Raw genomic sequence first — 72,089 nt, forward strand, 5'->3', positions numbered from 1 at the left:
TGAAGGACAAATAATGATTAGTCCTTTTCTTTTTTTAATAAAAATCACAGAATGGACTTAAATAAAAAGTATTTAGAAACTTTCATTCATTTACCTTATTTCAAGAATAAAACAGAAAGAAGATCTATTCCCCCACGACTGTTTATGCAATAGCAGTTCTAAAACTATTATCAAATACTTTAATGCTAAAAAACCTGTTTCCTTAGCTCTCTGGTCAAACTGCTCAGGTACCAGTATTCAGAAAATACCCACTTTTTTAGAAAATTTGAAACAAATATATTTTCTTTTGGTAATTTGCAAATTATTGAATTGCAAATGATAGAATGCTAGTTAAAGAACTACTAAGAAAGAGAGCTAATGCCTTTCCATATTTTGTAAGAAGTGATGGAGAATGACATTTTAAAATCACCCCTCACTCAAGAACAAACTAATGAATCATAATTAGACTAAGTTCTTCAAAGCTCTACCAGTTAAGTTTTTTCTTAGGCTTTCATTAGACTGACTACATCTAAGGACAATACAAAGAGTTACTTTTTTCTTTTTGGTTTATTATTCTGAATAATAGACGCCTCATTCAGAGAGTAAAGAATCAGTGTTGACAATCCCTTAATTATCAGAGCCTTCAAGGAATTTACAAAGCCCTATTGGCTGCCTTTCACAGCTAATTGCAGCTCTATTTTCCTGCCTTCTGTTTTGTTTTCAACATGGTGAAAGAAAACAGTCACAAAGTTATCTAGGACACTAGTGAAGGAGCTGCATCCTCGAAAAGCACCAGAATTTGGAGAAGTGAATTAAAAGACAAAATTAGCTGTGCTTAGCTCCTAATTGCATCTACCAATTACTCATCTCATGGTTTTGGCTGAGTTTTTTCACCCTACTACCTCAAGTTTTTATTGCTGTAAAAAATGCATAACATTTCCTCACTGCTGTTTCTGGGACAGAGAATACTTAAGTCGTGATGCCTACACAGTGCTTTGAATATGCAGAATGCCATGTAAATTATATATATTTTCAAAGACTCAAAGAACTTCTGTATTTAGACCATTTTGAACTCTGAATTAAAAGAGCTTCCTACTGACAGGCTGATCAGGTGAACTTGTCACTTACAAAACTGCCCTACTCCAGATTTAGGAAATGAAGGAAACTATTTGGGATCCCATAGTACTCAAAGTAAACGTCTAGGATTTCAAATGGAGAAAGAGTTTAAGGGTAACTGAACTCCTACATATTTGAAAGCCATTGTTTTAAATACTGATTTCATATCAAGACATGATGCATATACAGCACTCTCCTAGTCAAACTGGCTAAATAAAAATAATTTCTGGGTAGGGAAAGGTGTATTAAATAATTTATTAATAAGGTTTGCATATACATTGATATAAATAGGAAAACAAAGCCTTTCCAGGACATAAATATTTGTCTCAAAGGGATAGTGATTTTTGATAAAGATAATAAGCTGGGTATCAGGCTCAAATTAAACTTACTGAATATTAAAAATTGTATTTGACAATGATGTGTTACCACTTTGTTTAACCAAACTGAATGCAGAAGACAAGTGGATAAATATTAGAATTGGAGAAAATATAACTTGTTAGATTTGTCACGGGCTGGCTATGGAATCCTTATTTCAGCACTTGATATTTTTTTCTGTCACCAGTATAGTGAAAATAATGTTACTTATATCTATCAAACAAAAAAAAAAAAAATCCCCAAAATCTATTTATGATCTAAAAAGACTTACAGGAAGTAACTTACACAGCCTATTTAAAAACTATACCTGTTAAAACAAAAGGTGCTTGCCACTGTGCCCACCTGAAGCCCCTTGGTTTCGCCCAACCAGCTCTGGAATGCCTGGCTGTGGGGGACACTCCTCGTGCCTGCAGGAGGTTTGGGGAGCAGCTGGGGCTGAGCGCTGATGCTGTCAGCCCTGATGTGGAGGAGACATGGAGATGATCTGTGGAAGACGGAGCAGGCTCTCCGCTGGGTAACAGTCCAGAGTTCATTACAGGGCTCTGAGGAGTCCTGCGCTCCAGCGGATACAATAAAACCAGTGAAGAGTTCCCAGCCAATGCTTACATTCAGACTTATAAAGGGTGGTGGCAACAGGAGGAAGGGATCACCCACCAACCAAGAGTGGGACTTGAGGGAGTGGAAGAAGGGGAAGACAGAGACAGAGTCCAATGGGAGGAATTCAAGGGAGGGACCCCTGGCCCTCACCCAATCACTCGATGCCCAGGGTAGAAGGTTCTGGAGGAGTGGGGTGGGGAGCTGAGTGATGGACAAGGCACCAGGGAGAGGATAGGGGAATGACTTGGCAATTTTGGGATAATTGACATTGGGAAAGATGTGGGAAAACTTAGGGTACAACCACTAGGGAAAGGTGAGGGGTAAAGGGATAAACCATTATGGAACACATACATAAAAAGTAAAAACACAATACAACACGTACTCATATTTCTGTTTACTGTCAGACTTTAAATAGATCCCAGGAAAAGATGAAAAATATAAAAGGAATCATTGTCATAGGCAATTAATAGCAAAATTTCCGACTTGTTATGTAATTTTCCATCATAAAAGGAAGAAGTGGGAGAAGAAAGAGACAAAGGGAAAAGGAGACATCTATTGAATAAATTCTAAATATCAACCCTAAAATACAGCTACAGACAAACTACAAGATTACTCTGTGATGTGATTATACGCAGCACAATTATTGTGGAAAAGAAAATTGGAGGAATGTGAGGAAGCAGGAATAAGCATGCAAGCAAGTTTTGTCTCAAGCATTCTGACTATTGTGACAGAAAGGTTGTGATTGGAAGAGAAGGTCCTGTAGAAATGGGACAGTGTTGTTCTGAGCCAACTTCCCTTTTCAGCTCCAAAAAGCTGACTGCGTGCAAGAACCATACGGTGTGAGCAGCATGAAAATTTTGTTTTTTGGAAGAGGAATGTACCAGGTACACTAGAAAGGAAGTTGGTAGGTCCCATGTCCTCTCTCTTTGCTGATCCCAAATCCAGACCATCCATGGTGGCAGGAAGAATCTAAACACTGGTGATCTTTCCTCTTTATTTCTCTCTTTTTCATCTTTATTCTCTCCCCTTTTCTGTTTTATCCTGGCAAGTGAGGTTATCACATTCTCCCCTTTACTCCATGCCTGAACTTACTCATGTTGTGAGAGTTGGAAGCTTGTCAAAGTTTGCTCTATAACCTGAGAGCTTGTTGGCCAACATCTGTACAATTAAATAGGGTGATCATTGTTAAGACAATTACACAATATACCCTAAGATTTCCCTGACAGGTGGACTGGTGTCTTTGTTTTTCCAGATAAGAATTTATGACCAATATCATACTTGCTTCCATATTGTGAGAAGAAGTTAAATACAAATTTGTGAATTCTCTTAAAGCAGGAAAAATGGATTTTCAAAGCATATACCAAAGAAAGAACATATATTTTGATTACCAATCAAGAAACTTCACAAATATCAACTAAATTTACTCTGAAGCAAAAAAAGCAAAAAAGGGCTGTGTCATCACTGGATAGATTTCCTTATTCTATTCTTAGAAATCAAAGCTGTCTAACAACAAAAATCCAAATATAAAGCAAAGCTCAAAATAAATCGCAGTTAAGTGGGATTTATATTCACTTGTCAACTGTGCAAGTTTGTCCTCTCAATTAACAGTTGTTAATTAAGAGGCTTATGAACACTTGCTTATGAACCAAAGAGAAATTAATGTATTTGCAGGTGATTTGCTAACACTTTTGAAAGTAAATTCAACCTCTTTATCAACTATGATAAAATTTAAAAAACTCAAAAAAAAAAAAAACAACAAAACAACAACAACCAAACAACAAACAACTCAAACAATTTTTCTACCTTTGAAATCTTTTCTCTCACTTCTGCCCCAGTGAGTGTCAGTAGCATCATTATCCTGACTATTTTTGTACTGGCAGGAAAAGTACTGATCTGTAGGATAAATTTCTTCCTTACTTCTGTGTTCCACTTGCAGAAAAAGTGACAAATATATTGCAAAATATGCAATTATTATTATAAAATATAATAAATGTAAATTATTACTATAACACGAGAATATAAATATATGGTTTTGTGACTGTAAACAAATTAGGGGGAAGCTGTCTGCATCTGCAGTACAACAGGCACATGATTGATAAAATAAATTTGTACATAACTTAATATCTCTTAATGTTTATAAAAATAGCCACACATTCTGCCTGTTATTCAGATGTTTCTATACTCAAAAAAGCCCCAAATCATTATTTGAATTGTCAAAAAGAATAAAAATAATACAACAAAATTCCAAACTATGATGCATTTCCTTTTCTAGAGAATTTTTTCCCTCTTTTTCTATTCACAAAAACCTTGCCATTAACTAAGAAAATAAAACAATGATTTTACAACATATTTACATTCAAATGCATCCGTTCTCACTTTCTACTTCTTCACAGCGACAGCATGGAATAAGTATAAATACAGGACATGGACCTTCTGTCTGGTGCTGACCTGCACTAGAGTTGCAGCACTGTCTTTACAGTCAATGTGTTCACGCAGCTGGAGAGCTTTTATCCTCGTGCTAATGTACAAAAATTTAAAAAAAATAAAAAAATCACCAAACAAGCAGCACTCTTAGTAAAATCATAGGATTCACAGTACTTGTCCTTAGATAGTTCATGCACCAGAGTAGACTTTTTACTCATTTCTAATATCGAACCATGTTTTCAGGGGAGTTATCAAATAATTTCTACATTTGAACGGGTTGTCAAGCCCAGGAAGGAGTTAAAAAGCAGGTTTTTTATACAGGCTTTTTCACAGCTGGAAAATTCTGTTTCTCTGCCCGTGGGTCTACATTTTCTTACATTTGGTCTTGTTTAAAAATTTCTGAAGATAAAAATAAATACCTAATAGAAAGACCAATTTTACATTATTCCACTCAGGAGAGCAGGCTTAACAATTTTAAAATTTTGAGGTTTCAGGATTTCAGTAGGAAATGACAAGTAGATAGAAATCACTCCAACCTGCAGACTTGTACAGTACACAGAATCACCAAAAAGAATGGACAGGTTTGAAAGGAAATTTAACAGATTTGTCTGCTTAAAAGGTGAATGTTCTGAGGTGACTTTAGGGTGCTTGTACCTCTTATAGAAGTACATCTTGGATGGCAAATCTCACTAGAATATCATCTCCCAGATGCCATATTAAGCCCCTGAAGGGCCAGGAAGGCACCACTAACAGAGGTCTACTGAAGCTCTGTTTCAGCCATTTTCCTGTTAGGCTTTTTCAAACCAAAGGGAGAAGTTGCTTACTAGGAGTCAAAAGGCAATAAGCCAATGGGATCATGCAGTTGATCCAAATGTGCAATGACAGATCATTCCTACAGAAGCTGTAGGAGAAGGAAAAAAAGCTCAGCAGTTTTAGATGTACTGTCGTATGAGTCACGTTGATAAGATTTTTTTCTGCACAGGTTTGACTTTGAGAATGTGTAAATACCAAAGGAAGACATTTCAGGTGTGGGCTTCCTGACTGATCTGTAGCTGTCTGATATGAATTACCTCTAGTGAGTCGAAGCAAATAGCAGCTGATAGGGAGCCTGTTGTTTGAGAGCCAGTGCCACCTCGTCTCAGAGTCAGGGGAATGACTGATTTCTTCTCAGGTTGCTGCAGGTTCTCTCACATTTGGAAAAGTCAATATTTCAATAATCTGTGTTGAAATGGTGGACTAGCAGTAGCCCTTCACTTCAGCTGCTGATATTAAATTCCACAAATTCTTCAGAGAAACACATATCTCTGAACCAGTGTAATGCCTAAATCTGGATATACCATAAAAGCTTGATAACTTTCTTATCACAAATCTTTTCATTATGACTGCAGTTTGAGATGCCCGGGAAGTCCTTAGATTTTTTTTTTTGTCCATTGTTTCATGTAAAAAATGAAAAAAACCAAAAAAACATTTCTTCCAGTGGTAGAATCTCAATGTCCCTTGAACCAAGATGTCCAGTCACTTAGAATGGATTGATAGGAGCTAAAAGTAGGCAACATGTATTCACATGGTTGAAGTATTGGCCTATATAAACCAGAAAGCATGCAAGCTCCTCTATGCCAGAGCAATTCTTCAGTACAGTGTATATATAAACTTTAGTTTACTCCAGAGCTACTCAGACTCAGTGGCAAGCTTGCACTGGCTTAGTTGCCCCAGTTGAAAGAGACTCTGCCATATCACTGGGAGCATGGTCAGTCATTTGGGCTGTGATCAGTGAAGAAAAACAAGTTCATATTACACAAATATTATAAAGGCTTACGGGGTTGAGGTTTTTTTGCTTTTTGGTAGTTGTGGTGATTTCAATAACAGCTGCAATTAAAAAATAAAGAATAACTACTTAGACTTTATTTACCTACAGCATCTACTTAGATCTATACTGCATAAACCGAAGGTCATATACCTATTTCTGAATCTGATTTTATAAAACTGACATGTCTGGAAAATGTCCAAATTATTTAACCATTGATTGGTGAAAAAAATATGCAAAATGAAATGTTACTTGCTTGTACTCCACTGGAACCTTGTTTATCCAGTGAAATTTTAAGTTAGATTACCCTTGCCCCCAGAACATCTTTCTAAACAGAATACTGAAATGAGGTTTTAGGTGAAATGAAAGTAGCAACTCTTTGAAGATCAGTTTTATGACACCATTTAAGAGAAAGGAAATCCTTGGGGATCTTAAGGTACTATAAGTAATACATATATTGCAATACAGCAAATGGATTCCCACAGTGGCCTCAACTCACATAGGAAGTCTTAAGATATTTATAAAATAATGAGTCAGTTCATTTGCAGCTTGAGCAACAGAAGTCAGAACTATTCTCACTGCCCTCATATTCTTTGTCCATGTTTACAGTGAGGACATGTAGGCTCAGAAAAGCCTACAATACTTTGTAATACTTTATAATATTTTATTTGGGAGTTATCCCTAACAAAATACTATTTGTATTTTTTATCACTCTGCTTATGCTTATTTTTAACATTTAATCAGTCATGCTAAAGAGCAGGAGGAAGCCTCTTATTTAAGGCAAAAATTTCACAGTGGAGCTGGTCACATTAAAAAATGCAGTACACTCAGTATTTAAATTAACATGACTATAAAAAAGCTTGTCCAAAAGAAAAGAAGTTTTAGTCCTTCATAACCACAGCAATTATAAGTGGAAAAAAATCTGTAATACCTCTATTAACAAACATAATCAAAACAAAATGAATACTGTGGAGGAGCCACCTGCAACCACTGCAATAATACAGTTTCTTCAAGAGAGCAAACATGAAAATAAATTTCCAGCTCCTTCAATACACCTTTGGCTCCCTAACTCCAAAAAATGCACATTTAGCTCCATCAGGGTTAAACTGCAACAGTCTGTTATAAGAGTCCCCAAGGCAGAAATTTTAAGTATTATTCTGGAAACATTCTGATACACTGTAACTATTTTGAGATTGGGTACATGTCAAGAGACTGGAAAAATAAAATTTTGACATAAAATGTGCACAGTAGAACCAGAGAGAAACAAGTAAAACAATGAAAAATAACACTGTTTGTCAAGGCAAGACAAAATGAAACTATCTCTACCAGTAGGAAATACCTTTATTTCAACTTCAATTAAGTTTGGATAGGTAGATTATTGCAATTAATAAGGTTGTGAAAATACAGCTTCTTCAGCATTGTAAAAGTATGAGTTTTCACACACTGTTCTCAGGAATTAGCAAAGCTTAAGTCTGAAATTTAAAAATTGCTTTAGCAAGCTGTTAGGTTTTTGTACTACGTACAAACTGTGCAAGCTTTAAGTAGCAGCATATGTTCTGATAACTACAAAATATTAGAAATCTATATTTAAGATTATTTTTTGCAGAAATATTAAACTTTCTGTGGTTTGGACACTTTAATTTTTAACTATGTAGTGACAAATATTATTAATTTCTGTGTGTACTCATTGCAGTGATTAAGTTCACGCTAAAACTGATTAGAACTTGATATTTTGCAAACTTGAAGGAAATCTCCACCTAAGACAATGTTAACCTGACTGAAACTAGCATGACTCTTGAGAGTCAAAGTAATTGACTCCTGGTATTCAGCTTTGTATAACAGTTTTTATTCTAGGCACAAAATCAGCTAAACATATATTTCATTCATAGAATATGTTAAAAGGTACCATTAAGAATATTTTTTATTCCCCAAAATTTCAGGAGAAAGGAGGTTATGGGAGAAAGCACATGTCAAAAGATATGTAAGTTTCTTACTATGCTGATAATTAAAGCACTTTTTTTTTTTTTAATTCACACAAGTACTGTTATTGTATATCAAACTCAACATAGATACTTTATGTTAGATTTACAGTTTTGGGCTCCAAAACCTCATAATCAAACATATAGAGTGTATTTTACATGCTATATTGTATGTTACTGATTATATTTTATGCCGAGTCACCATGACATAAGTATGAAAGACATTTAAAATTAAGTTACTAGGCTGAAGATGAGAGACCATTTCTTTCAAATATGGAAATTTCTAACAGAATACTTTGTCCTTTTAGATGGTTCATTTCTCTCCAATGTGTAGAAGGAATCACAATATCTATCTTCAAGAAGATGAAATCAGAGGATAGCAGTTATTAACAGACAGAAGGAGGCAAATTAATATTCCAGATGAAATAAAATTAACACTTAACTGCAAAATTTCTAAAGAAAGCAAGTAGAAATATTGATGCCTGTAGCTAACAATGAAAGTAGGGTACAGAATATGACCAAGCTTGACATTCTTACTTAAGATGTGTTTTTATATCTCCTACACACAACTAGGAAATTTATAACAAGTCAATCTTAAAAAATACAAAATTTAAGAAAAAAGAGAACCATTCCAATTAGTAAACAATATAAGATTTTACAATAATGTGTTTTAAACAACTAGCTAGATGAATCACATAGTATTCTTTTTTTAATCATGCAGAATCAGGTAAATTCATTGTTTGACTATTGCATAATATGCTATTTCTGTCTTGGAGTTATTTACAGCATGAAAACAGTTACCCTGCCTTTTCTTTCCCAGCATTCTCAGTAGAAAAAAACTGCTTTTAGGCATTGAGGGATGTTTTAAATTGTCTTCAACTTTAATTTAGGTTGACATACATTCCAAACACATAATTACATGTCTGTTGCTCAACTCTCACAGAAATCTTTTAAACAGATGTGTACAAGAAAATTGTTATTTCAAAGAGAAATTATCTTTTACAAAAATTTGTTCACTGGAATAAAATAGTCTTGTTAAATACTGATGCAGACAGCTTGTAGTAATATTTTTACCTGTTCTAGTCCAGAGGCTGTTCCAAAAATTTAACTCTCCTCTTGACTACCTGTATGCCTCAGAATGATTTAAAATTGCTAAGAAATACTTGAGCACTGCCTCAAATCTGGGCAAAATTTAATGAAGCAGCTGTAGAAAGAGCATTATCAAGAACAGAACAGTGCCTTCAAGTGCAACTTGATTCCTTAATTTTAACCTGCATATAGATAAAAAATATTTGTTAGTGATTTTCCTGTTGCACTAATTTGGAAATGTCAATCATATGAAAGATCTTTTCAGCCTTTGCCCACACTTTTATTAGAATTTAGGAGATTATTTGGCTCACCTGTGCATTATCATTCCCAGAAAACCTTTTGCATGTGTTCCAACTCTCAAAAATTGGAAGGTTTTTGGTGTTTGAATGATAAAGCTAATCTTGACAAGCCATCTGAATAATCAACTAATGAAGAATTTCTGAGCTTGATAACAAGTGTGGGAAGATAACAGAAGAGCCCACCTCTGCATTTTCTTGATAGCTAGAAATGGAAAACCAAGTGTGGTGAAAAGATATGATATGAGAGGAAGATCTGTCAGAAATGTGAAATTTTAATCCATACAAGTACCAGTGAAACTTGCACACTCTGAAGATAATGGTTATGCTGCCATTCAATTCTGCATAGTGGCTTTCTGCTTTGCTTAGTGTCCTTGAAGCAAAGGTAATTGGTTTTTTACTCTCCTGTGAACATAATGCAGTATATGACTGCTCTCACCCCACAGGGAGAACGCATCACAGACTAATTGTATTGGCAAATCAGAATCAAATTGTACTAATACATTCAAGGCTACTAACAGGTTTAACCTATTTAGAATGCTCTGTTGGTCTTATCTGTCCAAATACAGAATTTTCCTTGACCTGGAATATCATGTGAATAATTAAAATATAATAGTTGGATGATAAATGAAGTTTATACAGCATTTCAGTAATCTCATAAAAAAGGACATACATTTTCAGAACCTATTATGACCTCTTTATTGGTAACAATTTCTGCAATTTCTGTTTCACTGTAGTATCTTGCAAACTCTGTTTCATGGCATTCTATTTTAACTGATTACATTATTTTTGAAAATAATGTCATGTAAGTTTTGGTACAACTTGATTTTCTATTGGTAATGTTGTAACTGCTAGCTCTTTTACTAATGGCTTATCTATTATTGTTATTATTATTATTATTATTATTATTATTATTATTATTATTATTAATTTTGCTATCCTACTCCTATTGTGCCTGTAAAATACTACAGCAGAGTGAGGGAAAACAGAAAATAATTATATGTTCTCCTTGACCTTCATAATGTAAAAGTAGTAGCTTTGGTTTATTCCCTGGCTTGAATAAATAAAAGGATTTTATTTATTTATTTTTTACTTAAACCATTGTTCTGGCTTTATTGTGTATGAGATAAAGAAAGAGCTCATTTGTAAAGTTATCCTGTTCAGATGTGCAAGTTGTAAGAACACAGCTGTAATAAGGAATAGGATGAGTGCAGTATTGCTGTGTTTCAGAGCACAGACACCCAGTTAAAGGTAGAACATAGGTATATTCTACTGCAAAGTGAGAATAGAGGAACTTTACCTCAGCATGATAAAAGAAATTCTGTAAGTTACTTTGATGCAAGTGAAGAAATCCCAAACAATATTTCAAATTTTACATTTTAGTTTGCTTTTATCACAGTAATGGAATAACAGACGTATTTCCTAACTTATGAACAACTTAATTCTGAAAAATACTCAACAGAGCTTCAGGAACATAATTTTCAGATTCTGATCCAACTGTCCTGACTGAGAAACTGCATTGCTCAGAACCAGTTAAGTTCAAGCTCTAAGAATTATGTAAACTTGTTCCATTAAGGCCAAACACAATTTAAGAGAAAATGTGTGTGCACTTCCGAATGCACTTTTATTTGTGTTACTGGGACTAATATAGCTGCATCTCATTTCAAGCATAATTGGGAGGGTTTTTTTAATCAGGAAAATGAATTTTTCTGTGATTTCATTTAAGTTATCTATATTAAAGTAAAAAAGAAAGAACCTGAATCTTCTACCACTGATATCCTGCTTCAAGTAAACACCTACGCTACAATGCATTCAACACACTGTCATTTTGGTTTAGTAGCATTTCATGTGTATTTTATTAAATCATCCATCTGTACACACAGTAGATTGGTAGAATTTTAATTTTGGCCTATGTTACTTCCAGGTACTGAATATATTGTAGATTAATTCTTCCCTGTTGCTTGATCAAAAGTTAAATAACATGATTTTTTTCTAATTTTATGATCTTGTGTTCATTGAAGCTCTATGGGAAACATAAATCACTAAGGAATGGCAAAGAGATTATTTCCATGATGAGGACTATTCTTGTAATCTTTAGCACTGTTTCCAAACAGTGAAAAAAAAAAAAAATAGTAAGATAGATCACTGAAGCCATCTACTTGGACAGGGACACATATCATTTGATTATACTTACTGAAATATTCTAAGAATATTTAATCAAGATACTTTCAAATCTAAAGAAAATAATTTTTCTATTAAGCATCTCTGAGGGTTTCCAATCTCTTGGATCATGCAGCTCAGCGCTTAAATATCTGTTACTTATTTCAGTGCAAATGTACATCTGATAAAGAAATATTTGAAAGATAACTCTCTTTAATGAAAGACAGATACCTGCAACTACTGTACTAGCTGACTAAAATACAGATGATGTACAAAAAATGATAAAATCTCAACAGTAGTATAGAATGTCACTTGGAAATCAAAATTGTTTTGAACTCTTGACAGAAGAAAGAGAACAAAATCCAACCACCTCTCTTTAAGGAAAAAAACCCAAACTTCCAAGTAGACCTCAAAATTTATTACTACAGGAAGATCTGTACATTTGCTAAAACTTGCTGTGACCTTGTAAGAGATCTCAGGTGTGACAATTTGATGTGGAGAGAGAAGTAGTTGCCCCATATCAAAGTGGAAGTTGGGGGATTTTACAATGTTCAGATGTCTGAAGTTTCTCTAAATAAAAGGACAGCATGGTTTTCCAGTTATGACATAAGCTAGGTTCTTTATCTGCTATCTCAGTAAATGGCTGCAATGCGTTGTACAACCATCTTCTGTTTGAAAAATAAAGGTGATCAAGCTCTTTCTCTTGGATTCTATTTCCAGATTGCCTCAAAATGCCTGTATTACACAAAATAAGTCAGATAACCCTTTAATCATTAGATTTTTGGTTAAAGTAAGTATAGATTCAACAAGCTGGTTTAGAGAGGGGTACAACAATGACCTGAAAGATAGATAAATTCCTTGCAGCCAAACAAACAAAACCAGCCCCCTTTGCAAAAAAATCCCTCTTACTGCAGTGATGAGTGGAAATGTTAGGTAGACTGCATAATAATATTTTCTAATATCCAGCAAACACCGTAGTTTCTGCAGGCCAAGAATCTTCCATCTGTGGGACTCAGATTCAGTCAAAGAAAGAAACTGAGAATTTCTAGCCAGGAAGGAGCCTGGGAAAGAGCTGGAGAACAATGTAAATAATTCTTTATCTCACATTGTTTATAGTTAAATTCTATCACTGTGCGTCAAGCACCTTGCACCAATGCTGTGGGTTGTTTTCACTTCAGAACCAATGGAGTTGGTCCTCATGAAGCTCTGTATAAAAGAGCAGTGTATTTTGAATAAATCGGAGTTTTACTCTCACAGCCTTCTGATCTGGTCAGAGTTTCTTAATTCCTGTCCTGCCTCGACAGCGACATCCATCTAATCAAAGTTCCCATTTTCTGAGGAATAAAGGAATTAAAGAAGTTAAACCAAAGTATTCGGCTATGTTATTGCACTTGGGAACATTTAGGAACACCATTACAGGATCCTACAAAGAAGAGGCTGAGTTTTAAATTTTAACACTGTTTCTCCTTCATCCAGTGTTTTCCCTGTCACTGATTTGACACAGCCCTTTTCCCATGCAAACACAGGGACAGAGAAGCATTGCCTCCCACCTTCACTGAGAGCACTAATCCAGTGATGCAAGTGTCAGTGCCTGTTAGGCATCCACACACTGATTCTGTCCTGGCTGAAGTCTGCTAAGAGCAGAATTGTTGTCCTCTATGATTTTTTTTGTTATTTGCCAAAGTAGGGGTTGGATATCTCTCCTGGAATGCAGGTGTGCCAGCCAAATTTCATAGCAGAATGTCTCATTTCATGTTTTTTTTCCATCTTGTCTTCCATGTCTCTCTCCTTTGTATCAGTCTCAGTGTGGTTAAATGTTAACTTAATGTAGATGATAATGTTTTAAAAGATCAGAAAGGTGGTTTTAGCATTGAGATAATTTTCATATACAGTGATAAATAAAATCAACATGAACCTTTCCTTTCTTTCTGCTGCACAAAACTGGGAAAAATTCTGTTCTGCTATATTAATGTCAAAAGCAATGCCTAAAGGACTTATACAGCAGCATATTTGTTCTCTTCGCACTTTTGCCTTAAAGTTCATGATTACCAGTATAGCTCAACACTGTTAGCCTAGAAACATAAAATCTGAAAAGAATTATGATTTTTATTATGACCTAAAAACTTTGGATGAAAGAAACTATAGAGCATTTATAGAACAAATCTGATCTGCAGTTACCATGTTGCCAAAAAACATAATTTTTTTCTTATTCAGCCCAGTTGAAATGAAAGTATTGACATAAACAATTTCTTCCAGGAAAGTAGAAGAGTTAATAAGGGGTGATATTGAATCTGTTTTGCTGCTTTATTTTTTTTTTTTTTTTTTTCTCCTGGGTAGTCCACATCTTGCATTCTGCAAAATGTAGTTGAAGCTAAATAAATAAATTAAACCAACAGAAAATGCCAGATTAATTTTTTCTGCTTGTTTTTAGCTCTGTATACACAGAATAAAGATAGAATTAGAAGTCAAGCTGCTGAGTACTGTATTTTTTTGGCCATAAATTTAAGTGTGTTGCCCAGCCTGAGGGGAACACAAAAGCGTTAAGATGTATTTAGATAGAAAAAAGAGTGGGTTTTGTAAGAATGAGAAAGAAATCAATCACAGTCTCCACATAATTTTAAAGGGTGGGTATTGCATTACTGGATTAAAGTCCCCTAAAGGTGCATCACAGATAGCTGACATTTGCCACAGTGTCATTCTTTGTCAGTCCAGGTGGTAGCACCTTTTCCTCTATACAGGCAAAAAAACCCCAAACCCAAACCAAACCAAAACAGCCAAAGCAACAACAAACAAACAAATCAGCAAAAAAACACATACTTTTTTACAAAAGAGAACATGGGAGTCCTTGCTACAAGAAACAGTAGAACAACCTAGAAATGTGATGTGCTAGGAATCTTTCTTCTGCTAGCACAGTCAGCCAACTTTGCTACAAGGGATATACAAGTAATATCTAAAAGTCTTGCCATATTATACAACATGAAGATGTATTTGTACTGCCATACTTTAAAACTGCAAAGTATTGTTTTCAACCATCAGGCCAATGCTGAGCTTTTGTAAACTAAATATCTAATAGTTACCTAGGTCAATAAAAAGACAACCTACAATAAAATTTGGTATTTTACTCACCTAGCAGTGTCAGAAAACTTACCTGGCCTAACTGAATCTATTTCTACACGTAATAGATTACCAAAATAAAAATATATACATGTAATAGATTACCAGTATTTTACTAGAATTAATAAAGCTTATTTTTTCCAACAAAATAAAGACTTGTCATCCCTTCTTTTATAGGTCAAAAAGTGTATGAGTAATATCACATTAATGACAAAAGAGCAGGAGGCTAAAAGGCAAGGAAGGAAAAAAAAAAAAAACAAAAAAAGAAAATTAATTTATGACAAATCTGTGGCTATTCTTATTAGTGTCTTCCCTTGATTTGCTTACCTCATTTTTAAAATAGCAAATGCAATACAGTTTATATGTCAAATAAGTTATGAAAAACATTAAATAAAGCATTCTTCATTTATCTAAAAAAGATATAAATAATATTGACATTTTTTTAATGGGCAAAGAAGTAGAATCTTACAGAGAAATACCTTGCTTAAAATCCTGACTAATCTCTTCAATTTTCACTGTTATTATTCTACTTGAAAATGTCTCATTGGACATAACATGACAAGAAGAAGACCTATTTTCCAATTATTTTTCTGTTGGATTTACAGTATTTTCAGTGAAAATACTGGAATCCATATTTTAGCTAGAACAGCCTATTTCCAAGAGTCGTATATTCAGGACATTTTTAAAAATTAAACAATATTGAAAGACACTGTTTTACACTGCTGTGATTTTGTGGGGAAAATTGCATGCCTCTACTCAGTTTTTCTTGTAGTTATGCACACACACAGTAGTTATTTCCTAGCCATCTCAGGCAGGTCCAAGTGCATGTAAATTAACTCAGGTCCATTTTACTAGTGAACCAAAGCCAATTCACTGGCCTTCACTGAAGGGAAAAAAAATAGTATGACTCAGTTGTGGCAATACAAATAGAAAGACTATATACAGAAGCATAGTTTCAAAATGGAAATCACAAGAAAGATAAAGTGGTGTTGGCAAAGATTTCAGCTGAAATTAGCAGACATAAGAAAGAAATTAAAAATATTAAGGGTAGTGAAAGATGACAATATCAGCACTTATAAAAATAAAAGCCCTAGAAAAATTCAAGTTACTGAAAAATACAAAAGATTTTGTATCAAGCAAATTTTTTTTACAAATAATAGTTTTTGCCATTCTTGAACTTAAAATCACAATTTCAATTAGCTGACAACAAAAAAATTTACCTGCCAGGAAAAAAAAGTCTTCAGAGTCTTCAGAGCTTTATTTTAGCTTTGAAAATCCCAAAAGAAGTATTCCTCCAGAAAGGAATCCTGAGGAGTTTGGTCTACAATTCCCCAGTTGCTTATCTTCTATGAAGTTGAAGAGAAAGGTAATCTTTCAGGAATATACTTTTAATTCAGGAGTTGTGAAACATTTTGTTTCTGAAAAAAAATTCAAAATAACTTAGATGCATAATAATGATGAGCATAAGATCTCCTTATGGTTTTCCAGCAAAAATTCGGAAAATTCGGTTCATAATCAGAAAACATTTTGCCAAAAGCCTACAATATTATACATAGACATATATATATATACACACATATAAATACATATATATGCACACACTGATCAATATAAATTAAAAGTCTAGAGCTATTTAAATGGAGGACTTGTAAGTAGAGTTGTCAGTGAAAATTAATTTGAATTTGTACCTGTACCAAAAAAGTAATGTTCTTCTCCAGTCTGCTTCTCCCCTGTGTCAGGTCTAGGAGGCCTGTGGCCACATGGCAGTTGTATCAATTTCCTGATCAGACTGAGAACTTAGTAAACTAATTATTTGCTCTTCACAATTCTTAGTAGGATCAATGACATTATGTTCTTCAGGGACAGCTGCACAATTGCTAGAACTGACTCAAGTGAATTCCTGAGAGGGTGTCCAAGGATGGAGTGGAACCACTCGCCTTGAAGGAAGCACAAGTTCTGATAGGCATAAGCCAGTGGTGAAATTCCACCTCAGAAACAAAAGATCCAGCCAAAAGCTCTGCAATTTATAGTGCATCAAAACAATTAAATTGATTATTATAATTTAGGATTCTAATTCTAAGTATGTGAGTCATTTGAGATGACCCAGTCAAAATGAAACTATTGCAAAATCAACAATTTGAAATAGCTCTGCATCCTTACTGTGGTGGTTCCTTCTCTTCACATTGGAGTTTTTCTCTTTCTCCTACTACTTCCTGTGTTTTACTATAAAAGATCCCTTTTCTTATGTCTAACAAAATCTCTATTTAGGGAGCACTAATTGTTAGGGAGCAAAAGCAGTTATAAAGCAAAAAATCAAGATATATACTTTTGTAAGTGTAATGAAAAGTATAAGTCTTCTTTCAAATAAAAGCAAGTATGAATCAGAAATTTGAGAAAAAATGAAACTTAAACAGTAAATTTCATCTGAGAAATATCATCAAAGTCCTTCTGCCAACCTTCATAAATCAACATTTGTCCTTAAAATGTTAAGCCATGTGTCCTAGAATGGCTGTTGTCCTTCAGCTATAACAATTCTAATAAGGTTAGTTAATTGAAAGACACCATCATGCTTTTTTAGTTCAAACACAGCAAATGGTTTTATTAGTCTACATTGATATAAATTCTATGGTTTTATAACTTCTTGTTACATGTTGTTGACATCACCTTAAAAGTATAATCCACATTAAATCAACAGCTTTCAATGAGCTATTTCAGGACATTGAGACCATGTTTACAGTATTTCCTCAGGGAGGTGTTTTGAAAAATATCTCCTGGAAAAGAGGTTGCTTCAATTCTTCTTGCAGCAACACACGGAGTTTACATACTTGTCAAAAATCATTGCAAGCTCAGAGATGTCTGCTTCAATTTCTGAACTGACATCTCATAGATAGTCTGACAGTTTTGTGTATGAAATTGGATGTCAGGAGCAACTTAGGAAGACCTAGAAAAACAAGACATATTTGTTTCTTATGTTTTCTGTGTCATATTCAGGAGTCCTCTTTTGTTGTACCAAACTGTTAACTTTCAAAACCTGATTTTTGGGTTCTTTAACTCTTCAACTTACTTGACGTAGTTCAGTTGTTGCCGCAAATTGACATTCCCAAGTAAAAAAAAAAAAAAAAAAAAAAAATGTAGAGTTAATAGAATAAGTAAAAACAATAGCATCATAAATTTATTTTGTATTTTGAATGGATGTTTTTTTCATCAGTGATGACATTCACCAGCAATGATTAAATGAGTAAGAAAAGTCTTCCCAACTTCTTGCATAAGGCAGGAATAATGGCAGCTAGAGCCGGACTGGAATCTCATAGTTTCTCAAATCTAGTTCTTCTTTTGTGCTGAAAGCACTATGCATAAGTCCAATGCATATTATGAAGCTGTTCTTTCTTCATGCCCCTGTTTAAAAACCCCAAAGCTTTCATTGAGGAATGATGCCGTGTGTAAATAATAAAGAATGCATTTACAGACAGAGTACATCAAATTTTAATAAGGGCATCTAGGTCCTTGCAGCAGAGTGGCTTCCAGCTCCTCTGTTGATGATGCTGTGTGCATTGGTGTAGGGGCACTTCAGCTTCCCTGACAGATGTGTCACCTTCTATGGGAACACACTTTAATTCCTTGGTTGTATTTCTCTGGTTATTTATTTCTCTTATTATTTATGTGGTTTCATTGGTTGCCTACTGCTACCTCAAGAGCCTCTAGCTCATCTCTGTAAGACTTCTCATGTGCTACAGTGCAACAGGCTGTGGGTCCTTGCTAGCACAGGCAAGACTGGGATTCTGCTCTTTCCCTTCCAGGTCAGTTTAAAGCTTTGTCAGTGAGCCCTGGTAGCTCATGAACAAAGACCCCCTTTCCCTTTCAGGAAGGTGAATCCTATCCAAGGCCTGGTACTGTGTGATCACCTCCTAACTGAAAAATATAAAACTGTGCTGATGACATCAGCCACAGAATCATGTATTAATAGTCTGTGTCCACCTGTTTTTTCCAGTGTTGCTGCCTACAACTGGAAGGATAGAGGAAGGAGACACAGTCACTACAGTGATTACTGTAAGATCAGACTTTGTCCTACTATTATTCCATAGCATAAGGGAAAGACTCCTTCACTCTCATAGTACATCAAGAATTAGCCAGACAAATTTACCTCCACAAAATAAGGATCAGACCCACTTTCTTCCAGTTTATATTCCAATCTTAAAACTGGTGAAAGATAACAGACTACAGATATTTACATACTGGGATAAAATCCAAAATTTAGTCATTCAAGGGGCACATTGCACACCTTGTAGAAATCACCTTGTGATTATCAAAACTGCTGTAGTTGAAATATCTGTAAACCCTCAATGCATATAATTCTAAACTTCATTAAAAAAAAATATTTAGAAGATGTTTTAAAGGAACCATAACAATTTAAAACTCCAGAAAGCTCTTCTGCTTTGTATTACTCAATTAATTCATTGTGGTCATTAATAAAAACATTCTGGATGATTTTATTCCATTGTTCTTCTCAGGTCACGTTAAATTAAACCTACATAATACACCATTGCATGAATGCATTGCAGTTTTACACCAGTTTCATTTAAAATTCAATCCATGTGAGCCACACCAGAGACTATGCTAAGCAGAGCCTTACTGGGTTCATTAGAGTGGCTGCTCAGTCAACAATAAGACTTTGCTTGCCAGTACTCAGTCCCTCCAAATCCTTGGAAGTCTACTGAGGACACAGCTCTGCTAATAAGCTACAATGGGGCCTTGTGCTTACAAACTATTCCTTTCATTGTGCATTATGTTCCTCAAACATTGCCAACATATGTAGTTTTCAAGTGAAAAGCTGAGTAAATTAGATATTTTATATACTGAACATATCAGTAGCCCAGATGGGAAAACTGAGTGTCATGTATATCCCAGGAAAAGACAATAACAAGTTTGTCTATACAGCTGATTGTTATTCCTTCATCTATGTGTTGATCTCATTATTTATCAGTGTAAAAGAAGATCCATCACTTATCTGGATCATTACATAATCAGTTATATTACTAATTCTTTCAAGGCTTTTGCTATAGGCAGCTATTGCAAATAAATTAATTACAGAGTGATTCTTGAATTAGACATCACACTGAAAGTATAACTGAAAAAGATATTTACTGACAAAAAGGCAACCTCTATCCTTTCTCACTATTCCTGTATAAGAGAGATGAAAACCAATTCCCACTGCTCTTTAAGATTTACAGAAATGATAACATCTTCTCCATATTGACATCCCACTGGAAGGCAAATTCAGATGTTCAGTTCAATGCTTGCCTGAAGAAGCAAAAGCTCAAGAAACTACTCCCCCATTTGTATCCATAAAACTCACTACTTTGGATGCTCTAAATACTGAATTATTTGATTTGTCCCTTAGAAAACAGATGCTATTTCCTGAATAACAAATTTGATAGAGTAATCAATGATCGTACTTGCAGTAAATAAAATAATCCCAGGATCACACACCAACATGATTTTTGAGGTAGATCTGCATTCTTATTCTTAAAACAAAGATAACTAAAAGTTTAAAAACATGAAGAAAAAGGCTAGAACAAGAATATTTTTTAAAAGTAAAATCACACCTTTAATGGACAAAAAGAACAGATTACCACAAGTGTTCTTTCACACTTTTTGCCACTTTATCACTAATGTGGGGCTTTTTCTTCAGTCTGTCTTAGTATAGTGACATTTAACCTCTTTCTCAGCAGCAGGAAACCCTTCACAACCCTATCTAAGATATGTCATTTTCTAAGCTGTGAATGCTGCCTTCCCATTTCTCTTTGAAGGTTTTCAGGCTTTCTGAATTGCAGGCTCCCATGTTTACCACACCGGTCCTATTCTTGCCCTTGCAGTTAAACATATCCTCTCAGTCCATAAACTGCATTATCCTGCAATTACACTTGTGTGATAGATTAATCAGCTCCTTATTATAAATAACCTTCTCATTTATATGCCTGTAAACAATTATAAACACTACTAAAAATTCTATTTAATAAGATTGAGATAGTTCACTTTTTCTAAAATAGTATTTTAATTTCATAATTTTTTCAGCTTAAAAAATTTCAAATACAGCTTTTTTAACTTAATATGGTGCTTGGGGGAGAAACCAACCTGCCTTACCAGTATGCACAGGAACTGCTGTATCTCTGCTTAGATAGCTAAGACTGTTTTGTCTCAAACAACAATTTCATTAGAAGGTTAAAGTGATTATTTATAGTTATTAATTTCAGCATCATTGCTTCCAACTGTACAGCTTCTTACAGGGTAATTATTACAAATGCTACACTTTTCTTATAGCAAGCTTTTGAATTTTTTGCTGCATTTATGTTCCTTTTTGCCACTGGAGCAATTGTACATAATACAAAAACCTTTTAGCATTTTTTCCCCCACACACACACCAAGCTACTGATAAAGGTATTAAACCATACTGGCCTAAGAATAAATCATCTCTGGCTGACATGTCCCCATTTAAATTGACTTTTGATAACTAAGAGCTAGAATGGTTTTACATCTCTCCATTTGTAATATAGAGATTTTACATAGCATTTTAAATAGAGGAAAGGAGAGGGAGAGAGTAATGAAGAATTTGAAGAATATAGGATCAGATATCAGTAAAGTATTTTTTGTGCTCTTGAAACAGATGGACTACTCTTAAGCAGCTACCTTAGTTTGTGTTAGTAGTTTCTTTATTTCCTTGTTATTAATCTTTCCATGCATTCTCAGATTAATTTAAACTGCTCATTTTATCAACCCTTTAAAGTGATTAAAATACTTACGCTCTTTTTATTAAGTTAATCCAAATGTCTATATAATTCCAAAATATCTGTGGTAAGAAAAACTTACCAAATTATCTAAAGTAGGAAAAGCTTACCAAAATTCATTTTAGGAACTCTTAAAAAACAAAAAAAGCTTTAACACCTAGAGCAGAAGATGATTTCTCCCTGTTCCTTGCCACATATATATTTACAGCTTTCTATCTGAATTCTTCCTGTAACACTTCCTGTACATAAACATTAAGTCTTGTTTTTTAGATTCTTGTTTTATTAGTATTACTTTTTTTTTTTTTTCCTGTACATACATATAAAACACAAAAGCTGTGAATTTGAAATGCATTTCAGCTATTATGGCTTCATATATTTTGTAACAATTTTCTGTGAAAATACAAATTTAAGGAACTTATTATTATCTCACGCTTTTATTTTGCACTTCTTTGCATAAGTGGAAAGAGACTTCAGATATTCCCACTTCTAGATATGCTTCCACTTTTTACAATTCAGGGAAAGTTTCTTAATGTCTTCCCCACTGAGTTTGTTTTTCAGTGTCAATGTCACATCTTGACCATTTTCTCCTGAATGTGTCTCTTGTGTCAGTAAGGTAGTTGAGCTTGGGAGGAGTTTAATAAAGATGACATGCACTGCTGCCTCTGTACTAATTTGTGTATGCTTCACTGGATCACATCTCAAGTTAGAAAAATAATCTATATTCCTTTATTGTTAGGCTTGTCGTCACTCAGTTTATACTCAATCTCTGTTCATGCCAAAGAGTATTACTGTGTCATTTTAAACTTGAAAAGAGTCTTGACTGGATTTGAGTTTAGAAGTCTATCATAATTTTCTACAGAGGAAAGCAGCAAACAATCATAAGACAAAGGTACAAAAGGGCTGGTAATAAACTTTTCTGTAGATGATGTTCATACGCTTTCATGATCCAATTAATTGTACATGACTTTTCTCACATCAGAATATGATACTTGGTGTTATTTTCCTTGATACATAGCAGATATGAAAGCATATTTCTTCAACCCACCCTAAAAACATAAACCAGTGGGTAAATCCAGATATCATATATATACACAGTAACAGAGACATATTTTAGGGAGACAAGGAATGATAGAGAGTTGCATGAATCTTGATGGTATACACAGACAAAATGGAAAATCTAAGAGTTATTTCTGTCATGTTTCTAATAAAGTATTTTATATTCTCTGATATCAAACTAAGAAATCCTTGCTTCACTTTTTCCAATGGCATATCACCTGAAATAATTTATATATTTCAACTCCAAGTGTCAGAACTGACCTAGTCTTCTACATGTCAACTCTCTGTAGGAATGCTATGTATTTTCTATTAATTGCTGTTTTTTCTTACCATATCAAAACAGAAAGAAGGACTGCAAAATTATTCAGCCCAAGTTCACAATAAACAAGTTGCTGAACTAAGTTCTTTTACTTGGCATTTCTTCCAGAAAATGCAATAATACAATATTTCAATGCTGCAGACACTGTGATTTAATCTTTATATCACAGAATTCATATCACACAATTTTTGAGTCCTATTTGGGTAAGCAAGTTTTTGTAATTATTATTTTCTGCTTGACTGAATTTCTGTTTCACACCTTCCATTTTTTCTGATGAAGCGGGAGCAGAATTCCTCCTTACCTCCCAAGTACAGTCATAACAGGAAAGTGAAACAATTATATAAAATCAAATTCTGGTTATAATGTCAAAAACTGTTAAAATTTAAAAAATGCTACATATTCTCAATCAGTTCTTGATAACAAGAATGACTGTTTATTATTTGATTATAACAGTTAGAATATGTAGGTACATGAAACTACAAAAAACTTTTAGGGGAAAAAATAAATTAACTCAAATGACATCACACAAGATGTCTGAACAGAGGTCAGTATAACAATGAGGGGTGTAGCATAGAATCATTCAAGATTATGAGAATGGACAAAGTCTTACACATCTCACTCTTTCTGCTTAGTTACTTGGGTGATTTTAGGCATGTTTTTCTTGAAATTAGGTTTAATTTGACAATTTTTTATTAAGTGGAGAACTAAACAGTGATTCTGAAGAAACAACCATCACCATTTATTTTTTAAGACATTTATGAATTCAAAACAAATTTAGAAAATCCAAGTGTGCACAGCATTTACCAAATCCTGGATAGCTGACAATGACTAAATTATTGAAATGTTACATTAGAAAATCTAAGGTTAAGAAATTGAAAAATACTGTGTTTAGCAAATATTTTATGATTTATTTCTTGTCTTTCAGTAGAAGACTAACTCCATTTTTCTGTTCATTATATTACGTATATATACGTATATACACATGCACATGTATATATAATTATACAGACACAATAAATTTGATCCACTATTCCTATCCTAGAAAAAAATTTTATGCTCCTGTTTGAAGAAATGGGCTGCTTTAAATGCTGGATGAACACGATTACTTAGTGATAGTTTACACAATAAAAAAACTCCTACTCATTCATTTTTGCTTATACATCAGAAGTTTTTCAGAATTTATTTGGATTTACACAGCTGGGTTTTATAGTGAGGGTTGTAGAGAGGCTATAAGGTGGCTGCTGTAAAAAGTTACTGTAAGCTTCATTTATGTCTGGTGTAGCCAGTGCCAACTGACTCCAAAATGAACCTTTCACCAGCCAAGGCTGAGCCCATCAGCAACTGTGGTAGCTAGGATAATATATTTAAAAAGGAGGAAAAAAAAAAAATGCAACAACTTCTGCTTGAGAAAGGAGAAAGGAGAAAGGAGTGTGAACACATCAGAGAAACAGCCACATCACAGCAGATGAATGCCCAAAGGATGCTGGAAACTCATGCTGACGTGGGCTTCTGGCTGGAGTTGTGGCTTTATGGAGAGAGGAGTCCAAGCTAGAGCAGGTTTGCTGGCAGGTCTTGTTACCCTGTAGGGAACACGCCATGGAGCAGCCTGTTCCCAAAGGACTGCACCCCATGGAAAGGACCCATGCTTGAGCAGTTAATGAAGAACTGCAGCCTCTAGGAAGGACCCAGAAGTTCATGGAGAGCTCCTGTGGGGGAGACCCTACAGTGGAGCAAGGAAAGAGTGTGAGGAGGCCTTCACATGAGGATGAAGCAGCAGCAGAAACATGATGTGATCATCTGACCACAGTCCTCATTCCCTGTCTTCCTACACTGCTGCAAGGAGGGAAGTAGAGCACAAAAGAACAAAATTAAATTCAGGAAAAAGAGAGGGGTAAAAGGAAGGTATTTTAAAAATTTTATTTTATTTCTAATTTTTATACTCTGATCTGATTGGCAATAAATTAATCATTTCCCAAAGTGAATCTGTTTTTACCAGGAGGGCAATTGATGACTGATTTATCCCCATGCTTATCTTGAACCGTAACTCTTTTGTGTTATTTTCTCTCCATTGTCCAGATGAGGAAATGGAATTATAGAAAGGCTTTGGTGAACACCTGGCACACAACCAGGGTTAATCCACCACAAAACATGTTAAAGATTTTATTGTTGTTCTATGAAAAACCCCAGAGAACCAGCTCTATATGTAGCCTTCCCTTTGTACTGTCTGTTTAAATATTCTTTGAAATATCTCCATGCCTCAAATCTGAAAAATCATTAGCAGATGCTTAGTACCCATTTAGTTCTAAATTACAAGTTCACAAAGTATCTTCCATAACATTTGAAAGATCGATTAATTCCTACTTCCTTGATTTTATCTTCACAGTAGGTTCTGTTATTTCTTCTTCCTGGTTTAGCAGAGCCATATCTTCAGGAGTCACATCCTTACATGAAAATCTTTCTTATTTCTCAGATATGGAGCAGAAAAATGTATTCTCACTTTGATATAGAGGAAATCTTGAAATTTGATAAGCAAATATTCAAAAATCTCTTTCTATATTTGAATGCTTGAGATAAATAGCAGAAACTTTCCAAGCTTAAGTTATGATTTTAGCTTCTATCTGTAAACTGTCACAAATTTCTAAAAAAATCAAAATATGAAATTGGCCAATTTATAAGCAATTGCTAGCGGTTTAAGAAGTTGTAAGGTGTTATTTTGTTCAGTTTAGATCAGGGAAATACACCCAGATATGTATTGCATTTCAGGCCTGTCCCTCCACTAGAATCTTCATTCTTACGCTGTTTAAAAGAGTAAATTACCCTGCATCAATAAAGGGAAAAGGGGAAACTTACTGACTTATCCAGATATGTAAGACCACTTTATGGTACTGTCCATGTGTATTATACACATTCCAGAGCACCAAACAAAACTTTTAGCTATGACTTGGAATCAATAATTAACACATCTTAGTGAGTGCACTCTAGAGAGAATTTATGCAGATATATAATTGGGCACACTTACAAAGACATTGTAGAGATGATTTTTAGGGATACAGTTTTTGGAGACATGCTATTTGTGCATAGAGTACAGAAAAAAATGGTTTTAAGGATAATCACACATATCCTGGTGTTTGGAACACCAGGTTGGATATAAGTTGGATATAAGTTTGGGGTTTTTTTTCCTCGATTTTGCCAGTAAAGGTAATATTATGACATCCATAATTCCAAACTTGTGCCTGAAGCCCAAAAGAGCATTAGAATACTGTACCTGACCTGGAAGTCAAGAGCCATTTGAGTCCACTACTAAAGTGGAAAATGAGAAATAAGACAGTTCTTAAATTCTGCATTTCTAAAGAGTTTTAGTTGCTCCACTCCTAAAATAAAATAATAGTAATAACATCCCCCACATACCTCCCCCCCACACAAAACCAGCCAACCAAAAAAAACCCCAAAATGACAAAAAAAACCCTTATATTTCATTACAGTAATACCTTGGAAAATCTTTAAAGAAAAACAAACTTCTCTAATTACAAATGTTCCTCTCTACATTGAAATGTTTTATGACAATGATCACTTGTATGAATTTTAAAGAGAAGTTTCCATATTAGAAAAACTAATATGCCCGACATTGATTTTAATTTTATTGAATTTTATTTCTTTCATCCAGAAGGTAAGTAGTACCACTGATTCTCATATTGGAGACAGTGGTAAAAAGTAAGGTTGCAGAGCTTAAAATAGACAGGGAGGAAAATAGACAGGAGAAAAGAAGACAGACACAAATGTCCTAATCATGAGTATGCTGTGGGGAATGTTCTATGGGGCAGGAATCTAGAGCAGGGTCTAGCAGCTGTAGTCTGCATATCCTGTACTTTACCAGGTATTTCAATACAGTGACTCATAAAGATCAAAGTGTCAAATTTGTTTATAATGGAAGCTAGTTCCCAAATGTTTACATGCTTGGAATATATCAGGATCAGACCTTGAGCACTGAAGATCTTATTTTGAGACAGATATTAATCTAAAAACTCTATTTGCAATAAGCAGCCCGAAAGGTAGATTTCATGGCTCAGATTAAGTGACTGTTCGTACTTTTGTTTATAGTCAATAATTTCCTTTGGTAATTGCATTCAAGTGTATTTACACCTGGGTGCATTCAGAATGTTTTTAATTGTCGTTGGTATGTTTCATTTTAAGATTGGAAAGCAAATGGGCTGAACTATGAGGTTGTTTTATGCATTGAAATTTGATAGTAACTTATTCTTTCATTGTTTGCCTAAAGTGCCATACTCTTGATTGGTTCCTAATCACTGAATTGCAATCATGGTTTATGGCTTAGCTAGCAGTCTTTAAAGATCTGGAGCAACTTAATCTGCAACTTTCAGAATACAACACTACTTCAGTGAATACCATGAGCAGGCAAGGAATGTGTCCTTTCACTTTTACCATTTGTTTGTGCTGCAGCAAGACTTAACAATCTCCTTTTGCCTTCAGATTCACTTAGTCACTGCTGATAGTTAATTTGTCATAAGAATCCTGTGCTTTTTGAAGTCCAAAAATTTCTAAAGCTTGATGTGGAGAAAAATTGAGGAGAGCTTTGATGTCATAGCATTCCAGAATGGAACAATGAATCCTCATATTTATGTCTTTTATTTCCTTTGTTGAATAATCTTCATATTATCTCCTCACTTTTTTTATATGATAATAAAAGAGATATGTTTCTCTGGCATAAATTTTCCATACATAAAATAGATAACAACAGACAGGAACAGATAAATCCATAAACTAACTGAATATATTTACAGTTTGATGAGTATTGCAAATTACACAGTCATTTAATTTTCATTACTAAGATTCCTTATCTTTGATATACTGATTTATTATATTCTGTGGCGCACTAAAATGAATATTTTTACTTTTAAAGTAGCAGTAGGACTGCAGGTCTTTAATGTGTCTTAGCTAGTAGTATTTTGTTGGTTGAAAATTTTACCTATGGTTAGAAAAACATTTAAGAGCATGGTAAGTCTCATCAGAACATATACTTGGTTCTGTTAGATTAACAACATGTACATTTCCCCTTACAGTCAACAGGACTTCAGCTTGTGTTGAGGTATTTTTCAAAATCAGGGCCTTATCAGGTCAATTTTTGGCACGTACACTAAAGAACAGGAGATGAAAAGAAACTACCTTTCCAATGACCCACTTTAAACATTTTCAGAAGGAACTTCAGATAAGGCTTTGAAGACCAAACTTGCAGTAATTATATTTAATTGTATTTAAGTGCATTCAATTGCTTCCACTCAAGGGCAAATAAACTCCTCCAGTACATCCAAAGGAATACTATTTTAGTAAGCTACATAACTTCTTCTAGAAGGCTATATTTCTTTTGAAGGTGTCTATCATTACCTGTAATGGAGAGATCTTCCAGCTAACTAGCAAGACAGTATCTAGTTCCACACAAGAAAGCCCTCAGTGTTGCCCAAGCAAACTTAAAGGAGAGATTAAAGATGGCTCACTCTGACCATAGTACTTTTGTGCTCCATAAGTGAAGCTTTTCTTTCCTTCTAGATAGCTTCTTGAGTTATCTTTATCCCTCCCACTCAGAAACTTATTTCTTAGTACATGAAGAATAATAATCTTTCACTTGCAATAATCAATGTGGGGATGAGGTGAGAGGTCTTCTCAATAAAGATCTTGTAGAAAATTGTGTATCTTTAATTAAATTTAAAAAGAAGGGAAATCACAACAGATGAACACTCAGTGCTCCACATAATTTTTGAAGGCAACTTTTAGAAACTAGGAAACATTTTTATCACTTTTATCTTTTCCCTTCATAAACTACAATTATTCAACATTTCCTTTGGTTAAATTGTAAGCTAAGAGCTTTCATACTGTGCATAATAGCAGTACTAATGACTTGATCATTGTATACAAACGTTTAGATAGAAGCATGCTAACTCCCTCATTTAATCTTATCACTCCTATTTTTTTCCTTTTTACAGCTAATAATCTTTGTGACAAAACAGTGTGTTCAGGGAATTAACTGACAGCATAAATTATTTGAAAAGTGTTTTTAAAACCATCTATGATCATTTTAAGTCTAAGAGAGTAGATGCAACATTTATACTGAACCAATAGCCATGTACTCTATACTACGGAAATCATTCCTATTACTGAGCATAGTCATAATCAGTCAGCTTTTTTTTTTCAAAGGGACTGAATTTTCCATCTAACATTTTTTATTATAACATTGCTGTTCTTCCTGGTAACTGCCATCAGTATCTATTTTTTAGGAAAAAGTCATTAAAAAAAAAAATCTTCTTGGACTACTCTAACTCAACCAACCAGTCTCCTTCTTAACATCAGAGGCTCATTTTTAACCTCAACTGATTTCTCTTTCAAAGATGGGAATAACCCCCTCAGTGATTCCTTTTCTTGTTCATGAGCTGACATGTACAGATTCCAGCATCTGTCAAAGGGCTGATCTGGAGACAGAAAGTAAACAGATGAAGTGTTAAAACCAATGAACATGATAAGAATGCTGTTCCTGACTTCTATTTCAGAAAATGACAGAAAGCTTCAAAATGTGTCATATGCTGCAGATTTCTTGGGAAAAAATGGCAGTGAAATACATATTACAGTTTGCTCAGGGTGTACAGCAGTGAATATAGTACATCAAAAATATAATCTGATATCTAGTTCCTTATTCAGAACCGATTCAGATCCTCTTGAATTTGAGGGAATATCATACCCAATGATCTTTCATCTAATAGAGTTGTTATATCTTAAAAAATCCACCTGACATTAAGAAAAAATACTGTATTTTCAGAAAGCATACAATTTTTTTACTTTTACTGCAGATAATTCAGAGTTAATGAGGTGTGATCAACAAATAGATGGTCATTGCTTTCAAAATTAATTGATGATACAAAATATCATATCATCTAAACTTGTTAAACTTGTCTTAATTTAATCTGTGGTGGATTAATCTGTGGTGGAAAAAACATTATCTTTCCTGGGGTAGGTTGACATAAGAGACTAGGATCAATCATGAATGTTGACTCAGAAATAAATTGAATAAATTCATTAAAAATTCAGTATTTGCTAATATTAGAATATAAGATAACTTAAAAATGCATATGTAAATATATTTGATGATTTTCAGAAGAAAAATGATATATTTTAACTATCACAACTTCCGTATTTACTTCCTTCAAAAATCACAGGTAAAAAAACTGTTGCCCTAAAAATTATTTCTGAGCTCAAACTATAGGTTACAAATTTTGTAACCAGCTTACTGTTTCAGGCACTGCTGAAGTTTAAACATTTTTATTAATCATTGTGCACACAGAAAACTATGAAGAGTGAGCACACGATACATTACAAATAGATAAACTTCTCTGAAAATTAGTTTTCTGATCATCACTTCAAATTTTGAGGATAACTAAAATCCAGCCTTTAAAGTAAAAAATTGATTTGATTGAATTGGAATGAGACCAGACTTCAGAAATATGTACAAGTTTCGGTGTCAATAAATATGATGGGGTAATTATTTGAGCTAGTATTTCTGAAGAAACTGGAACAAAAATATTGATAAGAATCAGTCCTATAAGTATTTTTCAAGACACAGAATTTTCGTATGCTTGTTTGACAAAGCATTTTCCTTTTGGTTGCATACCTTGTCTGGAATTCCCTACAGTTCTATAGAAAACTGACAAATTTTGATGTCATCATATATAGTAGGTAAATCCATATATTTTAGGTAAATCCAGGTGAGTCAAAGTATGGGATTAAAAAATTCAGTTTACATAAGGTGACAATGGAACAGGTCAAAGGCACCCAAAACTGAATCAGAACACTAAATTACTTTCTGATAATTTTCTTAACAGGTTTTCATGTGGAGGAAACTTACATACTATCAAAATAAGTTATACATAATGATATTGGAAGGATGAGAAATGAAGAGAGTATTTCAAGAACAGTTTGGATTTCTTAAGTGGAAGATTTCACACATGAAGAATAAGTTCTGTAGATCGTGCAGTATCAACATCAATAGATATTTTAAAGACATTTTCAGCTTGTGCACTATTTGTTTTATATCACAAATAGCATTGTAAGACTTTAGGCAACTAGAATTTTTAATATATGTTATGAACACAGAAGTGCCACAGCCTTTAACTATACATTAACAGAGAGCTCTTGCAAAACATTTATATTTATATAGCTTTATAAACGTAAACATCATCATTTGAAATGGAAGTACAATATCAAACACATTTGTTCTGCAGGTGTCTCCTAAGAACTAGTGTAAGCCTGGTATTCCAAGTAGTAGTATAGCAGAGCTCTACATGCCAGGCTTTTTCAAACAATGGGCTCTGTGCACAGGTATTCTTGCTGTACACATTCTTTGGTATGTAACCACACACAGACTATGCATACACCTGGTTACAATTTCGAAAATTTACATTAAAATGAGGTTATTACTCTAGTTCTCTAACATGCATCAATATGAATGTCAAAGCCAACAATTAATAAATTTTGGTTATGCAACATTTTTCCTTCTTTTTTACATCCCACTGAACACAAAGACTGCACTAAACTGAAGGCAATCTCATTAATGCTGCTTAAAAGTTGGATTTAGTCTGATGCCCCCTAATCAGATTAGATTCCCTAAAAGACTTCATGAAGCAATATGTTTCAAAGCAGTGAAATTGTAGTTAAAACAAATATAACAATAAAAGATGAAAGTACTACATTATTTGTACATCAAAGTCTTTATCATTGTTTGAAAAGAGACCATAGTTCTTGTAAACCATTTTTTTCCTGCAAGTCTATCTTTCCTATTTTTATTGACTATATATCTGAATTTGAATCTATTTTAATGCAATTGTGCTGTGCAACCAGTACATTACTCAGGATTTTTCTCAAAACAATAATGAAAATAAAAAAATAAATGCTAAAAAAAGGTAATAACAACATATGAAGGGGAATGGCTTCATTGGAATTTTAAAAGAACAGAGTTTATATAGATATCTGGAATAGCTTATGGTGTTGGCCCAGATATTTTATTCCACTAAGGCTTAAAAAAAAGAAAAATAATTGTTAGTTTTTAATTATTTTCCCCCTCCCCCTCAGATCTGTGGGACCCCTTGTTAAGACAAAGTGTTGGATGAAAGAAGTTTATACAGGTTCTGGGAGTGATTCACAAACACACAGAACATAGAATGTATAGTGAATCTGTGGAACATTTTTCTAAAGTTTGGTTTCATGCACACCAAACCAAACATGAAGAACACAAGGACAATGGACCAAGGTTAGCTACTACTTTAGCAATTCCTCTATTTTGTCCTAAAATTCTTAGAAAGTCTGTTGAGCAGTAGGTGTCCAGGTGAATGCTGCCTAGGCACAGGAGCAGGGTGGTGATTATTCTACTTATTTGTAACTCTCTTGAGTCTCCTTCTTCAATTTCAGATTTTCCATCTAGTCCCCTGAAAAAGTTCTGGTATGGAAATCTCTCCATCTTCTTCATAGCAAATATTCCTGTAAAAAATTAATTTACCTTTTCTACAATGTAATTGTATTTTCCAGAAATTTCTTTTATACTTACTGTCCACAGATCTTCCAGGTAATGGGAGGTTTCTTTTTCCTCATGTCTCAGAAGTTAGTACTAGTTTTGACTCCTTTACATAGCTGCTCATTAAACTATTTTCTGGGCCAGTTATGTTTACATTTTTGTCTGTCAGATTCTGTAATAGTTTTGTTTTTTCAAATGCTTCTTCTACCAATATGGTCTTCAATGCTTTTTGGACTTCCTGCAAGCATGTAATTCTATGAAGCAGATGTCACATTTAGCTTGCTTTTAGCAAGGTTTCTAATTTTTACTTAGTTCTTACTAAAATTTAACAGTGAATTATTTGTCCTTTGATACATTAGTAGGGATTCTGAATGTAAATACCTTATAGTATAATTACTGACACCACCTGTTGTGATTTGGCCTTTTTCCATAGAACAATTGAGGTCATCTATGTATTTCTCTCAGGCTCTCCCAGACCTGTTTCAGGATATACCAGTCCTTTTCACCTCCCTAGTTGTTTGGGTAGTAATGTAGACAGACTACAATACTCCTATTGTTTAGGCCTAAGAGTTTCAATTAATGAAGTTTCTGGTACTTGAGGTGGAAAGTTTACTAATTTGGTTTAATTCCAAGAACTCTTAAATATACACCACTAATTCACCCCCACTATTTTTCATGCTCTATTTTCTATATATTTTATACCATAATTTTATACTGTTCTGTTATTATAATTGTTCTCTCATCAAGTTTCTAATTTCAACATTGCCTTCATTTAAGGCTTTTTTATTGTAGTTCTTCACCTTCCAACATTTTTATAAAAGTGAGTGTACCACACTACCTGTCAAAGAAAAAAGGCTTTTAAATAACACTTATATTCTAATTGTCTATTTGATCATTGCTCTCCTCTGACCTACCCTTCACCTGATAATACAGAATTATTGTGACTTGGCCTTTGGGATATTCTCTTCAGCCATGTGTCATCTGACTGTTCAATCCTCTATGCAGAAATTCACTAGCAATTGCTCAAATAGGCTGCTGCTTTGCTGGGAATTCCCTGGTTTCTGATGAAGATGACAGGTTTCCTCTTTATGCTATTTTTTCTTTTCCAGCATTAAAGCCTTCCTTCTCTCTTCTTGGTTATGTTTTGAACTATTTGGAGGCCTGTTTGGATTCTGGAGAGATGTTCTTCACCTTTCTAAAAGGGGGAAAATTATGCTAGATGAGGAGTTGGAGCCTTGAAGAGGCCTTCAAACTAGGTTTGAAGGGGGAAGGGGACAAAACCAGGCTCTCCAGAGATGATCCTATGGGTGGTAAGCAAGAGTGAGGGGTGAAATCAGCCCAGCTGAAGTGCATATACACTAATGTTGCATGGGCAACAAGAGGAGCTGGAAGCCATAGTACAGAAGGAAAGCTATGACACTGTAGTTATCACGGAAATATGGTGGGACGACTGCATGATTTTTGATGCAATGCATGGTCCCAAGCTCATCAGAAGGCACACAAGGAAGGAGAGGCAGTGGGGTGGCTCTGTACATTAGGGCATGGTTTGAGGGATCTCAAGGACTGTGAAAATAAGGGTTGAGTGCCAATGGATAAGAATCAGAGGGAAGGCCATCAAGGGAGCATCCTGGTGTAAGTCTGTCACAGACCACCCAAGCAGGAAGAAGAGGAAGACGAAGTATTCGAGGGGTGGCTGGCTGCAGTGTCATGACTGCCAGCCCTTGCTCTTGTGGGAGAGTTTAACTTGCAGATGTCAATTGGAAACTCAACACAGTTGAGATGAGGCAGTTCTAGGCAGTTCCTGAGGTGTGGGGAGCTTCCTGACACAGCTGGTAAGTGACCCTGCCAGGGGCTGTGCCCTGCTAGACCTGCTGGTTGAAAACAGAGAAGGCTGGTAGGAGATGTGGTAGTTGAAGGGCCATAGCAAACAAAAAATGATTGAGTTTTCAATCCTTGATGAAATAAGGAAAGAGTTTAACAAAACCTTTACCTGGGACTTCTGGAGGTTGAACTTTGACCTTTTTACTACACTGGTTTCAGAGAGTCTTTTGGGAAACAGTCCTTTCTAAGAAAGGTGTCCAGGAAGGCTGGCTCTCTCTATGTGCTGAAAGATGAAACATCAGGCAAGAAAACTGACCTGGATGAATGTGATGACTTAAAGGATGCTGATGCACATCTCAAAACTTTGTTGAAGAAGGAAGTTCTCATAAAATAAATCACCACAACAGGGACTTGAGGGAAGCACAGACACCAAACTAGGAAGTCATGATTCCAGGCATAAAGAAGGTAAAGATCTGGAATTAACACACTGGACAGAATTTCACTGTGCAGACTGTGGAAATTTAAGATTAAATTTATACGAACAAAAAATTCACAAGGTGGCAAATTGAGGGAAAGGATACACAGGCCAGCCAAAGTTGTGGGAACAACTTCTACACGCTGTAGATACCCAGGACCTGGACTGTATAAAAGTGGTAGCTCCAGAAGAACAAATCTGGGATCCTTACCACTGAAAAACAGGGTGAAGAAGGATGAGGGGGACACCACAGGAATCCACGTGGTGGTGATATCTTTTACTTAATTTCTCTCTCCCACTCTCTTTCTTCCCTCTCCCTTCTATGCCACCCCATTTCTTTCTATCTTTCAACCTTGTATTAACTGTTATATAGAATCCATACTATTGACCAGCATATTTTCTCATTTGCACTTTAATTCAGGCTGAGGCATTTATTATAATCAGATAATAACACTGAAGATTTCACTGCAACTCAGGGGAAAAGGAGAATTTATAACATTTGAAAGAAAGGTCAGGGAACTCAGAAATAATACAAGGACTCTGTTAGGTCATGTAGAGAGAAAATTAGAAAGGTGAAAGCTCAGCTAGAGCTCAATCTGGCCACATGGTGAAAGATTAATAGAAGTGTTTTTATAAATGCATTAACGTGTAGGGCCAATGAAAATCTCCATCCTTTATTGGACATGGGGACATTGTCACCAAGGATGAGGAGAAGGCTAAGTTATTAAATGCCTTCTTTGCCTCAGTGTCTAACAGAAAGACCAGTTATCCTCAGGGCTACAAGCCCCCTGAACTGGTAAACAGGAGACCCTCTACCATCCAGTAGAAAGTAGTTGGTGACTTCCTCTGCCACTCAGACACGCACAAGCTTGTGGGGCCAGCAGGATAGGATTCACCTAAGGGTACTGAGGAAGTTGTCAGAGGACCTCACCAAGGTACTCTCCATTGTTTATCATTAAGTTCTGATTAAGTGGGAGGGGTCCCAGATAGCTATAGGTTAACCAGTGTGGTACTTATCCACAAGAATGATCAGAAGGAAGATCCAGAGAATTTTAGGCATGTTCTCTGGCCTTGGTTCTATGAAATGATATGGAACAAATCATACTTGAGTGTAATCATGCAGTATGCACAGAACAACCAGGTCATCAGACCATACCATGGTCTGGTTTTAGAAAAAACATGGTTTTAGAAAAAAAACAAGTCCAGTTTAGCCAACCTTTTGTGATCCCAGGCAATGAGGGGAAAATTAATTATATAATCTATCTACCTGGACTTCAGTAAAATCTCCAATAAGTAAATAAAATATTTTATGACATTCTTCAGGAGAAGCTTTCAGCCCATGGCTTGGGCAGGTGGAATCGTTCGTGCATCTAAGACACTGTGTTATAAACTGTCTGAATGGCCAGGCTCAGAGAGAGGCAGTGAATGGTGGTACATCCATTTGGCAGCTGGTCACTGGTGGGGTTCCCCAGGGCTCAGTGTTTGGACCAGTTCAGTTTAATATCTCAAGCAGTGATCTGGACAAAAGGATGAAGTGCACTCCCAATAAGTTCAGAGAAATTACACTTTTGGGTCAAAGTGTTCATCTGATGGAGGGTGAAGGGCAAGAAGGCTTTGCAGCGGGGATCTAGACGGGCCACTGTTTTGAGATTCAATAAGGAGAAGTGCTGGGTCCTGCACTTGGGTCAAAACAGCATCATGCAACACCACAGGTTTGAAGAAACGTGACTGAAAGCTGTCCAGCAGAAAAGGATCTGGGGATGCTGGTTAACAGCCAGCTCATGAGCCAGAGTGTGCCTGGGTGCCCAAGAATGATAATGTCATGCTGACTTGTATCAAGAATAGTGTGGCCGGAAGAATGAGGACCTCAATCTGTGCTGGGGTAGGTTCAGATTAATCATCAAGAACTTTGTCTTCACTGAAAAAAAATTCTTTGCAATGGGCTGCCCAGGAAGGTGGTAGAGTCATCATCCCTGGAATTCTTCAAGAAATGACTGGATATGGCCATGTCCATAGCTTATGGTTTAGTTGGCATTAGGATGTTTGGTCAGAGGTTAGAGTTTGTGATATCAGAGGTGTTTTCCAACCTTAATAGTTCTATAAGCATTTTGGAAAATTGTACCACTAAAGATTAGGAAATTGAAAGAGTGATAACTCACACCAAAATAGATTCCAGGTCTGAACAATAGATCTGAACAGCTGATCAATAAATTACCTTTATAGATAGCTAAGTTCCACTGATTGTATAGATTACCTCTCCATTGACTACACAGGGAGCTTAGATATACATTAATATTTGGATATCTATGTAGAAACCAAGAATTTAAATATTTTAATCTTGATATGAATCTAATCTTCAGATTCTCCCAGCTCAAACTTGCTTGAAATATTTTGTCCATGATCAGTAGCTCTCCAAAGAAGAAATAATCAGGTTTTTTTCCCCAGATTTCATGCTATGCAACTTCTGAAGAGAGGAGACCACAGACTTAGAGCAAGCAAACTAATTGATGCAGTGTAGAGTGATTGTAAAATGATGAAGATTCTGGAGAGTTTAGCTTTAAAGAAGATGCCAAAAAGGGCTTGCAAATACATTTTCATTAATATAATTATTTTGCAAATTTTAGTTAGGAATTGCACAAGGAAGAACACAGAATATGACAAAAATACACAACAGGAGGTGTACTACAAATTAGTAATGGACATTACTACTCAATCAAAACCAGGATCAAGATAAAAATCTCCCATAAAACTTTAGAGGTGGAAATTGTCCTTTAACAAATAAAGACCAAAAAACTTTATCCACATTTAAAGTCAACTCCTTGTGATATCAAGAGCACTGCAGATTCATTTTATGTATAAGACTTAGTCTTTATAGCAACATGTTATGCTAAATGATTGTGATATTATAATTATAGATGGTTTCCATAGATACATTAAAAAAGACTGACATAGTATGGTAAATATTGAATTGCATTGAGAATGCACCGAAGTGTAAATTTTCAGATGAATATATTTATTTTAGAGATTTACAGGAAGGGAAAACAAATAGAAGGTTTTATAAAATAATAAACTAATGGATTTTTAACATGCTAAACAGAATATGAAAATAAAATGTTTCTACTTTCCGTACTGAAATTTTCCCCCATGGAATTAAAAGAGACTAAAGTTCTTTTCTGTCCTACCAAATCTACCTCGTTTGCCATAGATGAAAAATTAGTTTAGTGTAGCACAGGGAAATCCACAATGAAAAACATAACCCAATGGCCAGTATTCTACTAGATGCCATTTGATTTCCAGCCTAAACTTCATTAAACAGAAGTAAAAAGATCGAATGTATCATTTCAGTATGCTTTAGCATTTTTGATTTTCTAGCCATTTTCTTTTGAATTATTTTTGCAATTATCTATCTTCATTATTGTCCTTATTCATCAGTTATTCATAAATATTTTTTCACCATTTTCTTAATTGTTTTTGTGATTGATTCTGAACACATTTCAAAAAAAGCAGCATTAGAGCTAAGATAAATATCAATGGGCTTTAAAGAGGGGCCCCTTATGCCTAAATTCAAGTGACAAGAACAACTATGAACAACCACCAACATACATGCACATTTTAAACTTTGAAACGGAGAGAAAAGAATCACATCATACATTGCACTTTAGCAATTTATCTTATGTTACCTAATACAGATGGAGTTAGCCCTTGCCCAAAATTCCTACATCTTCTGGAATACAAAATATTCTTTACCCTAACACTGGTTAACAGCCATTAGACAAGAATGAATCTGAGTTGGCACACAGGACTCCTTAGAGATCCCTACAAGACAACACCTAAAAGGAATCCTGAAATCCTATTGTATCTTCAGTACAGCTTCATGAAGGTAGAAATTATTTATCAAATTGGAAATAGTGGACTTTCTTTTAAGTTGTTATATCACATAATGTCATTGGTTCACCTGCAAATTATCAAACTTAGAAGACAATTTAAATGATTTTTTTAGAAACACGTCGTATGTGAACATACATCCATCTTTCTTCAAGCAGATACCACAATCAAAATATATATTTTGTATAGAATGCCATGTAATAAATATACATTAAAAATATCTTTTGTCACACTCTGGAAAGGACTAAAGTGTTAAGCATTTGCATTAGTGAAATACTTGTTTCAACAGAGAATGAAATGTGTCAAAAAGACATGAAATATGACACCACTCATTTACTAAATACTCTTTCATGTAATCCAACATAGACCTGAAAAGATAACAAATAAAACTGTGAAGAAATTCTAAAACATTGCCACATGGTAATACTACCCTATTGAAAGTCATCCACTGAAAATTCCCTACTCCAAAAACTGCAAGTCATTATGAAAGCTAACAGTAAATGCTAACACCATGTTCCTGTAACAGAATAAACTTGTTATTTGTTAAGAGAAATTGAAGTTTATAAAGTCTGTTGTATTTCTGGGTTTTGTTTAAGCATTTCTGAATTGCTTATGAAAAAATTCTATCAAAAAGACTGGTTGCATTTTGTGGATAATCAACAAGAGTCAGAATTCATATTTTACTGCTTTGAATGAAGACCAGAGCTAAGAAAACTTATAATGTGCACAAAGAGATACTGCAAAATCTAAAGTGTCCTGGCTCATTTACAGAATGTCAGATTGTACAACATTTGACTTTTGCAAAAATAGAAGCAAAATCTCCTCTTTTTTTTTTATCTAGCTAATATTGCTAATGTGTCTTCTTTGAAATAAATGCATTTCAAATAAAACTAAAAAAATGAAAAACCTCCCAAAAACCCCAAAACACAAACAAACAAAAAAAATCCAAAAACACCCACAACCAAACAACATCAACAACAAAAAAGAGTGAAAAAAGCACACACAAAAAAACCCACAAAAGAGTGAAAAAATCCTACTCTACACCTTCTTGTTTTTGGTTTGGGTTTTTTTAGGTTGGATGATTGGTTGGCTGGTTGTGGATTTTTGAGCCGCTCAAGAGATCTTGCATTTGCAAGTATTTTCTTCTAGTCATAGAGTTCTAATTCCCCTATAGGCTTACACTTTCAAGTGATTCTAATGTACAGAATCACCGTGAAGACCAAGCCTGTTGGACCAGAGATAACTGTGAGTTTTAAGACAAAAGACTTTGTGGTTCTAAACTAGAAAGGAAAGAATTATTCTCCACATCTTCCATAAAATGCTATCGTATGCTTTTTTAAAATAATCAATTTCCTTCTGTATTCATCCAGTTTTATACTCACACAATTGTTCATGTCCTCTGATGTTATTTTAGGTGACGTGTGTATTTTAATATAATACATTTTATTCTGGAAAAGATGTTAACTAAATTAAATAAGTCACTAATTGTCTGTCCACATCAGTGCAAATGTAGTTCATGAAATTCAGCTATTGGTTTGAATTATTGATTTCTTGCTTAGATTAACCAACTGCTCCATAATCACTTGTAAAACTAATATATTGTAATTAGAGGATGAGATATGTAATGTAGATTGGGCTCATCAAACAATTATGCTTCTCAGTTTGAAAGATATTAAAGTGTTTCCCACCTAATGGGTGAAAAGGGAGATAATTTATAATAATATCTTTCTCATTTTCAATTGTTTCATTTTGTAATGAAAAATTGTTTGCACATTCCCCTATGTGTATGAAAGGAAGAAATGATCTTCTGTTTGTTTAGTTTACCCAGATAATCTGTAACTGCAGTACTCAATAGGAAGCCTTCTAGTATGAAGCTTATTCCCAAACTCCATTTTCCAGATGTTGATATTTTCCTATATTCTGTCTGTGTGGAATGCTATTCAGGGAAAGACTGATTTATCTTTCCTTCTTGTTGGTTCACTATGCAGTGTTGGCTTTTTGATTTGCTGTTCCATCAAAGTGTCACTACTGGAAAAATGACCAAGTAGGAGAAACACATTTAGTGTGACTTACACGATGTAGCTGTAATGCTCAGAGCACTTTGTTTTGGCCCTACTGGAAGACAAAGGGATCAATCCATATCCAGGTAATCTAATCTTGATTTTGTTATAAGGAAACTGTTAATGCTGTTTCACAATTTTAAGTTGAATTTAGACATGTTAAGTATGTATAAGATATAAAAATACATAGACTGAAATCATGATAGAAGTCTCTATGCCCATATACAGCATCCTATAGAAATTTCATTGATTTTGTAAAAAAATCAACTGTAATAGAAAACTGACAAAGTACCCATGAATTTTATTGAAAATTTCAAAATTACATCTGCTTTTAAAAAACATATAGTTCCTAAGAGAGTACAGAATATAGGACTTTGCATCAGCTTTAAAAAGAAAGTTTATATGTCAAAAACTTGAGCAATGGAGAAGCCAAAAGTTCCTTGATATATTAGTTTATGGATGGAAAACATGCATATGCAAGGTTATTGGTTTCTGGACCTGATGCTGGGCCTCTCCCTTATTGGGGAAAAGTTCTTGTAGCATGCCATGAACTCTCCTGCCTTGGTCAGTTCTCAAGTCCTTGGCCCTGGCAATGGCAGTAACTATTCATCATAGAGTCAGTCCTTCTGGGGGAAAAAAGACAGGCTCCCAAATGGACTTCTGTTTTGCAGCTTCCCCTGTGTAACTTCCCATGGTTTCTCCTTTCCCTGTCCCCTCACTGGATTGGTATCCTTGGTGGCCACCCCCCTTTCCCTGGAGACCAAACTCCTCTGCCCAGCCCTTAGGTCTGCCCCTGACCCCTTCCTCTTCTTAAGCTTCCTGCTGCAGGTGGTTATCTTCTTTTTTCTTCTCTGGGTCCCCTTCAGCCCCACATTGCTGGGAAAAAAATTGCCTTTCTTGCTTTTCTTTCTTAGCCAGCTGTGGTGAGTGTTGAAGGAGGGTCTGGCTGCGTTGCCTGAATGTTTACCCAGCCTTCTTTTCTACAGGAGAGGTTTGTTGGGAACACATATTAAGCAGCAGCTTCCACTCCAACACACATTTTTATCTCCTGGGAAGGAGCTGTTCTGTGTCAGGAAAAGGAGATGCACAGGACTTTTTCACTCTTCAGCTTCTTGTTTATTGTTATCTTATCAAAAGTTTTGCACGCTGTCTATGCCAGACTACGTGCAGTGGAAAAGCACCATAAAAATGGCCAACAATCTCTTGTTACAAGGTTTTTAAAGACTAAAGTGTCCAATTAAGAAATGACACCTGGATTATTTTCCCTTTTAACCCAATAACTGAACCCTCAAAGCTCACAATGCCGACTTTTCTGTCAATGACAAGACATCATCCAAACCCATGAAGAAGAACAAAGAAGGAAGAAGAAGGAAGAAGAAATAAGAAGGTAGAAGAAGGAGCTTGGGAAAATATCATATGCCCACCCCACCACATATCTTGATCCCATCTACAACATGCTAAAAATCCCAAAACCTAAATTTCTCACCCAAGTGATACGCTATACTACTCTCTATAATCTATTTCACATTTTTGTGGATTCTAGTCTATCTTGAAGTCTTTGAAGCTTTCTCCATGAATGAGGGTCAAAGTCAGTGCTTCTCTGGGGGTCAGGACACCTCAGAGCAGACAAAGAAATATTTCCTGTGCCTTGGGTTCCCATACAAGGTAAGTGAAAAACTACTAAACTTTAAAGGCCAGTCATTACTTTTCAAGAAGGACCCACGATCATAATCCCACTATTTTTCCAGGGTTTTTGTAGTTGCTGTAACATTTTCAAATGGAAGGGACTAAACCAGTGAAGGTGAAGAATTAAAAGACAAATAGAAAAATAAAATTGTGTTTAATTTCTAAATATTTTGAGTTTGTCCTTGTATTTTTTTTTTGCTATGAAGCAAAAAGAAATTTCATCAAAAAAATTTGAGAAATGGGAACATTAAAGAGGTTTTTTCCTGTCAGTAATACGTCTTTTTAATAGCCACTTATTTTTCTTTTCAGTTTTGTTTAAGTATCTTGAAGTTTATTTTCACTCTTTCATGAAAGATAATCGTAATTCAAGCTGAACCTGAATATGAGCATAGCAAGCTAAATTATGTTCTTTAACTTTTTACACTTCTATAAGGATACATTACATTTATAATTAAAATCTGAACTTGGTTAATTAGAAATTAACAAATTAGTTATCATCAAAGTATTTACCCTGAGATGATGTGCTATTTCATATTTTAAATAGTATAACTATTGATAATCTAGGTGTATTTATTTTGCATATGAACACAACAGTGTAGGATAACAGTATAAATCATATCTGTTTTGATATATTTGAAAAAAAAGGAGAGCTCATTCAGTGTGGGAATGGAATCAGATCTGCTTTTTTACATAAGATAGAAGAGAGATGTTGAAAAAATGAAGTCTGTCTACAGGTACTGAACACAAATTTTACAGCTTGCAGTGTCAAACAATAAAAAAGAAACCAAGATAGGAAGAGAAATAAAGACCAGCAAATTGAAATTCTATATTAGCAATGGGACTAAAGTTAGTAAAGGTTCTCTAGTTAGTGAACTTTTAAAACTAGCAAAAATGACTCTGAGAAAGGCCTAAGTGTTGAATGCTTCTTTGCCTGCAAGTCTTTTCCAGTCTGAAGTGAAAAGGTCAGTTTAAATCAGACATCTAATGCCATAAAAATCAGAGAAAAAAGGGCACTAACATAATATTAGAGACAAAGGATAACATCTCAAATTCCACAGAAAAGGAAAGGTTAGAGATTACTTCTGAAAGCCTCTAATTTAGTCAAGTACCCTGTAACTTGCTCTTTCATTATTCAAGGGTTATCTTGCTCTATTGTAGATGCATTTATTGTGATTGTCATCTGAATATATTGTGAAACAAATCAGTGAAAAAAAATTAAAGTTGTCTCCTAGATGTGACAAATTTTGCTCTAGACACCTGCAGATCTGGCTGTAGCAATCTTAGATTTGCTAAAAGTTATCTTTAGTAGTCCATTGTATTAAAAGACATTACAAAAATCAATTTGGGTCTTCAGGGAAGAAAAACTGAAAGAAACGTAAATCAGCAAAATAATTTTGCCCCTCGTAAGAATAAGATATGCAGGTATCTTCAAGAAAACAACAATCCTGTGGAAAGAGCAAATCATAATTTATTTTTCCTTTCTCTCTAATGTGATAATATGTATTGTGAACAGAAGCAACAGCTAAGATATGTGGGATGCAATAAACATTTTCATTTATTTGTATCACATTTTCATAAGCAAATTAAGAAAACGGACTCTAGGTTGATTCACTAAGAACTGGCCACAGAGATGGATAAAGTGAAAATACATATTGTTTATGTTCAAAGAGGTAGGCAGAACAGCTTCTCTATCATTTGACGTGAATCTATAAGTACATAAATTGCAATAAACAATATTTAGATTTTGGCAGTCAATACTGAATTCAGTGGTATTCCAAGGCTAGATCTGAATTTGTCAAGTCAGAGATTGACAATAGTCATTCATACATTTATAGTGAGCAGTTGTGCAGAAAAGGTCTATGGTTATAACAAATCAGTAGATGGATACAAGCCAACAATGTCGTACTGTTACTCAATGTGTGTGTATCTGTGTATGTATATGGATGCATTAGTAGGAAATCAAAAACAGAAATAGTCAATGGCTTTGACTGAAAAATTTTTGTACACTGCAGAAAAATTAGCAATCTTGTGTCTGCAGAATAAAAAGATAAAGAGAAAGAATGGTCTACAAGAAAGGACTGGAAAATATTACAGTGCTTAGTTAAAAAGGAGACAGCTGTTAAGGATACAATAACTGTTCTCAGATGCATAACAGGCATAAAAGGGAATAATCTACAGTGAATGTGGATAAGTAAAATTATAACAGGTTTGAACTGCAAGAAGGAAGACTTAGGTTAGATATTAAAAGAAGCTTTCTAGTCATAACAGTAGTAAAACATTGGCACAAGCTGTCTGGGGAGTCACCATAATTTAAGATCTTGCAAGAATATATACATAGTTGAAAGTATGTGAATATATTTAATCCTTATTTCAATTATGCAGTATGATGTAGATGACTTCTTGAGGTCTCTTTACAGAGGCTTATTCTAAGATAGTGTCAAACATGAATAAAATTCACAGTGAAAAATATAAGGAATCATAGAATCAACCTCAGTGTCAGAGCCATTTCTCCCTAATTTTTTATCAAAATTTCTCTCACAGTATTTTTACCCCTTGTTTCATATGAAGCCACCAAGGTGAAAAATCCTATAATTTAAAACTAAGTAGCTTGGTAAGCATTTTAGAGAGGAAACAACTGAACCATCAAAAATAAGCAGATAACCAGGCAAGCATCAAGGATAATAATGATACTGCATTTTTTATAACTTTAGTATGAGTTAAAAGCAAATATAAACATCAAGTTAATGTACTCAGGGCACAAAATAACTTGATTTAGCCATTGTACAAGAAAGGAGAAAGATACACCAACATAATCCCCAACTAAGATCTTCCTCTCAGGACTGTGGCCAGCTGCTCTCAGGTGCCTGTGGGCTGCATCACTGTCCATGGAACCTTAAAGCTGAATGCATTGTTTCAATCCTCTCACATTTAGGAAAGAAACTTAATGAAAACACAGCTCTCAGAGTGTGGGAGTACCTCTTTTGAATGGGAAAAAAACCCTCACCAGAGATGCTCAGCCTACAAGCAGTATGGAACATCTTGCTGCATTTCTTGGCATACACTTGGCAGAGGGACAGGGACATGAAAAAAAGTCACCTTCATCTGGAGAGTGATTTCTCAGGCCTGTTGTAGTAATTTGAGAGAAGACACAACTAAATCCACCACAGTGGGTTTATACCACATATAAAATACCCATGTATTTCCCTTTCCTTCTATGACCACCACAGTGCTACAAATGCCACCTTTAGAAAGGAATAGTAATTTCTCTCAGTGGAAGAAAGAATGTTTTGGTCATACCTTTGATCTATTTACAACATTTGTAAGAAAAAATGCATGAGTGAATCCCTGAAAAAGAACAAGGACATTCCTATCAAGAGCAACTCCCTGCAGTGAGTTTCCAGCAACAGGGTTTGGACACTCAATATTCAAAGCAGGACTCCTAGAGTAGTCTAGCTGATTTGAAATGTCAGGTGTTAAGCCAGAAGCATACCTGCTGACTGGACAAATACAGATGAAGCCATTTCAAACTTTTAAGCTGTTAATCTAAGCCATTCAGCACTTTGCACAGATTTTGGAGACAGACTCACTGCACTTGCTCAGCTAGCTTGTCTCGACTAGTTTGTCACTCGACTCTGTGTCAGCTCTATCTGAAGGAAAAGGCTACTTCCAGTAATTGTGTACAGCAGTCTGGAGATCTGCCATTAAGATCTTTGTCAGGAGAAACTCTTCATGCATACCTAAGTTAGAGGGTTCTTTTTAACTCAATTTTCAACATAATAGTTTCAGAAGAAAAGCTGTATCTTTGCCCACTGTTTTGCAACAGAACAATGCTAAGAAAAGTCTAACCTACAATATTTTTCTTGCACATCCATGGACAGACAACATTACTGAGGATAAGAAGCTGGTCTATATCAGAAAACATAAATAACCCATACCTTTCTTCCTTTTACATCTCATTTGGAAATGCTACAAGCTCATCTGTATAACCTTGCAGTAATTAAAGCATAATATATAACTGACTGTTTCAAAGTAATTATCACAAAAAATATATACTATCTAGATCTACTAGGGAACTACTGGGAGTGATGCTATTACATTTAAAGAGTAATAATATTTTCTTTTCATCATATTAGTAAAGACAACTCTCTCAGAAGTGGAAAGGGAGTTTGTCTCAGTCCAAATTGAAAAGAAATTAAAGAAATCATGTTGAACTAGAGAGAATAAAGTGTAATATTGCTTTAAGTCTCAATTCCTACAGTTTTCTATTGCACATAGACATCAAAATAACCTTCATTTCAAATATCAAAAATAGAAAAAAACAAATTGCCTTATTCCTTTTTTAGAATAAAGTCACTACTGTGGCAAGACAGCATAGAAGCCTATGGTATATGTAAATAAACATCTACCATTTCTGAGAAATCAGCTTATAGAATCTTATAGGAAATGCAGCTGCACTTTCTATGTGATGATGAATAAGACAGTAAACTCTTTGCCACAAATGAACACTAAATTGCCAAAATGTTAGTTTTCGGGTACAAATGTATTTGGAAAAAAAAAAAAAAAAAGAGAAAAACGTGTGAGTGAGAAGGGTTGTATTTTTTTTTTCCTAGTAAATTAATTAGCAATAAAAATTAGGTTATAAATTGCTTTTTGCAGAATTTAATGGTTGTAATTGAGATAGAGGGTGGCTATTTTTAATCTCTGAAAAAAATCCTAACCAAACTTGCAGAAAAGAATTAAAAAAAAAAGTTTCACTCACATCTGTTTATTTATTTTTTATCTTATGCTCTAAACTCCATTATACATTGAAGTTGATATTCACCCATCTGTTTTAACATCAATGATTCACTTCCTTCTAACACTTGTATGCAAGTGAAAACACATAAATTGCTAAGCATATTGGCAATTAAAGCACTATGCTATATGCTGATAAAACTATTTTGAACTTCTGCTATTGACTCTTCTAGAAATGTGAATTATTCATCAAGTAAAGTTTTAAAAATGTATAAAATAGAGGGGAAAAAATAACTGTCTGAACTATATGTTGATTTAATGCAATATGCAGACAAGACTGTACAAGTAAATTAGTCCAAGATAGAAACAGAAAATCAACTTTTATCTTACATTCCTACCTATGAACACAGGTAATTTTTATAGTCAAATATGATTTTTAAGTAGAACTATTAAGAAACTATTTCGCCATTTTCTTTGAGGTTGTTTATAAATTAATTCCAGCTTGAAACCCTTAATCACTGGACTTTGGTGTTGTCATGATAAAAAAAAAAAGAGCACATCAAGCTGTGGATTTGACAATTACTGAATCTGGAAGTGCTTTGATTTGAAATAATTTAGTATGAAATACCAAGCACTTTGTTTGAATGGAAACAGCTTTTAAACTGTTTTCTAATGCTAAAGCAGGAGCTGATGAATAAAGTGGTTCTGTTAACACATTATGATTTGATGTTTAGAAGTTAATGTTAAAGCAATGTAGATATGAGTTCTGTACTTTATTTCCACAATTATGTGGGCAAGTATATTTTCCAACAGTTTAGAGTTTGAGAATTTTGAAATAAGTTGACTTTTTTTTTATTGTCTTGGATATGCAGAAAAGTAGGCATCTCATTTACTCCTACTTCTTAGGTGTTTAGAATTTCTTATAAATTTACAGAAAAATACCACATTCTCTGGAAAGCCATAGAGAGGTAATGCTCTAGAAATGTCTAGAATTAATAGCTGGCTAATGAAGGCTCATTTCCCAAAAAGGATAGGGTTTACTTGATTTGGGGATCTTGTATGTTTTTGTGGGTTTTTTACATATTTTTGATTTTTTTTTTGGTTGGTTGATTTTTTTTTTCCTTTTTTGTTTTGTTTCCTTTTTTTAAATTTATTTTTTGCTTAACAATGCCCCAGCTTTCTTCAATCTAAATTCTTCCACCTAAAAGCTGGTCAAATAAAGGAATTTTTTCATTTTTGCAGTGTGAATTCTGGGGGAAATGGAAGCATGTAGTATGTATATTCATAAATCAGTACAGGTTCATAAGCAATTCACAGCAAAGCAATGCTGAAGTCTAGTTTACATCAAGAGTAATATAAATTAATTGAACAAAAATGAGCCATTAATTTTTGATATTTTCTTTCCCACTTTGTATAACATTTATTGTTACAGACAAATTTTCTCTCCTGTAACAAGTTCTGATATGACAAATTTGACCTGTGTATATTTACAACTTTAAGATGATTCTTGGACTGTAATTTCAATACTATGATACAACGAACTTAATTATAGTTTTATCTGCTATTACATTAGTTGGTGTTTAATTTGGAAACGAGAACATGATACTGAGAAACATCAATGCATGTGGTTTTTACAGATAAACTAGTTTACTTTCAGATTCTAAATGTTGCTTTTTACATGTTGCTTTAAAATTGCCCATTACAATTTTAGTTTTAAAACTTAGAGTCTTTAACTTGAAGTGTTGTACTTCAGTCAATCACATAAATCTGCGTAATCTGAAATAAGAAGAAAAATAACAAAATCCTGAGTAGTAGAAGTGGTCTAGGCAAAGAAAGAACCAAAAATGAGCCTTCATAAATGTGAAGGACAAGGGAGGGAAACTTAAATAATACTATACTATGTATCTTCAATTTTAAAATACTTCAGCTTAAAATAAAAGAAAATCTCTATTAACTTACACCAAGGAGTTGCTACTGAAAGGTATGACAGCAGTGAGAATAACAATTCTTGTAGTAAATACCATATAAGTGCTGTTAGCTATTTTTAAAGGAGGAATTTTTCCAGTCTATTTAGACATTATATGAAACTGAAATTTGGTCTGGAACCAATGGAGGTAACATCTTACTCACAAGTGATTATGTTCTGGCAGGCATCATGACACTTAAATGTAGAACAATGAAAAGCAAACAATTCCAGGATTAAATCCTGTCAAAGCAATTAGAATTCACTATGAAAATTATGCTATCGTATCCAAATTGAGGATACAGGAATGAGATACTGGAGAGGTGCTTTGATAACAATTCAAAATAATAGGAAGAGTACAGGAAAGAGAAAGTAAGAGATATGTCATATACTGTTGAAGTAGTACTCAAAATTCAAATCAATGGGCATTATTCAGAGCTCATCTTGCTGGGGCAACTGTCATAAGCAAAGCTTTGGTCAAGTATCTGAAGAAAAGATCAGTTAAGAAGACTATATTTCAAAAGAATTTACAGTCTTGCTGATTTTGTACCATGAGAAAAAAAAATGAAGGGGTGGGAGATTATGTTAACTTCCCTCAAATCTAACACAACAACACATAACATGGAATTAAAATGAAGATATCAAGGAAAACTTTTCTGAGTCTACATATCTGAGAATTTTCTGCATAGACCCTACCTCTAAAGTTGTCTAGGAAAATATTAATTCTGTATCTTTCAGCTTTACAGAGATAGAAATACATGTCTGCATTTTTTGTATCTATTTGTGAGTACAAAACACTGGGAAACAATTCAGTCATAGAAAATGAAGTTATTTAACCTCAGACCAAGTCACTTCATACAGAAAAAGGCTGCAGAAATCTGTGTGTTTCAGCAGAAATTATACAATAGTGATTCCATTTGATATCATGTAAACAAGAGTACTTTTAAAAATATCTAACTAACTTTTCCATACAAGTTTTATAAGTTGCTTCAAGTGGGGATTTGGAACTGCAAATCCTACACGACTTCTAGCTGAGCTCTTATTATCTCAGTAGCAGGTTTGCCTTGTTGACTTTTGAAGGCAGAATTTTTTAATAATATAAAAGTTCTTATTAAGCTTGTTAAGTACTAAGCCATTTAGCAGTTGTGCACCTTATCTTTATTATATCCTAATATCAAATGCGTTGACACAAAATACCCATTTTTGACTGAAATTAATACTGATCTTTTTGATTGAGCTTTTAAATAATGAAACTCAATTTGATGAGTACTGAGCTGCACTCTGGGGTACTTCTATGTTGGTGTAACATCACAGTTATGTAACTGTAATCTGTTTTTTTTTAATATTGAATTTTATTAGATTAGGCCTGTAATTCATTACCAGTAATGGATTGATACAATATATGAGCTATGGCTGTACATACATCTGAAACAGCAGAAATTGGCTTAATTGGTGTGCTATGGAAAGTGGGAATATTTTTTTAATTTACACCTTTATGTTAGCATTTATATAAACTACTGTGTCTGCAATAGTTACTTTTTATTTCATTCTAAAACAACCTGGTTTACTCTGAAAGTTATATATTTTTAAGCACTAATTTAATAGTTATAGCAGCTCTATTCATTCCTACAGTTTGAGAAAAAATTAGCATAGGTTTACATTCATGTCCTTTTCAATAAAGCCCTTAGATTTTTGTTTAAATTTAGATGTGCACTTAACCCTCATTTATGAGACATAATCTATATTTCAGTGTGTGAAATGGGAATGGCCTCCTAAATTGATGCCTTTAATTTTCAAGAATTCCCCACTCTGATTGAAGTTAGAGACAGAAGGAAGGAGCATCTTTTACTTGAAGAAAAAAATTCTAGAATTAAAAAGTTTTCATATTATTATATTGGGCATTTACTCAATTATACTTTCTTTTCAGTGGTGCCTGGTGACAGGACAAGAGGCATCAGGGCTCAAATAGAAAGACAGGTTGTGGAGTTTCTGTCTTTGGAGATACTGCAAAACTCCCTGGACATTTCTCTGTGCTCTTGTTGGCCCTACTTGAGCAGAGGGATTGGACTATATAACCTTCAGTGATTCCTTCTAACCTCCACTATTCTATGATCCTAAGAAATACTAGGTTTTGGAGAAAAAAAACACTTCTATTGATGAATTGGACTCATTTAGATGTGCTGGTTAAGCTCTAAGCCATATAAAGTGAAAAAAAGACCCTAAAAAAATAAAATATGCATTATAAAAATATTCACTTTTACAGAAATTTGTACAGGTTACAAGTCAGTATGATATTATTCTTCTTATATGCTCCCCATGTGACAAAAATACAGTTACAGACATTATGGGGAAAGTGAGAAAATAAAAATTAGAGTTAATTATATTCAACTGCAACAGGATTTTGTGAAAGTAAAATATTGTGACTGTCACTTCCTTATAGGGTCCCTTTTCTAGTTTTATTCGAAGGTTTAGTAAAATAACAGCCATTTTCATAGTTTTTGAGATATAGACTAAATTAAGAGTAAGGAAGGGAAATGCCAAAAATTAACATTTTGGGATCTAAAGCCAAACATAAAGTAACAAACCAGCTTTCTTTCCTCAACCTCTTCACTGATTGTGTGGGGTTTTTAACCTGAAGATCTAGTCTGTAAAAGTGATTACAACACTATTTCTAGTTAGAAGTAGAAAGTAAATGAACACTGCAAATAGAGTGAAAGATATAATGCAAAATTAAAATTAAGAAAAACTGAAAAAAACCCTCCAGATGTTTGAATTCTTTTAACTTATTTGGATAGATTGATCTTAGTTCTGTAGCTGTGTATATTTATAGTTGTATCTTTATATAAAAGTATCAACAATATATTCATGCTCTTTATCCTAAATTCTCATAAGCAGAGGATATTATTCTTATTCAAATGCATCACAGTGCTTTAAGTCTCTAGGTGACTATGATCAATCATTAAATACTAAGCAAGAAGATATGAGGATAATTGTAGACTTCCTGCACAAACAACAATGGTGTTCCACTGACCAAATCACTGAGGGCTGTGAAAAAGTTTATCCTGAAAGAAAGTTGTTGATTTTAAATGGGAGGAGAAATAATGATGATAATATCTCAGTAAGACATCTGCAGGGTAGTGAAATAAAAATAATGTTTAATGATCAAAGTTGAAGTCAATATATCACAAAATTATCAAAGAAATTACTACATGTAGGAAAAGAAAATACACAATAGCTCAGAAATGCCCTAATCTTGAAAATACACTTTCTAATACGACAACTCCTTGTTTTCTTTTTCTACTTTCTTACTGTTTCTTTACTTTAATTTATTTTATTTTTTACTATATATTTTCTCCTTCCCTTTCTTCACTTCATTCTTCATGGTATTTATAAAAGATATTCTTTGATTTTAAAATATTCTCAGACGTATGCAAGTAAAAAGCTCCCTAAAATGCTTTGCATGTCCAGTCAAATTCATTCTTTTAGGGATATTATGACTCCCTGAAGGAATTGTCAGCCTATTTAGCAATAAATAGAGGCAAAAATTGTTATAAATTTTTTGTGAGCTCACTCCTCTTTCCTGAATATTGCTTGCTCTTATGAAGAATGTGACTGCTGTTTAAGTCTTAATTTTTAGATATGAGCCTTGAAAAATATTATTGTCCCTAGGACCTTCCTATGTGAAAAGGAAGAATCTTTCAATGTAACAATAAGTGAAGAATCAAAGTGCCATTCTTCTTCAAAGTCTGACAGCATAAAAATATTTGTTATCAAACTTCATGAAAACAAAATGTACAAATAAAAACAAAACCTTCTCTCTTTCAGGCTACCTAAACTTCTAAACTCATTACATTAACAAGGTGTTCATGAGCTTCCTAGAAGAGACTCCTGTAAACATCCTATAATTAAAATTTTAACGAGTAAACCAACAAGCAAAACCAAGTAAATTGAGAAAAATCTCAGAAAATCTTCTGAATTTGACAGGTAAGTGACACACAAGAGGAGCAAAATCACCTGCATAATACCAGAAATAAAACAACATTTAAACCATTTTAATACATATATCTAATAGTAATTCACTCTTGAAATAATATCTGAACACGTCTTCATTTCTATGTGTCTTTCTATAGGTGTAAATGGCCTATTAAAGAATACAAGCATTCTTTCATTGCAGAGGAGTAGAAGATTGGAACTCTGCAGCATCTAGCAGCAGGTAGTCTAACAAAATCTGCTTTTTATTCTTTTTGGTCGAACATACCATTTCTAGTTTCCTTCTTGAGAGTAATGCTTGTGTATTTTATCCATTAGTACTCACCCTTTGTTCCTCAGCTAAGATTTTTTAGAGTTCAACAGGCTCTTCAGTATGTTTTAACACAATTTTTCTCTCCTTCAAATCCTCCTTTTGTTACTACCCTGTTTTCTTTTATTCTTGCTCTTCTTTCAAGTAGATTTTTTCCCATGCTTCTCTATTAGTTCTTCTTTTATCAAAGCCTTTTTATTTTCCCTGTCTACTGAAAAATTTATTATTCTTGACAAGTTTAAATACTTGTCAGTAAGTACAGGCATCTTTATATTTACTACTTGACCTGTCACTGCAGGCTTTTCTCCAGACTGGTTAAAATTGTCCTATTGTCATGTATGGTTTCTTCTGTCAAGAAAGAAGAAAAAATATAACTTGTTCTGCATGCTACTTGCCACATATCGCATATGCAAATAATGGAATTATTTAACCAAATTTCTTTGTAAGAAGATCTTCTACGATCTTCTACCTGATTTTTCTACAATTCAGTCTAGTTCAAGAAACATTTTGATAACCATTCAAGTTTAGATGATAGAGTTAACTGCACTGAAGCAAACCTTTAGACCCATTGATAATATGAAACTTTTCTCCAGAAAGGTGTTGTACTGAAGGCCAACAGTTTGCAAAATAGGAGAAAACATTCAGTCAAAATATAGTAAATATGTGAGAATTCTTCTTTAACTTTAGGTTAGACTGTCAATCTGTTCATCAGTATTTTCTGATCATAGCAAACAAACACTATAGTGAAAAAATGTGTGTCATGGTTTAGTTCCAGCTGGCAACTAAGTACTGCCATGCAGCCATTCACTCACTCCCCATTCCCCCTCCCCCCTGAGGAGGGGATGAGGAGAAGGACTAGAAAAAGTAAAATTCCTGTGTTGTTAAAAACAGCTTAATAATTGAAACAAATTAAATATTATAATAAAACTAAAAATGCTAAAACTAATCATAGAAATACCAATAATAATAACAATAACAATTGTGGTGAAGAGACAGAGACACACAGAGATAGAGAGGAATGAAGCCAGATGATGCACAGTACAATTGCTTACTGTCCAATGCCCAGATTGTCCCCAAACAGCAACTGTCAGCTCCTGGCTATAGCATGCATTTCCCCTCATCCTCCTCAAGCCTTCTCCATGATCTCAGAAGCTCCTGATAAGCCTTGACTGAACCAACTGAGAAGTGAAGCATCTTTTACTGTACCAGTTGGGTGGTGAAGCATCCCTTGACTATACCAGGAGTTCTTGCATGGTAAAGATAAGAATGCCTCATACTGGAAAGGGAACATCACCTGCCCAGACAAGGTTGGGAATAAAGGATAAGCACTTACCCTTGTTAACCTTGGTAAATAATTAACCTGAATCATAGCTGGAGTAAAGCATCACCATTGTCACTGGACTTTTTGGAAAATGATCCACTTTAGTAGTTAAAAGCATGGGCTATGGGAAACTTCAAATGTCTAAAGCAAATCATCTTGTGACCCTATAAACTGAGTCCCAAGTGAGGCCCTTGCAGATTTCCTGGAATGCACTGGGCTGTCCCAGCACCTCCTTAATTTTCTGTTTAATTAAAATCCATATTTTAAGGCACCAACTGCTGTGCTTTGCCTCAGCTTGTGTACATTAAGGAGTGAGAGTACTGCAAGTAGGAGTTTAGAAATTCTGAAAAAGAAAAAGCTAATGAAAATGTTGTTGGGACACAGAACCACCTTACAAATAAAACAGCAACTGTGTTATCACTCAGTCAAATAAAAAGTATTTTGAGTGAGTATTCAAAATCTAGATTATCACATCAGCCATATTGAGTCAAATATTGAAATATATTGAGTAGCACATGTTATGGGTGACTTTTAAGTTTCTTTTTCAATTGGCTCAAACCATGTTAATTTCTTGTCACAGTTGGTAGGTGTTGGGCCTGGCTGAGAGTAGTATTAGGATATTAATCAGCCATGTAGGACAAAGCAGTATCTTCATTATAAGAACAAATCTGTTCTTTGTGCTTAAAAACCCTACCAATCAATCACTGCCAAAATTGTGGTGGTAATGAGAACCCTTGAGTGGGACAGAATTTTACCTCCAGTAACAGCAAGAACCAACAGCTAGGAGACAGATTTATTTGAATAGGTCAATCAGGAATTAGATATACTCCACCCAATCCCATAACCAACAGGATCCAGAGTGGAGAGAGAGAATCAAGATACATCCTAGGGACTCCACAGGCCATGATTGCCCTACATGGCTCAAAAACCTGTGCACATTCACGCAATTTTCTTCCTGAACCATGTTGATCTTCCTGAAAAATATCTTCTGGAAGTGTGCAAGAGGCATCTGGATGTGCCTTGGGAGTAAGTGTGCTAGGCTGACCAGTTGCACTAGGTGACTTTGAAGGTCTCTTCCAAGCTTGAAGATTCTGTGATTTTGTGTTTCAGTGCCTTGTGCTTGCAGGAAGTAAATTCTTGAAATTGCAGACTTCTGGAATTACTGTTTTGGTATCTCAATCCATTTAGCCTTGGTCTTAGATATTGGCACCACTTTGAAGAGATGTAAAAATGTCCTTATTTTCATGACTAATTTATAAAATATATAAACAGTAATGTAATTTACTAAAAGATACTACTTGTAAGCCTTATGCCAGAGAAAACCACTCCATCCTTTTTGAGGTATATTTGTCTCCTGTTATTGGTGCTCATTCCTGGAAATCTCCTTCTAATACAAATGAAAAAAACCACTTCTGTCTCTATCTCTACACTTCCAAGCTAGTTCTTCTGAAGTTTCATGTACACACAGAATAAAAAAAAAAAAAAGGAAGACAGAAAAATGTGAACTATAGGCCTCACAAACCCAGATCAGAACCTAGACTCTTACCCATAGCCAATATACTTATTTGTGTATTTCTGAAGTAGCTGAAATCTGAGGGATTTCTAACAGGAGATATGGCTCATAAAAAGCTGGTCTAATTCATTCCTGTTCTGTAAGCACCTATTTTTCTCTTTCAGAAACTTCTGAAGGTCATTAGACTACTTGTTCATAAAAAACTTTGCCTTAGGTAAACTTGTTTTTCTACTTAGTGCTCAGCAGTGCTTTAACAACCAATCCTTTAAGCAATTTCAGTAGAAAGTAACTGATTTGATCTTATTTCTAGATTCACCATAGATAAGAAAAGCGAACTTGCAAATTTACCAGAAGAAGGTGGTAAAACTGTGATGTTAAACTAATGTGGTGGTAAAAATCTCTGCATACAGATTAAAAAAATGGAAAAATTAGTTCAATATAGAAAAGATTCAAGATTTTTTTCTTCATGTATTAAAGGAAGGCTTTAGTTGTTTAAGAAAACCAACAGCACAGACAGCTATAGGGAGACATCAATCATTTTATTATTTTCTTCTTATTAATAATGTATTTAAAGATAAAACCCAAAATTTCAGTGTCAAAAACATATCTGTCAGTTAAGTATTACATGCAAGAAAGTCAGTGAAATACAAGAAACTCCAGGAGGCTAGCAGATCAATGATGTGCATAGTAATTATGCTGAAGTGTTTTTCAAAACACTCCAAGTAGCTTTGTATTCATGCTAGGCAAAGAAACTGAACCAGGTAAACAAATCAGCCAATTCACCGTATCCTTGATCAGACAAAACTCTTTGAAGATTGAAAAGTGACTACTGTACCATTTTTTTAATAATCATTTATTAGAGAGCAACACTGGCCTGCTCCTCTGCATGTCTCCTAGAATAAATATCCCAATCAGATGTGGTAAAATGAATTTATACACTTTTGATGTTATACAGCGTGTTTTGCCTTCCCTTTAGAATGTCAGAAATTAAGCAATGTAGTTTATTATGCATTGTGGAATAGAAGAAAAAATAAACTGCTCCACTCAGAGCAGTTTGTAGTCAAATATTCCTAACAAGTGAAGCAAGATTATGTGAGAAAACAGCAAGTTCTATTAGACTGATTTTTTTGCTCATCTTTCCAAATTTCTGCTTTTTTTTCCCATGACAATTCATCCAAGATAGCTTCAAATTAATTTTCAAGTGAAAGGCCTCTCACACTTTACTTCTTTATATTCTTTTTTCTTTATCTTCTTCTATTGATGTTTTCAGATGAAATCCTCAAAATTACTTGAAGAACTTTCTCCATTCTCTACATTCTCCCTTAAAAAACCCAAACAAATAAACAAACAAACAAAACCAAGCAAAACAAAAAATTAAGACCACTATTATTTGCTAGCTACTAAGAAGTAATAACTGTACCATGACTGGAGGTGGTGTATCTGCTCTGTAGCACATTAGCACTATGCTGTGTAGGTGGTTATTATGCAACTAAAATTGCTTTGCTTAGACTTAGTAAGCGAATATAAATAAAGCCAAATAGGAAAGTAAAATGTTTGCATATGCTGCTGAGACCCTGATTGACAAGATGTACTTGTTATTTCACTAGTGGAATTCAAAATTCTTTCTACAGTCACCTTCTAAATTCTAAGAGAACTTCCATTAAGTACCTGAGGTTTTCCCCATCTTCCCTCTCTTCTCACTCCAAAAAACCAAAACCCAAACCACTATCACCACCACCAAGAGAAAAGAAACTCACATAGGAACAAAAGCAACAACAATGTAATACCTTCAAAATTTGAGGATGATCCACTTTGTGCCTTCACATACATGTACAAGTGTTGTTTCCCAATAGGTGGGACTCACACACTCTGAAAATTATTGCCTCAAACTGTTTAATGCATTGAAATAATGTGCCTTATGTAAAGCAATTTAAAAATCTCAGAAATATAGTATAACTTTCTACTCTATGTAGCATCACATATTTTTATTATTATGGTGTAATGTAACCTTCATTGTAAGAAAATATCTACTCTCAAAAATCAGTCTGCTTTATAATATAAAACATATTTCAGATTGACTTATCTTTTACCTTAGCTTTTTCTTCTAAGTTTACTACCACCGTGAATGTATGCTGTCCATCCTCAGAGCCTATTCAACAATAAATAACTACAAGACTGTCATGGTTTGACACTGGCACAATGCCAGTGCCCCCATGAAAATGTGATCCCTCCCTTGAATGCTGTGAAGTGGAATCTAGAATAGAGCAAAGCAGGCCCAAGCTTAATAACAGAAAAAAAAACTTTATTAAACTATTACTACAAAAGAAAAGAGAAAACTAAAGAAGGGGAAAAAAAAAAAACACACAAAGATCAAATGAAAACCTTGCAAAACATTCCTCCCCCCACCACCCAACTCCAACAAACCACAGTGAGACACAATCTGGACCCCAATCAGATTTCCACCCTCCAGACAATCAATCCTCAGTCCGTCGAGGGAACAGAGTCTCTCCTGTGCCACAGACCCCCCAAGAAACACAGCTCCACATCCTGTGTTTCCATGTCACACATGGCACCGCCCGGAGAAAAGTTTGCCATGGTGACCCTTCTCCTTTCCATGCACAGTGCTCTCACCAATAAATGCATGGATGGACAGACTGCCTTTAGGATTTTTCCTTTCAAGGATGCCCTGCCAAGAGGGGAGAAAACAACAGTTCAGTTTTTCATTGTTTGGGACCACAGTCCCCCCCACATTTTCCCCTGGGGCCAAGGGCTCAAGAACAGAGATCTTCTTCTCTTCTCTTTCCTTTCCAGGGCAAGGGGGCACCACCACAAACCCCCTAACCTTTTCTCTGTTCACTCCACTTTTGTCTTTTTCCCAGCTGAAGCAGGTCTCTTGACTCACTGGCATCCTCCCAAAACACAGTCCCTCTTGAAGGAGAAGATTGGTTCAGGTTGTGGCTAACACGGAAAAGTCCAGCCAAAAGCCACTCCTTGTCCCCCTCCCATCCAGAATTCCTCCTTCCAACATCCCAGGGTCCAAGGTGTCCCTCTTCCTCTCTTTCAAACCGAGGAGGGGAAAGGAAAATTCACAAGCTTTCATTTCTCAAGAAAGGGTTAAAAGTCCGAACTCCCAGGATGGCTCGATGCCCGGACATCCAGCAACTCCCACGCAACTGGGCACCTTGCAGCTCCCCCTGCTTCTTCCTTGCAGTGGAATTGCTGACAGAACTGCCACAGTCTCTTTCTCTCTCCCTCTCGGGAGAGAAACCCTGGGTGGGGGGGGAGGGAATGGAGACATCCCAGATTTCTTCCACCCTTCCATCTGCAGGGGCCAGCCCGGTTCCAGTCCTTTCACCACCCTTGGGGCTTTCGGCCTACCTTTCTCAGGCCATGGGCTTCCCCTCCCCCACCCAGCTCGTGGCTGGGCAGGGGAGTTTTGCACTGCACGCTGACCAGAACCAAAGAGAGCGAGTTCCCCTGGGAATTCTGCTTTCAACCCCTCTGTGTTCTCAGAGGCGTGTCTACTTTCAATTGGTCAATATCTAAATTGACCTCTTCCTTCCAGAAAAAATTCTCTTTCCGTGTCAAACCACAACAAAGACTTGTTTAATTTTATCTTCAATGCTACATAGTCATACAAACTTTGGAGAAATTAATCACTTGCAAGTAAAGTAGCAAGTCAAAGTAGCATAATTTTACTCTTATATTACACTCATTGTGTACATGCTTAAGCAATCAAAAATGTACTGGGCAATGAAGAATATGGTTGTTACTCTTTAAAACCAATATTTTTATCAAAATAATGTGTAGTCATCATTTCTGAGGTTATGGAAATCATCTCACCTACCCAAGATGTATAAATACTTAATGTTTAATTGAAGATAGCAAAGCACCTATAATTAAGGTAAAGGTCAATTCTGTATAAAGTCTAAATTCTCCTTATCCTCTGGAATTAGAAATAAAGTACAGAAAAACATAGTGAAACTTTCAACTCCAAGACATCATAACAGATTAATGTATGATAGGTATTGAAGCGTTTACCAATGAGTTCAGAATAAGAAATTTGAAAAGTACATAAAGAGCACTGTTTGCAAAGGCCTTGGATAGAGCCTAGAGGCAGGAAGATACATTCATTTCAACACTGTGACACTTCAGTGGTATTTGAGGACAATTTAGGAGAAAAAGATTTTCAGTCAGTCAATAATGAAGTTTCATGCCTTTTACTACAGTTAGTATTTTTTAACACACAGACATCTGTGCTTGCAATATGCTCTGATTAATCTGTGACTCTTGAGATTGAAACTGCCATTCTCAGAGTTGCCTTTTTACCATGAAATCAACCTAAAAAAGGACATTCCCTTAGACTGGAAAAAAAATTAAAAATTCACTCTATTTCATACTACTGCAGGGAATAAAATAAAGCCCCATTAACATTTTCAGAAGATGACAATTTGATAAAACTGCCGATCAGAAGTTCACAAAGTAGATCCACAAAGACAAATTTCTTATTCTGAACAACTTCTATTTCAATTGTATTGAATCTTGAAATTTGTCTTGAAAAATACACTTTCAAATAGAGATTGACTTACTGGAACCTTCATGTAACATATACATAGTATAAACTATTTTATCTCTGTCGTTTAGCATTGTCCTTGAGGTTAATCCATCTCTGGTGCATATAAACGCCTCTCTTTTTCTACAGGCACGTGGCAGTTTCAGTAAAAGGCTTCATGGACTCTTCCAATCAAGTAGACAAGCACTGAAAATGGATAAATGTATAAATTGGAGCTTGTAATTTTATCCGATAACTTTAACTTCAAATTAACAGTCAAATCCTTAAGTAATTCTAAGAAACCCCGACACATCTTGATCACTCAGTACAGGCATCTTCCTTCTGATTCAATGATCTTTTCAATGAAAGCACAGCTTCAACAAGAGGAATCAGGTATCTAGCAAGCAAGACTGTGTCTTGCACAGTTGATATAGAAGTTGAGAGACTCAGTGTAAAAGATGTATTTAAACTACATCTTATACTTACTGGCAAAACTTAATCACTGATCAACCAGACTATGATGGTATTTATTATTGCCTTAAATCCTGGTTTTTTTTGTTGTTTTTTTTTTTTTAAGGGGAAAGCTTTATGAACGGTTATAGGTTTCAAATCAATGCAAGTACCTAAATAGTAGACTGATGTTGATGTTTCCTGACAGCCTCAGAGAAAGCAGCTTTTTCAAATATATTCTTCTTCAACTTTTATAGCAAGGCAGTAAGATTGCAGTCTCTGTCCATAGAGTCTAGATACTATACTCAGGACTTCTAATTCCACTCCCTAATGATCAGTCTTTGCTGATCGTTTTGAAACTAACCTGTACACAACAGGCACAGAAGAGGGTCTAAGATTCAATGCCAGCATATTATCTATAATATTGCTCTTCCTCCTACTTAAGGTTTTTGTTTGATAAACTTCATTATGGAAAGACTAGAAAATCAAGTTTTAGGTGCAGCATTCCTTTAATATAAAGGCTGGTAGAATTACCATTTAGGAAAGATTCTTACTATATATAAATGCCTTTTCCACAAGTTTTCCACAGAAAAGTTTTCAGCATTCAAATTGAATTTACCATGTTTTGTTTTGTATGTCAAAGGATATACACCTACATTAGTACACTCCTGAACTTCCTAAATACCTTTCCATTCATATGTAAAATCTGTAACTTGTGTAAAAATCCAGAAGGCTGAACTGAGAACATCTCACCATTAGGAAGACAAAGTCTGTTGTAGTCTACATGCAAGTGTTCAAACCTGAAAAACATTCATTACTCAATATCTGTACATAAATAGCCTCTAATTATGTGTGGTTCATGGGTATCAATCTAGTGGTTAAACATATCTAAACAAACTAGTCTATCAGTGCTGCAAAATTTCTTGTGCAAACTTATCAATAACCTGCCTGCCAACACTGCTTCCAGGAATTTCTTTTACAGTGTGCCAATAGATGCAAAACAAGTGAGGCAAGATTTTTTTCTTTGCTTAGGAGAAAAACTCCATGAAGTGAAAAATGAAAAGGTTATTCGCTTCCAAACCCTTCATTAAAAGAACAGACCCAAAGGTCTCAGATGATGAATAGCTCATTATTTGATCTCATTACCCTAGCATGTACATCCATGAAGTGACTGGAAACTAAGAAGTTGCAGCCTACAAGCTTTCCTGAGTGTCTGCTAGAGATTGCCACACTCTCCAATACATCTACATAGCTGAGGGTCTATAACAAGGTAGCATGAAAAATAATTGAGAAATAATCCTCACAGAACTAATTTCTTAAAGAGACAGAAAGGAACCTTTGCTGTCAAAGGAACTCCTTTCCCTAATGACCCAAAATCACACCTTAGGGCTGGGCTCTGTAGGATATGCGTACTGTGCATGCTCACTAGCTGAGAAGTTGTTAGTGCTATAAAAATGACCTCCCACATGGACAGATTCAGGATGTAACACAATAGAACTGCAAAGTTAACATGTGTGAAGGTGTAAAGCAAGCTTGACCATATAGCACATTCCAGAACACAGCCAAGTTGTAAACTTCTGTGTTTTAATTTCCTAAGGTCATTATTCTATTTAGGAGCACATTTTAGCACTCAGACTGCTAAAACCCAATAGTATTCATTCTTCAGTTCTGTTTTGAAATACTGTATTAGGATGATGACATTCCTCTATCTTTTATAAAATTTTCTTTCCTACAAGTCAAAGGAATACTTATATTTAACCAAACCTTAAGAAAAAAAGGAAAATTAAAAGTATATCTGATATTTCATATGAAACGTAGCAGTCAGATTTATTTACATTAAGTGAGTAAGCAGTGACATCACTATTATCAGGAAATAGTTTATATATCTGAAAGAAAATTAATTAAATGTTCATTTTATTAGACTAAGAAAATAGAAGAGAAGGTAGATATTTTTAAATTGTGTATGCTTGCACATAGACAATGAAGAAATAATATGCAGGATTCAGAAAAAAAGATAGCTGTGACCACTGTACTTTCATATGGCGGCAAATAGCAAACCTTTCTTATTTAATGCCTCTGAGATGTAGCAAAATATTCTGATCATACTTGCCAACTTTTTTTTCTACCTCTGACAAAACAGCACTGGTTTTCTCTGTATACAAAAAACTGGTGTGTCACAAATTATATTAGATGAATAATTATTATTATATATTATAATTAATAATTGTATTTTCAGTTATAAAGTGGTCTATTTTCTAAAGATATTAAAATTTTTATCACTAAATGCCTATTCATTAATGAGAATTTTTTCTAGGTTAAAAATGAAAAAAAAAAAAAGCCATTACCTACACTTTAGAGTTACCAAGGTCTTTATTAATAAATAGCCTTACAACAACAAAACAAAATAATACTTGAATCACTGCCATTGTAGCCCACTTTTGAGTCACAATCCATGTCAGAACCTGGCTATGCTGAAACAAAGCCAGTTATTCACCTCTGTCTCCACAGCTCATTCAGAGTGCTTCCTTGTCTTTCATATACAATCACTTTGTCTGTGCTTTGGAGAGTGGAACACTATCAAATTTGACATTGCTGCAGGCCCCCTTAACAAAGCAGAATATCAGCAAGAAAAAGATTTTGTCTTGGTCTCCGAATTGAATATATTCCTACAGGCTTGATTCTGAAGTGAAATTATCATGTTTAACTCACTCTATCAACTAAAATGTAAGAGCTATTCTGAGTAGCTGGAGGGCCAGCTGAGACCTTCACTTGGAAAGCACCAGAGTATGCATGCATACTCAAAACTGTGTCAGGATTACTAACAATATAAACATAAGTTTAGTAATGAAAATACAGTCCTCAGGAAATATTACAGAGCTTGCTTTTATGGGAGAAGAGTCAAGAATATCAACTTGTGCAGAAATTCAGTCTGAATCTGTGAATAAAAATATTTTCATTCTTTCAACAAAAAAGATACTCCAGAGTATATACCTCTAAAAGATCAACCACCATTGGATATCTTTTACAACCATGTCCATTCCTTTATTATAATAAAAGAATAATATAGAAAAACATTGTCTACCTTGGATTTGCTTGCTACCTATTCTCTGCCCCTTTTTGTTTTTATGTAGCACAACACAAATATTCATTTTTTCAGCAAGCTTTATATGTACCTTACAAAATATTTTAAATTTACTTTGAGATTGTCTGAAAAAAATGTTGGTGCTACACCATTTTACTGAACGGCATCTAAGAGCAGACATGTTAAAATCAAGTGATTGTTGTAGGCAAAAGGTTCTTGTGGAATTTTACTTTGTTTCATTACAGCCAGTTAACACAAAAATTCTGATAATCCATTAAGGAAAAAAAAGTCAAACAGTTCAGCAAATAGTTAAAGAAGCTGTTTTCCTACCCCTCCCCTTACCCAGGTTCAGCTCCAGGCAAGCACCTCTGTCTCCCCTTGTGAGTCTCAGCATCCCTTTGGTTTTGCTGTATATTCAGTCCCCACCAGATCCTTCAGTGCGGTGTTGGTGGTGAAGAGCCCGAGGGCCAGAGCACGATGACTCCTGGGAGATGCTCCCTGCCTGTCATTCTTGCCCTGTCTTGCAGCAGGGGCAGCCCTCAGTCACAGCCCTTCCAGGGTGCCCCTGCCCCACACAATGCTGCCTGTGGTCCCCAGCCCCACAGAGCAGCACTACCTCTGGCACTGAGCCCTCCCAGAGTGTGTCACCAGACTTTGCCTGCAGTAGCGTCCCTTCTTCCTCTTTTCCATCTTCTCCCACCTTCCCAAATGCTTCTGTCTCTCACACAGGCATGCTCAGAGATGCCAGATGACCTGGCTGTGGGTTTGGCAGGCAGGGAGCTCACAACCACGGTGACCCCCAAGTGCAATGATGCTAGACGTGTGCAGCATACACAGGAACCTGGAGACCTATTTTTCCAGTTACTTCACACAATACAGAATTCTGCACTAGAAGATTGACTACATCATCACTGAAATAAGGACTATAACAAAATGTAAATATTAAATCTGAGTATTAAATCTCAACATATATATGAAGGAAAACCTGATAAACAGAGACCAGGTCCCAAGGTCAAAGAGAATCGTATAAACTTTTGATTCACATCACAGCCTCAGAAAACTTTCTGAAAACCACATTTCCTCAAAATAAAATATCCATTGCAGAAAATATCTGTCATCTGAGTTGAAGCACTGGAGCATTTTAAGGAGTCATAAAAGCCATAAAAATGAATTGCAACAAAATAACTGTTTTAAAATAATCTAATGTGTATGATTTAATTTAGGAAATATTCCCTCACCATTGATTGTTAGGTGTTTGTATGCTACTGTGGTATAAGTGTACCGTGAAAACATAAAAGTACAAAAATTACAGCAGCCAGCTAGAAAGGATTATTGAACACCATATGTTTTCCTTTTTCACCCTTATAATAATCTTACTATATTGAATTCAGGATTTCTGGACATTTCAGAGTCTAGCAAGAAATTAAGCAAGTGGTCTTCATGCAGAAAAGGAACTTAAAATTGTTCTTTCTTAAGTTACTAATATTCACACTTTCTTGCAGTCCTGATCCAAGAAACATAAGGGTTTCTTGAATTCCAAAAATAAGGTTTTCTTCCACTTTACTGGGTTTTTACCTATATGTTTCTATTACTGAGGAGTTGATATCTGCTGGACAAAAAATGCAAACCACATCATTTAGTGATATATAATATCTCTTCTTTGATTTTGTGTTTTGTTTTTTTTAATTTGCTTTGTTCGTTTGCTTGTGTTTAATACTAGTGAGTATGGCAAGAGCAGGTGAGAGTCATGTCTCACCTGTAGCACCTACACACCTCCCACTACCACTTGTTTATGACACTTAGGGTTTATAGCCCTAGCCCAGACTCCTTGATTTCCTCCATATTTATAGCAAATTTGGGGGTTTCACATAGGTTTTTTATCAACCTCTTCTTTTCCACCTTAAGTCTATTGTGAGGGGATGAAGCCAGCAGCAGTTATGTAGCAAGGTTTGCCTATTATTTTTTTGCCCTTCCAGTCCAGAATAGACAGAATAAACCAGTCTGTTTGTGCCGGTGAGCTGCCATCAGAATCTGAGCTTTTTCACATCAACTTTTCCCTATGACAGCTTGTGTACATCTTTTTTCACAAATTATTAAATAAAATAGGAGAAATACTGTTAAGGTCTCATCACCTTTTGTGGTAATACATTACAGATCTGATAAATTACCTCACCTGAGTTTAGGATCCAGAGGAAAGATTAACCTACAGTTTAAATTAAGTTTTCTTGATAAACATTTGGAAGAATTGACTGAAATCAATAATGGAAGCATTTGAACAATTAAGCAGGAAGCAGAAAATGTTTCAAATAATAAGGTAATGTATGACTTTATAAACCCAGGGAACAGAAACTAATAAACAGACCTGCAAATAAATACTGCATAACAAAAATGTCTTGCAGTGTTATGTTTACTAAACTAGCAAATAAAAAATTGAAAAAATTTGTAAAATAAAATAAAAATAACAAAGATTCTCAGGTCAAATTCCAAAATAAGTCCTTTCCTGTACCATAGAACTTAACTATACAGTGCTCAAATTTAAAAAACTTCAGTGAACTACCACAATGCAGCATGTCATCTGATGCACAACAACTCATAAAGCCCCTCTGCTACCAGGGTGGATACGTCTCCTATATCCCATTGCTTCACAGTCATCCTGGTAAAACAGAGGGGAACAAAATTCCTGTGGATCAGATGATTCACAGTAACCAGTTGCTTTCTGGTTGTATAGTACTGTGTTTGAGCTGTAAATAGGAAAATAATGGCCTAATTCTGCCATTTTTATCTGTCCAGTTAATTAATATTACAATGTATACCTTAATTAAGGAAACAAATCAGTGAGCAAAACAGCAAAATAGTACCAATGTCAATCATGTGAACATTTTCTCAGTATTTTGAATGTATTATAAGGAATATATAAAAGAAAATTATTCAAAATATGGGATGCATGCTGTACCACATGACATTCAACTCAAATTATAATAGAAAACTGTAAAAATAAAGAACTTTGTATTAATGCAAATTTTCAGCTGCCATAATTATCTCTGTCACAGTTCTTTATTCCATCTTTTATCTTCTGAAATGTCTCTGCAAAGCAGTATCTCCCTCAAACAAAAAAAAAAAAAATCAACTCAATCAATTTCAAATCTTAATAGATACCATAAAAAAGGCAGTAATTTCCATAGCATTTAGCTGAAGTTAAAATATGAAGACTCATTCAGCATTTACAAAAATATGTCTGAAACTTCACCAGAAAATGTACCTTGGATCTAAACTGTGGGTTCTGGAACAATATCAAGTAAGAGGCAGAAACTAACTATAAATCTTGTAACAATAAATTGATGTTGCTTAGCAGAGAAATAACTCTGTCAAAGAACTTTAGTCATCACTTAGAACTCACAACTAATTATCTGCAGACTCTCTGCCCATTTATTGCTAGTACCAAAGAGACTGCTGTACTGTGTTTGGAATTTATTGACTGCTAATTAGAAGATTCAGTTCCTGTATTTGCTTAATGCACTGGAGAGCCATACATCCCAATTATTATTGTAAGTACTTTCTTACTTTCAAAGTGAAAGTAAGCTTTTCCAATATATCAGAGATCCAACATGGTAATTTCAGGCTCACTTAAAGTTTCTTGGAGTGAAATCTGTTTTGTTTCCATATTTGACACAAGGACTGACTGAAATGGATAGCCACTAATTTCCAAATTGTCTCTTCTAAGCCAACCATGCCATATTGTACTGTTAATAATATAAAAAACAATTCTAGCTCAATGCATGTTTATAAGAACTGCTGCCTTCTTGAAAGGGTTAGAATTTCTGTCCCCAACACTGTCTCTAGTATTGTTTTCTCCATTTTTTGAATGAATAATTCAACAGAGTGAAGAACATGTGAAAGAGCAAGCACAGATTTACGCATTTGCTTTCTAACTATAATACTTTTTAAGTATATGTGCCAACTATCTTCAGTCTTGTGGCTTCTGCCAGATAAGAAATTGCATGCACAGCTCTGGCTGAGGAAAAAAAAAAAAAAAAACAAACCACACATTCCACATTAAAAAGAATCAAGCTATTTCAAAATAGGAGGCTCAAACACAAAGTTTTAGAATTTCTGTGAAGTGTTTGGTAACACTGAAAAGGTTTCCACTACCGAGATAGAAAAATAGTCAATTGTTTCATGAAATGTATTTTTATTGAAAGTTATTTGACTCAACTGTGTGTAGAGGTGAAAAATGAATAAATTTATCCTTTCAAGATAAACTCTTACTTTGGACACTTAGTGGAAGTGTTTTGCTACTAGCTACAAGGAAATGAAAGAAAACACTTCTCCTTTTATGGCTTTTAAAAGGAATAGCATGGAACCTGTGGTGTCCAAAAAGCATGTCTAGCAATGATAGAATAAAAAAAAAAATGCATATTAAAAAAAGTTGCTTTGAATTTCATGTACTTGGCCTTCTATTTTTTTATGTTTCATTTAGCAGTCATTTATTTGGCAAATGCACTTAATTGGGATGTCTCCAAAAGAACCAATTAAACTTCATGCTAGTGAATGGCAGCAAAATCTTATCTGGGACAAAATTAACATAAATATTGCCTAAAAGAAGTGCATTTGCACTAGGACAAGTGATTAAGTGGTCTTTAATTTGCTGCAGAATCAAAGTGAAACTCTTAGGTCTGATCTAATTACAAAGTTGACAAATTAAGAGGGAAGAAAAATGAAGGAACACAGATAAAATACTGTAAATCCATTTATTTCCATATATATTTTTTTTAGAAAAAAACAGACATATTTTTTCAGAACCTGGAAATAAACATAAACAAACAAAAATCAAGTCCCTTTTTTAGCTTTAAAAGAAATGAATATATTATATACTGAGGTGACATGCCTTTTTTTTTTTTTAATATATTATTTGTATTCTGGTTATGGAGATTGCAATAAGCTGGAAAACTGTTGGGTTTAAATTTGCTGTTGAAACCCTTTAATAAAAAAAAGAGAGGAGAAAGTCTATGAGCAAAATCATACAACATTTCAATAAAATAATCTCTTAATATAGGAGCGTGGTCAGATAGTTTCACACTTTATTTATTGAATCCAAGTAACAGAGGACTTTTCCTGTTGTTTGAAAAAAAGAAAAAAAAAATCTCAATCCTTTATCCTTGAAGTAATCTCACTGATTTTAATTAAAGTGTGTAACGGGAAAACCTATCCATAAGATCAAATGTATCTTTTTCATATAATCTGATGTAAAATTATGTTCCCATTTTAGGTATTAATAAATTGATGGTGTGATATCACTTACCTCACAAATGAGAAAATGCCTGACATCCAGCAAGACTAAAATAAAAGTAAACCAGCTGAAATACCAAGGCTTCAGTGGCCACAGAGAGAAAGAAAAAGCAGTCAAGGATGTTGACAATGCCCTAGGAGGAGAACAAACCAACCCATCTCCAAGGAATGTTTGAGAAAGGGGAAATAAGCAGTATGAATTGTGCTGTGTACTTCAAGAATATATTCCTGCAAGACACTGGAGATATTTCTCATTTCCTGTCAACACTCACTGAAGTGCACTGATTATCCCATCTCAAGTTAGTACCTAGTTCTTCTAAAGACAAAAGAAACCGGTTATAAAACAAACCAAAATAAAACCAAACAACTGAAGCAACCAAAAAACAAAGCAAACAAAACCTTCTGCAAGCAAATAAAAAGCATCTCCACCCCAAACATCACTACCACCACCCCCAGAGAGCAAGATTATATACTTTTTATTACAAAAAAATGTATTGCAACTATAAAGAGGAAGGATTAACCAACCCTTGAAAGAATAAAATGCAGTGACACAAACACTGATAGCAAATTTCCTTGGGACTGTCTTTCATTGATTTCCTCATTTGTGGTGATGAGATAACATTATTTGATAAATCTTAATTATTTGTGACATAGACAACTACCTTCTACCTGTCAGTTATGTGTGGCTTAGAAGTATAGTTTTCTATGAAGTCATGTTTGTTATTTGTTTCAAACATTACTTCAGCCAAAAGCTTACTGCTTCTAAGATATACATACATGCATTCAGACACTAACCCAATCAAAAATTTTCTTTCTTAACATTATTACAATATTTCTAAAAACTTAAAGTATTGTTTAGAAACACAGTAGCTATTTAAGTACTTGAGATTCATGAACCTTGAGAGAGTTTAAACATTTATTTTGAGAAGAAATTAAATTTGTTGGCAGTAGCCCTCAGTGTTCAGTAGTATTTCAGTTGAGATTTGTAGATTCTTGTTTATTTCTTTTTTAGGATTTAGGTAATACAAACATAATTTCATTAAAACCACTGATAATTTATTTTATTTTTACCCTAGTCTGATGTGGTAGTCTGTTGTTTTGCAGTTTGTTCTTCTGTAGTAGGTTTTAAATATTCCTGTTAGAAGTTTGTAATGATTCATTCCATGTACCCCATTTGGCTCAGTCCTGAGCTCTTTATCCCAAGATTTTCCCACCAAATGTCTGTTAATCCACCTGTCAGTCTCCTTGCACCTTTGTTCCCTTCTGGAATGTTCCCTGTCCTTCATCCCCTCCTCGAAGCAAGACTGGATTGCAAGCTTTGCTCCTTCCCCTTGCTGGTTTCTACTGGGGAGCCCTTCCCCTGCACCCCTCCCCTAATGTCTTCCTATTGGTAAAACGTTGTGTCCTCCCTGTGTTCCCACCCCTCCTTAAAAGCAGTTTTTTTGCCCTCGGCTATGGTCACTTGTCCCTGAATCTTCTGGGGAAATAAACCTTCCTTGGAACTCAAACAAGTGCCCCCTCTCTATTCCTTTGCCTGGTTACTTGCACTGTGCTGCTGCTGTGCTCCCCACGCCGCAGCCTCTGCTGCTGGGGAGCATCTTCCCTGTGACCAGCGTGCAGTTACAGTCCTTCATTTCATTATAATCAGAGAATTTAGTATTTTGTTCTTTCTTTGAACTAACTCTCTCTGCTGTAAATCAGAGAGTAAAAGCTGCTTTATTCTTTTATGTGACAAACACTTTCAAGAACAGCAAATATTTAGAAATAGTAAGAATAACAACATTTTCTCCTTATTTCCTTAAGGAAGTCCATCCTACTCCATTAGGTAATATCTAAGGAACTGAACTAGTAAGCATTATTATATTGTACACAGAAGCATTGAATTACATTGCCTTTGAAACTCAACAGCCTCAAATATACTCAAATATTATCTTATTACAAATCAGATAAACATTTTCATTTAAAAATATATAGTTTGTCTACTTTTTTGGAAAATCTTAGAAGACTTTTGAAATACATAGATCTAAAGGAGAATTTTTCATTCTTCTTCTAAGCCATCTTTAAAATGAACCAAAACTTTTGTTCTTCAAGAAGTTTCTGTATTTGTCTCTGTTTTCTTAGTTCTCATGGAAATGTGAACCTCATTGTCTTAGTCACATCAATGAATTTATTTATAATAAATTTCTAATTAATGGAATATTCAATTGAAAATACCTTGAAGGTTCCCTAGATCTGTTCCTGTACTCAATATACCAAGCTTAATGAAAACCCAAATCAAATCTTAAGGCTAATATTTTCAAAGT

Source organism: Lonchura striata, chromosome 1 (genome assembly GCF_046129695.1).
Source record: "Lonchura striata isolate bLonStr1 chromosome 1, bLonStr1.mat, whole genome shotgun sequence".
Taxonomy (NCBI): Eukaryota; Metazoa; Chordata; class Aves; order Passeriformes; family Estrildidae; genus Lonchura; species Lonchura striata.